This window comes from Cricetulus griseus, chromosome 3 (assembly GCF_003668045.3).
Source record: "Cricetulus griseus strain 17A/GY chromosome 3, alternate assembly CriGri-PICRH-1.0, whole genome shotgun sequence".
Lineage (NCBI taxonomy): Eukaryota > Metazoa > Chordata > Mammalia > Rodentia > Cricetidae > Cricetulus > Cricetulus griseus.
In genome coordinates, this window is record NC_048596.1 from 23,599,117 (window position 1) to 23,656,378 (window position 57,262).

General features: G+C 42.8%; 1 protein-coding gene across 2 annotated transcripts; it reads right to left on the reverse strand.

Moving 5' to 3' along the window:
- Positions 1-2,423: 2,423 nt before the first annotated feature.
- Pde6c (phosphodiesterase 6C) lies at positions 2,424-50,249 on the reverse strand. Of its 2 annotated transcripts, XM_027407437.2 has the most exons (22): positions 49,779-50,249; positions 45,766-45,918; positions 45,577-45,666; positions 44,791-44,931; positions 36,665-36,739; positions 35,530-35,594; positions 35,367-35,433; positions 33,537-33,584; positions 28,420-28,569; positions 27,354-27,497; positions 25,812-25,880; positions 25,021-25,167; positions 24,672-24,779; positions 24,146-24,255; positions 17,249-17,336; positions 12,835-12,935; positions 9,981-10,088; positions 9,830-9,893; positions 6,343-6,417; positions 6,168-6,251; positions 5,493-5,649; positions 2,424-2,485 (listed from the first exon to the last, which is right to left on the reverse strand). In XM_027407437.2, the coding sequence occupies exons 1-22, from the start codon at positions 50,247-50,249 to the stop codon at positions 2,424-2,426; spliced, it is 2,577 nt and encodes an 858-aa protein (XP_027263238.1). The 2 variants fall into 2 exon arrangements, with proteins under 2 accessions (XP_027263238.1, XP_027263240.1); XM_027407439.2 differs by lacking the exon at positions 6,343-6,417.
- Positions 50,250-57,262: the final 7,013 nt, after the last annotated feature.

Consider the following 57,262-nt stretch of genomic DNA (forward strand, 5'->3'; position numbering starts at 1 on the left):
AAAAAGGAATCTTTGATTTATAAGGGAAATTAGTACTGGAATTCCTATAGATGAGCATAATACTTTTATTATAAAATAAAAGTATATTCATGATCCCATGATCATCAGAAAATAGAGTTCTGCGAAATTGAATGGTAACTGGGAAGACTACACATCATTTTACAATAGAACAATATATTTTGGAATGAAAACACAGTTTATGATATTAAGTTCCCAGATGAATTCCGATCATTATATTAAAATGACAGTGATCTCTTGTGTGTGGCTCACCCATTTGGTGAGCCACAAATGGGTGTGTGGCTCACCCATTTCCACGGGTCTGTGGAAAGAAGACACATGCTCTCCCAGTCTAGCCTTTTAGCTGCAGGGGCATCAGCTTCTGACAGACTAACTCTATCACTTAGCAAAGGGCTTTTTAAAAATTGTTTAATTTAAATCAAAAACAATCTTATTTTGCATACCAATCCCAGTTCCCTCTCCCTCCTCTCCTCCCATTCTCCCCATCCACTCCCCAGGAAGGGTGAGACCTTCCATGAGGGATCGTCAAAGTCTGTCACATCTTTTGGGGCAGGACTGAGGCCCTGAGAGGCAGAGAGAGTATCCCTCCATAGGGAATGGGCTCCCAAAGCCCATTCATGCACTAGGGATAAATACTGGTTCCACTGCCAGAGGCCCCATAGACTGCCCAGGCCTCCCAACTGACACCCACCTTCAGGGGGCCTGGTTCCGTCTTATGCTGGTTTCCCAGCTGTCAGTCAGACTGGGGTCCATGAGCTCCCACTTTTGCTCAGGTCATCTGTTTCTGTGGGTTTCCCCAGCATGGTCTTGACCCCTTTGTTCATCATTTCTCCCTCTCTACACCTGGATTCCAGGAGTTCATCTCAGTGCTTAACTGTGAATCTCTGCTTCTGCTTCCATCAGCTACTGGATGAAGGCTCTAGGATGGCATTCAAGGTAGTCATCAATCTCATAGGGGAAGGGCATTTAAGGTAGCCTCTTCACTATTGCTTAGATTCTTAATTGGGGTTATCCTTGTGGATTCCTGGGAATTTCCCTAGTGCCAGATTTCTCTTTAAACCTATAATGGCGGGGGCTGGAGAGATGGCTCAGAGGTTAAGAACACTGACTGCTCTTCCAGAGGTCCTGAGTTCAATTCCCAGCAACCACATGGTGGCTCACAACCATCCGTTATGAGATCTGGTGCCCTCTTCTGGTGTGCAGATATACATGGAAGCAGAATGTTGTATACATAATAAATAAATAAAATCTTTAAAAACAAAACAAAATACCTATAATGGCTCCCTCTTTCAAGGTATCTCTTTCCTTGCTCTCCTTCTCTTGTTCTTCCCCCAACTCCAACCTTCCTGATCTCTCATGTTCTCCTCCCTGCTCCTCTTCTCCCCTCCTCTGTCTCTTACCTGCCTCTCCCCTCCCCCATGCTCCCAATTTACTCAGGAGATCTTGTCCCTTTCCCCTTCTTGGGGGGAATGCACATCCATGTATGTCTCTCTTAGGGTCTCCTTGTTTCCTTGCTTCTCTGGGGTTGTGGATTGTAGGCTGGTAATCCTTTGCTCTACATCTAATATCCACTTATGAGTGAGTACATACCATGGTTGTCTGTCTGGGTTTCCTCACTCAGGATGGTTTCTTCTAGTTCCATCCATTTGCCTGCGAGTTTCAAGATGTCATTGTTTTTTTTACCACTGGGTAGTACTCCATTATATAAATGTAACTCATTTTCTTTATCCATTCTTCAGTTGAGGGGCTAATACTAATCAAACTGGCTACAGCTCTGCAGGGCTCCCACTATCTGGCACAGTGGCAGACAAAGGGAGTCAAGTTTGAAGGAGTCTTTGCAAAGTCTGAGGTGATGTTTGACATCGACCGTGCAGCTGCTTTGGCTCATTGCATAGTAAGCAAGCTATTTCATACTTGAGCTCAGGCTGAAGATGGCGCAGGAGTTCCTACCACTTGCTGTTCTCCCAGAGGACCCCTCTTGGGAGCCCAGAACCCCCATGTCAGGTGACTCCCAAATGTCTATAACTCAAGTTTGTGGGCACATGCAGCGCTCTTCTGGCCTTCACCAGCAGAGGCACACACGTCACATAGACTCACACAGACACATACAAATAAATGAATCTTAACATAGCTTGTGACTCATTTCAAGATAGCAATTTTTAATTTAAAACAAACTGGCAGAAAATTCATTGGTTTTCATCCTATTTTGTTCTTTGAACTTTATTTAGCTCACGGGGTTTCTAGGTCATCAGTAGATATTCTGTGGATAGTCACATGGCAGTGTCTCTGGAGATCTTTCTGTTCTGTTACTCCAGGGCTACTGAACAGAATTCAGTAAGGTTCTTTTGAATGTTTTTTTCTTGGAAACTAACATGACGCTTGAAATATAGACCAGTTGGATTGTATTACAACATTAAGCACGTTTTAGACTTTTTGTAATCGGTGCCACCTCCTAAATCTGTGGCAGCTAGTGAAAGACCAGAAAAAACATTATTAGGAGTCAATGTGATATGATGCTTTCATTCTAACAGTCTCATGGTATCTGTGCCAGATCTATATTTAATAATATTAGCTTATAACAACTCCAAGGGTGTAACTGTTTAAAACCACTTTTTAGTCACAATTCAAGGAGCTAGAGAGAAGGCTCAGCAGTTCAGAGCACTTGTTGCTACTACAAAGGACCCAGATTTGATTCTTAGCACCCACATCATAGCTCACAACCACTTGTAATTCCCATTCCAAGGGATCTGAACCCTCTTCTGATCTCTGTATTCATCGGGCATACACATGGTGCACACATACATGCAGGCAAAATACTCATATACATAAATTGGGCAAGATTGGGCAAGATTGAGAAATAAAATTCAAGAACCAGGTGTGGTGACACATGCCTTTTTAATCCCAGCACTTAGGAGGCAGAGGCAGGTGGATCTCAGTGAGTTTGAGGCCATTGTGAATTCTAGGACAGTTAAGGTTACATGGTAAGACTTTGTCTCAAAACCAAAAACAAAAAATCAAAAAGTATAGAGACAGCCAGGTGTGGTGGTACACACCTGTAATCCCAGCACTGGGAAGGCAGAGACAGGTCTTTGTGAGTTTCAGACAGCCTAGACTACATAGTGAGACTCTCAAAAAGCAAAATTAAATGAAACTTGATAAGCAGACACCCAGTTACCATGTCAGTGTTTCAGTGAAATTAAACAAGCTAGAATCTGAGCCAGAGGCACAAAACCTGAAGCCCAGAAGCACAATGGCCTTAATTTTCAAAGAACTCTCAAGTAATAGACAGAAATTAAAAATAAATGTATGGAAATAATGTATAGAAAATCTGTGTCTACTCTGGGAGGAATTAGGGGAGGGAGTTGGTGTCAAAACAATCCAAATACATTGTGCACATATGTGAAATTATCAAAGAATTGATTTAAAAATGTTGTATTAAAGAATGAAGGCTAAATAAATACAGGAGCCACTTGGAAAAGGTGGCAGTATCTTTATCTTCAAGTTTCTTAGTCCTAAGGAATTTCTCCTCATGGACTCACATTCTAACAGAAGAGACAAAGTAACTTTAGAAGTTTAACAAATTAGTCAAAATCTCCTGTCTTCCTAAAGAGCAGGGCAGACTTCCCTGTACTAACCCCTGCTGACTGTGTAATGCAGCCCGCTGCAGGCTGTACACTGTTGGGCTACCAGCTCCATCTGGTACCTGTGTAATGTAGCTAGCTGCAGGCTGTACACTGTTGGTCAGCCGTCTACACTGCCAGCTCCATCTGGTACCTGGTAAGTGGCTTTCAATCCCCTCTACTACACATGGATGTGTTTTTGAATGATTCTGCTACCCCAAGCTTATTCCCACTTCAGCAGTCATTTTATATATACTATTTTTTCTTCTCTACTCACCTCCTTTGTTTGAGTGGGCGCTCATTGTCTTGGGGACCTCAGCACAGGGAAGCCTTCCTGTGCTCTCGGAATACACCCCAGGCTTTCTCCAAGGCTCACTGTCACATTATGCATTGGTTGCTAATGCCCAGTTCTCCCTTTAGAGGCAAGAGCTTGGAGATAAGGTCCCTGTCTTTACCCAAGACCTATCTAAGACAGCTTTGTGAGAACACACACCCCTTAAATATTTTAATAGTGGGTATGAAGGCATCAGAAACTCCCGCTGTTGAGGGACATCTATAACTTTGGTAAGGCAAATATTCCCACTCTCAATGAGCTGATTAAAATCTGACCAAATGGTGCAGCTGTGTCAAAGCATCTTCTCACAGGGCCGTCCACCCAGAGATGGCTTCTCTGCCAATAGGAACGGCTTACAAAACTGTTAGAGTGCTAACCTTTGGAGATGGACATTAACATATCAGCCTGAGGAACTATCTCAGTAGGAAAAGGGTTTGCCAGCTCAGGCACAAGGACCCGGATTTGATTCCTAGTAACCATGTGAAGAAGCTGGTCGTGGTGGTACACATTTGTCATCCCAGTACTGGGGAGGTAGAAACAGATGGATACACAGGTCTTGTCCAGCCAGCCAGCTTGGCTAAATAGGTGAGCCCCAGGCCAGTGACAAAACCTGCCACTGTGACACAACAAGGTGCACAGCCCCTCAGGCCCCCACACCAACACACACACACACACACACACACACACACACACACACACTCACACACACACACACTCACACTCACACTCACACAGACACTCACTCATGAACATGCATGGACATCCCACCACCACCAACTCAACATTCTGCTTTCTGCAATGGTGGGAAATGCTCTACCATTGAGCTCCAGCCCAGCCCAGCTTTCCGCTATCAATATGGACATTCAATTGAAGAACTAATAATTCATTGTAACCCTTTAACACGATTTCTGAAAGCAATGATGAACCCGGCAAGTGACTGTGGCAGTAGGAATTTTGAGCGAGAGAGAATAGCACCATGTGAAGATATCTGGAGGGCAAGCAAAGATTTGAAGTCTCCTTCAAGCCACCTCCTGTGGTTGGCCAACTTTAACTGTACCTGTAGGACTTGCTTAAAGTGGAGATAAATCTGTAAAACCTCTTATATAATATAGAGAGTTTGAGCAAGTTGCCCAGAGTTTCACAGCTAATGCAGGGTGTCATTTTCACTGTGTTCTCATCTATTCCTGACCCCTGACCCATATTTTATAGAGATGCCCTAGAGCTACCTTCTAGAGGGTGCTAATGCCCAACTGTAGCTTCTGAAGTACCTGGACCAGCCTGGGCCTGTCAACTCCTCCTGGAATTGTGCATAAGATCTTGTCTGGGGGCAGAACAACCCTGAAAACTACAAACATCTTACACTTGCCTGCCTGCATCAGCAGAGCACTTTTCCTGTTAGCACTTCCATTCTGTACCCCCACTTCTGGCTACTGCACACACACACACACACACACACACACACACACACACACACACACACACACACACACACACACACACGAACTTGGATTCCAACTAACCTTTTCCATCCACAGCTCCTTCTTCCTGCTTTCTCCCCTCCTCTTGGGTCACCCTCACCTTCGCCTCATACTCATCAGCTAGTGATTTCCATTGCACTCTGTTATTCTGAAGGCCGTTCAGCATGGGGGTGATTTCTCTGTGAAACCGTGAGAACTCCTGCAGAGGATTCGAGGTGGGGAAACTAGTTAAGCAGACAGTTGATTTTCAATAGAGTTCATCTGTAGAAGAGAAGCTGTGAGGTGGCTGGGGTTTGGAGCTGCGGGGATGAGCCTAGGTGCTTCCCTAGCTTGGGAAAGGCAGGTGCTCTTTGCTGCCTGTCAAGTAGGTGTGTGCGTGGTTCAGATTTGAGTTCTTGCACATTTTATTCCGCTCTGAATGAATCAAAGTCAATGCTCAAAATACTATGGAGGAAATGACCTAGTGGTTTTCTTTGTTGGTAACTTTTTTTTTTTTTACTTTAGTTAGCTTTTTTGTTTTTTAGGCAAGGTTTTGCTGTATAGCCCAGGCTGGCCTAAAACTTAACCAAGTAGTCCAAGGTGACTTTGAACTCTTGATCCCCCTGCCTCCTGACTGCTGAGATTACAGGTGTGCACCACCACACTTGGCTCATGCTTTGAAAGAAAAATTCTCATTTAAATGATTATACTGTTCACTCAAATAATTTGTTTACATACCTTATATACAAAAGTACAAACAAAATCAATAAATCCCACTTGAAGTTTGGGGAGCTCGTCTTTTTTGTTTCTGTCCATCATAGGCTAGAAAGAGAAGTAAATCCTTATAAGATGTTTTCCTGAGATTCAGGGTTGTTTTTGAAATAAGTGACTCGGATTTTTACAGGGTCTTTACAATTGGTTGCTGCTGCAGCACTGTTCTTTCCAAATCACCTTGTTCCCAAAATTCATTTGCAACGAGAAGTGCCACCTGCAAAAGACAGAGGCATGGTTTGTAATACCCACTGTCAGCAGAGAGCTTCTGTCATGTCAGCATGAGTGACATCTAAGGGCGGGATTTTCCAGTCAATGCTTGAGGTGTCATCAAGTCGGCAGCTCTGAAGCTGTAAAAAAGATGCCACTTACAGGTTATACTGAAATGGGGAAGGGTTTTCTTCCTGTTTGAGGGTTCTGGACTAACTCTGAGTATGTCTTCTATTTGTATTGCTATCACTTGTCAGTTAAGGGGTGATGGGAGGATGTTGAATTTCTCAAACCAAGATGCCTGGAGCCCTCACTTTTTCCAGTCCTCTTATTAGCTGTGGTCTTCTAGCATAGGGTTGCATAGGATACACACACACACACACACACCAAAGAGAGAGAGAGAGAGAGAGAGAGAGAGAGAGAGAGAGAGAGAGAGAGAGAGAGAGAGAGAGATACACATGTATCCTGACAGCATGTGAGGATAATCAAGTGTTAATTCATGTAATAAAAATGAATACACCTTGATGGACAGACATTTGTTAACTGAAATTAACTTCCACCTGACATTGGTGGAAGCCAGAATTGCCATGAAGAAAGTGATGGGACCTCGTCTTTCAGATGCTCAGAGTATAGTAAGAACAGTTTGCCCTCGGTGTGGTACCTTCTACAACACTAATAGGCTTACTGCTATGCATGAAGGAGGGAGAAGGAAAAGAGGCACATGAGGCCAGAGGGAGGCGGCATTTCTGTTGTACCACTGAGAGTGAGCAGTAGATATTTAGATAAAAAGGAGGGAGAGACTCTAAGAGAAAAATGCATGGACCCCAGCGAATGGGAAGGGACACGATCTCCTGAGCTAATTGGGAGCATGATGGTAGGGGACAGGGAGCTACCAGAATGAGAGGAGGAGAAGATGAGGGGAGAGGAGGAAATGGAGGACCAGAAATGTTGAGTTGGGGGAAGAATAGAGGAGAGAAGAATGAGAGATACCATATCAGAGGGAGCCATTATAGGTCCGAGGAGAGATCTGGCACTAGGGAGATTTCCAGAGACCTACAAGGATGACACAAACTGGCAATCTAGGCAATGATGGAGAGGATAACCTAAATGCCCTTCCCCTATAATGAGACTGATGACTACTTTTTATGCCATCCTAGAGCCCTCATCCAGTGGCTGATGGAAGCAGAGGCAAACACCCACAGATAAACACTGAACTGAACTCTGGAACCTAGTTGCAGAGAGGGAGGAATGAAGATCAAAGGGGTCGGGACTAGGCTGGTGAAACCCACAGAATCAGCTGGCCTGAACAAGGGGGGGGAGCACATGGACCCCAGACTGCTGCCTGGGAGGCCAGCACAGGACGGAATCAGACCCCAGAACACGGATGTCAATGAGGAGGCCTCGGCATTCTATGGGGCCCCTGGTAGTGGATCAGTATTTTTCCCTGGTGTAAGAAGGGACTTTGAGAGCCCATCCCACGTGAAGGGATGCACTCTCAGCCTGGACACATGGGGGAGGGCCTAGGCCCAGCCCAGGATGATGTGGTGGACTTTGGGGAGCCCCGTCGAGGTCCCTACCCTGCCTGGGGAGCAGAGGGGGGATGGGGTGGGATTGGGGAGGGGAGGGAGAAGGGATTGACATGTGAAGCAAGCTTGTTCCTAATTTGAACTAATAAAAAAAATTAAAAGAGACTGCCTGAATCTTATCCCAGAGCTTGTAGTGTGTGGTGACAGCTTGGGGTGATGGGTAATGGCCCCAGGAGGGTGAGGGAGGGACAGGCAATGACAGGCACGTGCACTCTGTCGGGGAGGATGAACTTAGGTCTCCAGGCCAAAGCTCCCTGTATCACATGGTTGTTTCTGTACAAGTTTTCTGAAAAGAAAGTAGACTTGTTTTTTGTTTTTCGTTTTAGGACAGTGTCTTGTTATGCTATCCAGGGTCGCCTTGAACTGACAGTCATTCTGTCTTAGTGTCTCAGGTGCTGGCATTACAGGTGTGCATCATCACACCCAGTTTTTTAAAAAAAAAATGTACTTCTTAAAAACAAATAAGTGAGCTTAGCTCACACAGCAAGTTCCAGGTTCAGTAAAGAGACCTTACCTCAAAAAGTAAGGTGGAGAGCATTTGAGAAAGACATCCCAGCTTTGGCCTCTGGCTTCCACTCCTGCTCTTCCAGAGGAGCCGAGATCTGTTCCCATCACCCACATCAGCTCCGGACTTCATCTAACCCTAGCTCTAGAAGATCCTATGATGTCTTCTCCTGTAGCACCACATGTACAAACTCTCTGCCTCTCCCTCCCTGCCCTCTCCCCTCCCTCCCCTCTTCTCCCTCCATCACACACACACACACACACACACACAATTTAAATGTTATTCAAAAATATATGAAGATAACTTTCTTGAGGCCTTTATTTATGAAGGCTCCTGTGTCATGTATGTAAAGCTTAGTTTCTCTTTGCAGGCCATCTTTTACCTAACTACTTTTACTTTTACTGCAGCCACAAACCAAGGATGGCTGGGAAAAAGCGTATTTGCCCTCCCCCACAATGGGTTCCAAATGACTTTTTCTTTCTAGATATAATAATCAGGATGGGTTGTTGAACCAAAGTAATTCTGGCTCTTCTGCTGACGGTTTCACCTAGGTGTCATTGAAAAAAAACAAAAACAAAAACAAGGCAGCTTCTTCCAACTAATTAATGAGAAAATAAATAGCTAAGCCCTCACCCCAAAGTAGGTAAAGAACAGGCCTGACTGTGGATGCTCAGTCAGAACCTTCCAGAAGAGCCCAGGGAGCAATGCTAGCCAAGTAGAGTGAACAATACCTTCCACCAGGGCCTGTTCTGACTTACCTGCCTACTGAAGAGCTCACATTTGATAGGCCTTATTATGCAGCCCAGGTTGTCATTGAACCCTGTATCCTCCTACCTAAAAATTTTATAGCTTGTCCAATAATAAGGAATTCTGGCCCCCACTTTCACCCCCCTCCATTTTCTTTCCAAAGCCTTCTGTGTTTCCCTTGTTCTGAGACATATTCCAATGACCCACTGACCTGCTGCTGTTTGTAAAGACTAGAATAGGACTCTGAGTTTGCCAAAGAATACTCTGTGGTCCTTCATGGGATTTAGGCAAGACCTGATATGTGTGGTAAGGAAAGAAATGCCTCAGGACTTGCCTGACTCTGCACTTCCCAGGCCTTGATGATGGCAGACAGGTGTGTGACAAGTCACAGATGTGTGATGGGTCACAGGTGTGTGACAGGACAGGAAATGCTGCTGGACTTGCTTGACTGCACCTCCCAAGGCTTAATGGTAGCAGAGCAGATCACAGGTGTGTGTCAGGTCATAGGTGTGGGATGGTGGGCCACAGATATGTTACAAGTCACAGGTGTGTGACAGGATAGGAAATGCTGTGGGACTTGCCTGACTCTGCACCTCCCAGGGCTTAGTGATAGCAGACAGGTCACAGGCAGTCATCATCATGGCCCTTGTGAAGAGAACAAAAACTATTAAACTAGAACAAATACAAAACCTGCTGTTTCGCTAACAAGAAATTAATATTCTCACTGCTCACATAATGACCTCCTTTTTGGTTGGGTCGGTGGTTACATATTTGATGGCTTCTTCTTCACTTTGCATTTGTTCACAGGCATCAACGATCTTTTGAAACATGGTTCTCTTCCTGGAAAAGATACAGCTGTGCATCAATTTTTCCACAGAAAATGATCCTAAGTTCGTGCTTTTCAGATTCTATGTTCCCACTCTGACTTGGGCTGTCTGCCTAGCAGGGGCCAAAAGCCAGGGTTGAGAGTAGGCAGTTCTGACTATCTCTGGCATAGAGAGGTCCGGAGGCAGAAAAAATACAAACCACAGAGTGGTGAGAACCCATGAAAGTCTGAATTCAGTAAAACCAAAAGTTCAAATAAGAAAAAAGCAAACCAGAGATACAAAGGCCAGGAGTTGTACCATCCTAACACACACTCCCAACAAAAACACAGAAGGAAGCCAAATACATGGATGACTGATCTCACTGGCAACTGGGAAACACAGACCTAAACAGTGGACATCTTCTCATACTCAATAGGTTAGAAAACTAAAATCCAATGTGTCCAGATCAAGAGTACTTTCAGGGGCTGGAGAGATGGCTCAGTGGTTAAGAGCACCGACTGCCCTTCCAGAGGTCCTGAGTTCAATTCCCAGCAACCACATGGTGGCTCACAACCATCCATTATAAGATTTGGTGCCCTCTTCTGGTGTGCAGATGTACATGGAAGCAGAATGTTGTATACATAATAAAGAAATAAAATCTTAAAAAAAAAAAAGAGTACTTTCAGATATGGGATCAGAGGGCCCCCGGCATGCTGCTGGTAGGATGTCAACAGTGGAGCTCAACGCTGCAAAGTGGTGAATACAAAACACAAGTGCACCTCACCACACTCCCACCTCTACATATAGAAACTTGATTAGATGCACAACGATCTGCAATGTAGCATTTTGGGCAATAATGGAGATGACAATCAATTTATTTGTATGGAGGAGTGTAGAGGAAATACTGTCTATCCAACAGTTAAACACCGTGTAATTGAAGCAAGTGAATTGGCTTTCTGTGTATTACCAAGGTTAAGTCTTTCCTTTCTTTCTTTCTTTCTTTCTTTCGTTTTTTCTTTCTTTCTACCTACCTACCTATCCATCTATCTAACCATCACATCTATCTATCTATCTATCTATCTATATCTATCATATATCTATTTCTGTATGTGTGCTTGTTTGTGTGTGAGGGGTGAGTAGGGAAGACGGGATAGGTGCACATCTATGTGTAAAAGCCAGAGTTGGACATCAGGTGTCTTTCCTTGATGGGTCCTTTCCAGCTGTCCTCACTAACATTCTCTCCTTATACTGGGGATACCATTGCTTCCTGTCACTCTTGGCTTTTTATCTAGGTGTTGAGGAATCCAAACTCTGATCTTCATACTTATATGGCATTTGCTTTACCTACTGAGCCCTCTGGCCTTCCCTTTAATCCTTTTTAATTGCATGATTGTTTGGTTTCCTTGGGGTCTTGCCTTGAATCTGATATGCTAGTGAATGCCTTATAATCCACTTGTAGTGCTTCAACATGAATATTTTTAATCAATCTAGAAGTGTCATGTCACCAAAGGCAGTGTGGGAAAAGCAAGTTGCAGAAATATATTTGCAGACAGTATGGTGTTATATATGGAAAAAAAATCTAGACACACTCACCAGTGCCACATCGTAACATGAGTGTAAAGGATGGAGCATATCAGTATCAGATGGCTTTCTTTGGAAGGCAAAGAGGACTTTGGGATGAAATAGGGATGGAGAGCCCCAACTATATCACTGCTTTTCTTTCTGTCCTTAAAAACTGAGCCAGGTGGTGGTACACACCTTTAATCCCAGCACTTGGGAGGCAGAGGCTGGTGGATCTCTGAGTTTGAGGCTAGCCTGGTCTACAGGTGAGTTCCAGGATATCCAGGGCTACTCAGAGAAACCTTGCCTCAAGGAAAACCAAAGACTCCTGGATTCTGAAATATATGACATGATGGGTCACCACTGGTGGGTTGTGAGGCCTGGGTGTCTGGGTACCATTACGTTGTCCTAAGCATTTGTCGTTATAGCTGAACTGTTTAATAGTTAGATTTTTAAGGAAGATTAACAAGGCAAAATTTGGCAGTGCCAAATTCACCAAATACTTGGATACTATAAATAGCCTAATTCTTTCTAGTCAGTGTTCACCATGAAACTTATATTTCACTTAGAATGTGCAGATGTTTGGCATATCTGGTCTCCTTGTCCCTCTGCTGTGTAAAAACTCAAGTTTTGTGAGTTTAGTTTGTGTGTTAGAATCATCAAGATTGTTCAATCCAAAACTCTCACAGGATCAAATTTCTGAGCCTGAAATTAACACATACCAGATTCTGGGCAAGCATTCTAGCATTGAACAAATCCAGTTAAATACTAGATTCTGGACCATGGTGAATTACTGGGACTAACAGCCATGGTGTGCAGTTTTGTGACATTATTCTGTATCCTTCCGTTTGAGCTGCAGATCACAGGGCAGGCTTGTGCTTTCAAAGTAAATCTCCAAAACAGAGTAAGTTCACTGTCAGACAACTGTTCTGAGGATAACTGCCATTCCAAAAAGAAAACAGATTTGTGAGCCTGATTTTAAAAATGTATGCATATGTGTGGATGCCTACAGAGGCCAGATGGAACATCACGTCCCTGAAACCAGAGTTAGAGCCCATTGTGAGACACCCAGTGTGGGTCCTAAGAATCCAACTCCAGTCCTCTGCAAGAATATCAAATGCTCACAGGTCATCTCTCCAGCCACATGAACAAGCCTTTAACTTCAGTGCAGTTCATGGAAGGCAGAACCATGCTGGACCCAGGAGCATCCTGATACTTACTTGAAATACAAAGCCAGGTCAGTGGCTATTATTGCAACTTCAAACAAATGGATCACTGTTTCAAACTGCCGCTTGCTTAAATTCTGGAAGATGTTTAAACTCTGTAAGATGAACAATTCACAATAAAATACAATCAGAAATTGACCTTTGGTTCAACAAACAAAACAAAACAAAACAAACGACACTTAGTGACTTGATATAGCCTGTCTTTCAAAAATCTGTGATGTCTTTTTTAAATTATTTATTTTTATTTAATTGCATTGGTGTTTTGCCTGTGTGGATGTCTGTGTGAGGGTGTCAGATGTCCTGATCCTGGAGTTACAGACAGTTGTGAGCTGCCATGTGGGTGCTGGGAATTGAACCCAGGTCCTCTGGAAGAGAAGCCAGTGCTCATAACCACTGAGCTATCTCCCTAGATTCTGATGTCTATTTTTTAATCTCAGGGTTTAAGTACATATCTCTACTCTACTTTGAGTAGGTCATTTAAACTCTAAAAATAGGCTCAGCTACTCTATGTCTACATTTTAGAATAAATAATTTGTTCTCTTTCAGTACCATGTGAAAATATAACAATAGAATAAAAACTTGTATTAGTTGAGGCACTGTAAAAAAAAAAAAAGGATTTCTGGGATGTACAATGGTTAGCCATGTGTCACTGTTGGCCAGCTAATTCTAGAGTAACAACAAAACCACTGTGTTTCAGAAACTTCCGTCTACACTGATATTCGCATATATAGGAAAAAAACAAACAATGACCCTCTCTGAGTTATCCTTAAAATACTTTCTTGCAATATTTCACAAAGAATTAGTAGAGCTCTTTTTCAGAGTTTCTCATTAATAATCTCTTCATATATGAATCATTTTCATTTCTTCATTTTCTAGATTACCAGACTATAAAACTTGGAGTGGTTATTAAAAGTGGTGGTATTCTGGGTGGACCACTTTAGTCATGCAGGACAGAGGACAGATGTACAATGGTATTGCCAATGAAGGGGGTAGTGACAATATATAGGACAATTCCACTGGAGAGAAAGGCAATATAATCTGTAGGCCAGTGTGGAGACCTACATATAATGCAGAAAGAAATATTGAGTATTTCATACCTTACCAGCTTCTAACTGCTTCATGAATGCCTCTATGACAAACCATAAAGCAGAGAGGTTAAGTAACTTGCTTTGGGTTACACACCTAGAGCAGGGCAGGGTAGCCTGTCCACACGGTGGGTGCTCTCAGTTTTTGCCCCATGCTGCCTTTCAGCAAGAAGCCTGGGGCCAGGTCTCAACTTTACATGATAGCTTCATAAGCTAGACACAGCCCTAACATCTGCCTTTGTTTTCTCAACTGGGATAAACTTGTCCTTCCAACTGCCTAACACATAGTCTGTGCTCAATAAAAACCCATGCAAGGTCAGCTCCAGTGAAGAAAACATGGGGAATCAGTCAGAGATTAAAACTGCTACAAGTTAACTCACTGTGGTATCTCTATTATGATAAGATTATGTATTATGCAGAGTTTTGAGAACAGCTCCTGGTTAAAATAAAATTAAACAAAATCTTCAACATCAAACCAAATCTGGCTATCAGTCATTCCAGAAGACTTGTGAGTTTTTGTCCAAGAACTCAAGTTCTAGACATGACAAGTTTTCACGGAGGCCATCTTTTTACATCATCTGGACCAAAAACTGGCATTTCTCAAGGCATACGTAGCTAGTAGACAGGAATCTATCATTTGCTTTGTTAAAATGTTGATTTCATTGTCACAACTATAGTCAGTATTTTTAGATGAGCAGAATCAAGCAATGGCCAGCAAACTCCCGCATTACAGGGACAGAACTGTCTGGATTAAAATCATATTCCTATTTGGGACTGTTCACAATGACTCCACTAGGCATCTCAGTCCAGATCCAATGTGGGTTTCCTCTGTGTGATCTCATGTAGCCCAGGCTATGTAGCCAAGAATAAGCTTGGATTCCTTATCCTTCTGCCTTCCCCTTCTAAGTGCTGGGGTTACAGGCATTCCACCACACCACTGCCACCAGGCTACATCAGCAAAGTTCATCCAGTCTTAATAGAATGCCCATTTCTGGGTTGTAGAATTTGAATGCCATCATTTCCATTTATATTCTTCCTCTACATTTCACCTATTACTTGAATTTTTATAGTGGAGCTAGGTGGGGTTTTTTATTACTAAGCTAGTAATTCTTAAAATATACAAGCATGTAGCATTTCATCTCCTTATCTCTGCACATTATTCTGAAAACATTATAGAAAGGAAGGTATGCCAAAACAAGCCAGGAAGCCCAGTTTTAGGCACACCAGTGCCTAATTGCTTAGCTGGTGTGTGTTTGTGTGCTGGTGTGTGTTTGTGTGTGCTATTCACTCAGGTCACAAGCTGATTTCTGTCTGGTTGGAATACAGGCAGTCCTATGTATCAAACTCCATGTAAGAGAAGTGCATTTCGGTTCAATGTATTACAATATGAAAAACAAATGTCTGAGTGATGCCCACAAGAGCCAAGATTGCTGAACAAATTCCAAGGATTTCTCCTGTTAATGTATGAAAACTTTTAGTGGACTTATTTTCTTTACATAATAATAAAAAGGCTACACTGTTTTCCTAAAATATAAAAGGCATATATCGTGAGCTAAAGTGTCAATTTTTTGTGGTCAATTTGACTGCTCATAAATACGCTGTGTGATTGTGTTGTCTAGCAACCATATTGACAGAGCTTTACACATCTGCAATTAGAGATTGAATAGCATTGTAGACAGGTCCTTGAAAAGACAGTATACAATACTGAGAGGCAATATTCCTTTTTAGAAAGAAGAATAATCGTTTGCATTGCCATCAAAGCCAGGCTTTGTACTTTGTGTCTCTGATGCTGTTAAACAACTTAGTCAAAAGAGGAAGTGGCTTGTTTTAGCTTGCAGAACACAGCCCATCATTGGGGGAAGCCACGGCAGGAACCTGAGGCATGAGCCTGAGGAAGGCTCCAACGGAGGAACACTCCTTACCGGCTTGTTCCACAGGTTCACACTCAGCAAAAGTCTTGAACAACCCAGGACCACTTGGCACTGCCCACAGTGGGCTGGACTCTCCTACATCAATTAACAATTAGGAAAATGCTTGATAAATGGGCCCACAGGCTAAACTGAGGGAGGGGATTCCTCCGCTGAGCCTCTTTCTCCCCAGCTCTTCCCAGCTCTCCCCAGTGGACAATTAAGAATAGCCATCACACTAGGTTAGACTGCAAAACAAAGACCATAAAAAACACAGAAAAGTTTACCTCTATTATAAACGGTCAAAACCCAGAAGGGGAAACATGTAAGTTACTAGGTGCCTTCTACATTAGGAGGTGGCAAACTCAGCTGAAGTTCTGTGAAGCACAGTGGAACTGACAGATCAGAGCTGACTTCGCCTCACTGTGGTGTGAAGAGGGATGCCCAGAAAATACTTCAGGAATACTGCCCAGCAAAGACCGTCCCACAGCAAAACAAAGGCTCCCAACAAGCTAGGCATTGACAGGAGATTCCCATCTCCCTGAAGCCCTTCCATCTACCCACTCTTTCCTTTCCTTGTTGTAAACCAGGAATCACCCATGCCCTGAATTGTGTTCCGTCTCCAACTGGAAGCGGTGTGTCTATTCCCTTCCTCAGCCTTTAATCCTCATGCGATGCTAAGTAGTCTCTCTGTGTAAAACACCACTTCCTTCATGCTAAAAACAAGTCCTTTGAGTTCTTCCACGCGCCCAGAAACCCCTGGAATAAAGTTAATAGAGAGAAGCAGCATCACTTCTCCCCGTGGAAGGGGAGTGCTACAGCCAATCGTGTGGGTTCGGGGGGCTGGATGCCACTTCCTGCCTAAGCCATCATGACCCTTCTTTTTCTCCCACGAATGGAGCTTGACACGGGGCCTCTCTTGAGGAAGCTGTTTTATTTTATCTCATATCTTGATCGAACCTACATTACCAAAACTTGACTTTCTCCAAAGTCCACACCACACTCTGCAGGGTGTGCCCATGAGCAGGAAGAGCAGTGGCTGCCTAGCTGTAACTCCCCCTTGTCATTTATATAGCATGACCAGGAAGAGCAGTGGCTGCCTAGCTGTTACTCCCCCTTGTCATTTATATAGATGCTTCAATGTGCACAGAGCCCTTTTGCATTCTTCACCAATGGGCCCAGAGTTTCTGTGACTTTTGTCCCTCTTTTCTTCTTGATCTTAACTACTTAAAGCTTGGTATTTCAAAACCTAGATGCAGTGTAGCAACTTCTGTCTCTGCACTGAGGCAGGGACATGTAAACCATACTTGGATAAGGGGACACATCGCCAGTGTACTGAAGACCCCCCCTCCCCCAGCACTTGGGGTAGTCTTAGTTCCAGAACCTGTAAGCTTCTCTAGAGACAAACTCTCATACCTCATCCTGCAAGAGAGTCTTGCTATATTCCAGGTGATGTCGCTCTAAAATGGAAGTCCCATGAAGCTTTGCAAGTGGAGATGCTGACCTAGGAAGAAAAGGATACAGCATAGCTTTATCAGCTTAGAGATTACACAGAAGAAATCCATCCAATACAGCATCTTCACTCTTCTAAAGTGAAGTTCATGTCTTGTCTCCTTCCCTACTCAATGTCTATGAAATGGTCAAATACAAAATGTTGGGAAAGATTATTTTTAATTTAGAAGGTAAGAAAGTGTTACCTGTGAGGCATGGTGATGCATATCTTTAATCCTAGCACTTGGGAAGCAGGCAGATGGCTCTCTGTGAGTTCAAGGACAACTTGGTCTACTCTACATAAGGAATTTCAAGACAGTCAGAGCTACATAGTGAGACACTGTCTCCAAAAAGTAAAAAATAAGCGGGGGGAGAGGGGGCAGGGCCTCCAATATCTAAGTGGTTGAATTATTTGAATTATTTAAACTATTAAGTCTTATCTCTAAATATAAAATCTTAGGGTCCCTGGACTGTGATACTCCTATGACTTATGTAACATCCAGCAACTGTGGAAGTTCATGAACTGTCTGCATAGACTTCCATTAATAGTTTCCAAGCTGGGCCTGGGGGTCACAAACCTATTGAGGTAGGAGGATTACAAGATTGAGACCAGCCTGGGCTACATAGCAAGACCCTGTCTCAAAAACCATGAACTTAATTAATTAGTTAATTAATAATTCTAGGAAACAAATACAAGTTAGCATAAAGTGACATTTTTTTCCTCCCCATGACAATGCCATAAGTTCAAAAGTAAGATTCCCCATTTGTTAAGAACTAAAGGACAGCTCTCTTCAAGTGAGTACTCTACTTCTTTTTTTTTTTAAGAAGTTATTTATTTATTATGTATACAAAATTTTGCTTCCATGTATATCTACACACCAGAAGAGGGCACCAGATCTCATAACAGATGGTTGTGAGCCACCATGTGGTTGCTGGGAATTGAACTCAGGACCTCTGGAAGAGCAGTCAGTGCTCTTAACCTCTGAGCCATCTCTCCAGCCCCAGTACTCTACTTCTTGATACTATTTTTCTTCAATGCCTTCTGTGCCAGGAGGGGACGACACAGTGAACATAAAAAGGTAAAAAGAAGCCGAACCAGGGTGGTGCATGCCTTTAACCCCAACGCCCTGGAGGCAGAAGTAGGTGAATCTCTGTGAGTTCAAAACTAGCCTGATCTACAACAGCCAAGGTTGTTACACAGAGAAACCTTGTTTCAAACAAACAAACAAGCAAACAAACAAACAAACAAACAAACAAAAGCAAAAGAAAGAAAACGTGACAAGAGATTGAAACTAAAATTCTGCTATTACTATTCCATGGAAATAGTAATAAATCTTTTAAAGGATGATATGGCAGCTCTAGAGAATTTTCATTTCGCAAACAGAGAACAGAACTTTGTGGGGAGAGAGGCATTGCCAAGTCACCAGCAGGGCCAGTAACCCATATGATAATTGATCATTTAAAACAAATACTTCAGCATCTATACAATGTCAGCACTGGAGTTTTGTTTTTTGTTTTTTTTTTTTTAAGTTCAGTTTCAATTAGAAGAGAGTGAAATGTTTAATTCTTTTAGGACATTGCAGAAAACTCAGCACTAAATGGGATCCATATTCCATATGACCTCCTCCCAGGGCTCCAGGAATCACTACACAAAAGGGAACAAATGTCTAAAAGGGGACAGAAAGAGTCTGAGAACCAGAGGTACTGGATGACCCCAAGGAAATAATGTCTTCTAGACACAGCAGGGCAGCAGCTCCGATGAACTCGCACAGTGGTGGTGACATCATACACAAAACCTGTACAAGCCCAAGCCAGACCAAATCCCAGCATAGAGTAGGAGCTGAACACAAATCCCCACTCCTGGCCATAGAGCTATTGGCAGTTATTAGCGGCTGGGGGAAAGGAAGGGCCAGTTTTCTCTAAGTGTGAAGCCCCTGCAACATAGATCTGGCTCTAGTAGAAGACCACACATTGAAGAATATTTGGATGGCACAAGCTGGTTTTGGTGATAATAAGACACAAAGTTGGGTGGACGGGGAGAAGAAAAGGGTGGGTCTGGGAAGAGTCAGAACAAGCGGAGTAAATACGATTAACACTTGTACAAAAACTCAGAGAATTAACGAAAATTATTAAAAATTTAAATTGGTCAAATTTGTTATTGGGAAGCTAAATATCTACTCATTCTTGAAGTAACACGTGACACATGACTGTTACTGAGTTGGTGAATGCTCCACTACACAGAGAAATTAGCGAACAAGAGACAGCAGCATGCCCTTCTACACCAAAGGAGTTTAAGATTTCAGATAATGGGACACATTCATACCATGAGCCTCCTTACACCAATATCCCTAGGACACAGGGCACCTAGAAAGAACTGCCAAAAATACTTATGATGTATTTAATGATAAGGAAGCATTGAATATATCCAGATGGAAAGGGATGCTAGAGAATAACTTGCCTAGACTCTTCAAAAACAGTATCCTGAGACACAACGAGATGAAGAAACTACCTTAAATTAAAGGAGGATAAAGATAATCAACAATGATAAGCAACAAATAATCTTTGATCATATCTCGAATCAGTTTGGGGTGCTGTGAAGGACAGTATTGAGATAACTAGAAAAGTTATTACTTTTAATTTAATTAACTAATAATTAGTTTGCACTGAATAATTGCACAGCTGTAAAATTCCCTTGGGGTGGGAGTGGGGCCTGTGCCGTTTCTCTCTGCATACATTTCCTCTTATGCCTGGGGAGCACATGCTGAAATACTTAGGAACAAAATGCCTGCGTGATTACAAATGACTCACAAATACTTCGGTAACAAAAAAGAAGTAGAAAATGGTGTGATTTGTGCATGAGGGAATGGGGAGATTGGTTCTGTAATTGCTCAAACAGATGGTCTATAAATAATCACTGAGAGCATCAGAGATTTGGGATGAGAAAACGATGCCAAGGCAGTGTGAGACGCCCTTCTGTGGAAACCCAGTGACAGAGAGGAGGTGATTTCAGCCAGTCACTTGGGACAGCACCTCCCTCATAGAATCTTCCATGGATGCTGGGATATGGATTGTGTTCACCCAGCTTTCACGAATATAGCTGGAGGAGTACCCAGGAGTGTGGCTTCATTGACTGTCTCACAATGGATTTCCTGAAGCTTCTTTCCAGTCACGTGCCTGGAGCCCTGCCCTTGGCTCTGTTCTGAAGCGTGTTACTGACACTCAAATGAACATCAGTGGAAACATGACTACCTGATTTCCATATGACAAAAACCTGGGAGAAAAAAAGCTTAAACCATGGTCTGACAAAGTGTGACTTAAATGGATATTTATTTATTTATTTATTTATTTATTTATTTATTTATTTCCTTTATTCTTCTCTCATACATTACATCCTGGTCTCTACTTCCCCTCCCTCCACCCCTCCCGTTTCCCTCCCCCACCTTCCCTCCTCCCCTGATCAATTCCTCCTCTGTTTCTCACACCAAAAAAGAGCAGGCCTCCCAGGGATATCTACCTGCATGGTCCAACAAGGTATAGTAAGACTGGGCACAGACCCTCATCACAGCTGGATACAGCAACCCAGTAGGATCAAAGGGGTCCCAAGTGCAGCAAGAGAGTCAGAGATAACCCCCCCCCTCTCTCTCTCTCTCTCTCACACACACACACACACACACACACACACACACACACACACACACACACACACGCAAGCGCTTCCATTGTTGGGAGTCCCACGAGAACACCAAACTACAATTAAGAGCAGGTTAAGGAATTAAGGGCTGGTAAGATGGTTCAGTGGTTAAAGGTACTTGCCAATAAGCCTGAGTTTGATACCCAAAGGATCCACAGGACACACAGAGAGAACTGGCTCCTTCTGATCTCCAAATGTATGTGGTGGTACTCAAGCACACACAGACACACACACAGACACACACACACACACACACACACACACACACACACACACACAAATCAATAAATGTAATTTTAACATTTTTTAGGGAGATGAAATTTCCGTAGGATTGAATATAGAGTACTTCAAGGCCTGTCTGGATTACCATGTCAAATTTGGGAATCCACACTTTTGAAATAACAGAAATACTGGAGTGAGTGCAGAGGCTCACGATAAACTATGTGGTGGGAACTACTGTTTAAAGAGTAGTTTAAGCTGGGCAGGGTGGTACATGCCTACAATCCCAGCATGCAGGAAGCTGAGGCAGGAGGGTCATGAGTTTGAGTCAGCTTACACTGTGTAGCGAGATCCTGTTCCTCCAAGGCAAATGCCTCAAAGTTTTCAAAACCTTAGTGTGTTCAGCCTGGAAAGGAAATATTTTGGTAAGAAAGATGTTATAATTCTTTTTAATACATGAAGGAGGGACAATGGGTGAGAAACCATGCTTATTCCTGCAGATCCAGAAGCCCAAACTAGGAGAAATACAAATTATATAGAGAGACCAATTTCGGTTCAATATCAAAGCGAGCAGACCATTGTTAGGATCATACCAGAATGGAGGGAGTCTCTGCCCTGTGAGCAGATGGGTCCTCCGTATGGAAAATAATCAAGGGCAGACTACAAAATACAAGAAGATGCATAGGGGAAATTGAAGGGAAGTCTATAATTCTTAATGTTTTTCTGCTAGCTGCTACATTTGTGCAAGAAGACAGAAATATCAGAGAACTAAAGGTAAGAGAGCAAAGGGGATGAGAGGGGAAAGAAATCTGCAGACATACACAGGATGAAACAACTGAGTGGCTGGGAAAACAAAGCGGGCAAAGAGTACACAGGAACTCGGAATAGTCAAAATGGGGAAACCGGAGCTTTCAGGTGTTGTCAGAGGGCATAGTCTGAGTCTGAGAGATAAGGGATTAGACATCCTGGAGGCAGGTGACCAGACCAAAGGTGCAGGGTCAAGCCAGGAGTCCCCTGTGTCCTGACAGCTTCTGGTCACTCGGCAGGTGGTCTTCCTGCTACAATCAAGAGTGCAAAGAATGATTCTGTCTTAGTCAACCTTTCCAGTGACTGCATTTGCCAATGGAGCAGTATCTCTGAGGAATCCTGAGCAATTCTTCCAATGCACAGTGCAGTAGGAGTCATGAAGGGGCTCACTGTGGACTCTTTTTTTCTTTTCTTTTTTTTTGGGGGGGGGGAAGTTTGGCACCATTTGATTCCAGGAACTTAGTAGAGCTGCCAGAGGGCTTAACCCATGCTGAGGATGAAGATGGGTTTGACCCCAGTCTGATGGCAAGAAACTCTTTTGTCAGCACACATTCCTCCTGCCCAGTTTGCAGAAGAGAAATCACTGGAAAACACCAACAGAAAAAGGAAACCAGGCCGTGGTGAGGCCCAGCCTGTGGCTCTATCCATCCTGAAAACCCACAGGCAAGAAGGTGCCTTATCTAGCTCTGCTGCTTACTGAAACCTAAGACAAGTCTGGCTTCATCCTTCTGAGTCTGTTTACTCATCCAGGAGAGAGGGGGAAATGTGAGGCAGTGGGAGATGAAACAAGGCAAGGCCTACTGTGTGCTCAGATCAGCCTCCAGCACACAGGAGATGTTTAACACACCGGGCATGGCGGCACACAGCTGCAATCCCAAGTGAGGTGGGAAGATGGTAAGGTTAAGGTTAGCCTTATATAGCTACACTACCTTAGAAAAGAAAGAAATGAAGAACTAAAGAAAGAAAATTAAGTGAAAAGAGATGCCCAATAAGTCTTAGTTTCTTTGGAGTAGAATGAGAGGACTCAACTCCCCCTTCCCCCCGCCCCAGGACCCTTGCCTTAGTGAGGACGCAATGGGCAGCCTGGGCTGGACCCTCAGGCGTGGTGATGTCCTGGGAATGAGCTTCAGTGGAGATGCTCCTCTCAAGATAGAGGCTGATAGCACAGTTGTTCAGAGTGTGAAGAGACTGCTCGGCATGCGCTTTTCACTCACAAGTGCCTTTATCTGAAGTCCGCCCCCTCGCCCCCCGCCACGCACACACACAGGTTTCATAGCAGTAATCTCACTTGCCTCCCACAGCAGCCTTTGACAGGTCAATGTCATACCCATTTTCCAGTTAAGAAACCGAGTCTCAGAATAAGTGAGTTGCCTAAGGTTTTATCCACCAGGAAGTAGTTGGAGCCCACAAGCCCACACACCAAAGTCTATCATCCGTGGAACACTTCAGGACCTCGGGAGGATGCTTGGTCACGAGTTAGATGTGTGGCTGAGGATTTTATATGCATAATTCCATCTAATCTTTGCAGCTGTGCATCATTATTATAATTCCTATAGTCCAGATGAAGAGATCGAGGCTTAGGAAGTGAAGGACTTACAAATCTAAATCTGTCTGGCACGCCTGCACCTGCATCATTACTTCCTTTCTCCAGCCAACAGAGGGAGATGGCATGAAGTTATGCTAGAAGAGCGGCCGAGAGGGGCGTGGTGGAACCAAAGGACCAGGGAGTGAAGAATCGCAAGCCCCCCAAAGACACATGTGTTAGCCTGAGCAGGAGCTTGACCCCTGGGTATATACTAGTGTAAGCCTAAGATTAATACACTCGGATATCTGAATCCAATACTCTGACTAAAGTTACTCGAACAAAGCTGAGGGAACCTCAGAGGTGGCAGCAGAAAGGATGAGGCCTAAAGCACTATGGGAGAACAGCAGATGCTGTCATGAGGTTATATAGCTCGAGAGGGACAGAATAGTCCTGAAACCATGAAGAGGCAGAGGGCGTGACTGGGCTGTGGCTCGTGGACGACAGGGGAGGTCTTTCTTCTCTCCCCAGGCCTCTCTGTCACCCCTCAGCACGTGTCAGCACAGTGCATGCACTCACTTACTTCATTTGGTACAAATTATTGGTGCCTCTGTGGTCGATATCATGGCAGAAGGCAGCAGCGAGCATGGCAAACGCTTCAAGGTCTGTATAGTACTTCTTTAGTCCCCCAGTCTAGAAAGATGTATGAGTACATATTGATAGAGGTCAGCACATCTCACACCCAGCACAGCCCAGTCTGACTGCAAGGGAGGCGGGGCTGGGGTGTCACCATGTTGCCACCACCAAAGACTAGTTTTGTATTTAGTGAGTCTTGCGTCATCCCAGGCAGTTTCAAAACCTAGGACGTATCTGGATTTTCCTTGAAAATGGCAAGCACATGCATTTCTGGTTGATAATCTAGCCACTTGCCCAGGGAGACCCATATCTCTGGTAGCGGCTGAAGAAGGGTGAGAGGCTGTGGGATCCCTGTCCATGAATGGTCAATGGTAGACCTGACACGACAGGCCATTCTCATTCCTTGTCATTTCTCAAGTGGGAACTAGTCAGAGTTGCAAATCCTTTCAGAGGCTTCCAGCATCGGTACCTACCAACAACAGGGTGAACATGGTCTGCCCCACATTGAATCCGTGCCGCCAGTTGTGGTAGGTGACAGGGCGGTACCCTTTCCGCACTGTGTACATCCACCTCGTAAGAACCTGTTACCCAAAGGCAACAACACTGTTCAGACTTTAGAACAGACTTCTAAAGGGTAGGAGGCTGGGGGGCATGCTTATCTAAAAAGCTGTGTTGGTCCTGTTGACAGAGTTTAAGCCGATGTATTCTCAAAGTTAATGATAATTTGAAATCCTAACTTGGGCTAATCTTTGGAACCGCAGAAAACACCAGTGAAGCACAGCAACAGAATCAAACCGCTTTTCAAGCAAAATGCTATCTGACCTCAACAGGTACTTTGAATTTCTCCACTGCATTTATCTCAAAAAACAGCCGCAGCCCGCATTTAACCAACTCGTGCTCTGTAACGGGGAAGTCGCTGAAACAGAACTCATACAGGTCTGTGGTTCTTGGGTCCGGCAAGTCCTCCTTCTGTTGAGAGGACAGATGGGTTCAGATTATGTTCAGCAGATGGCCCTATATGCCACACACCCAATATCGATGGTAAAGGGTTAATAGGAAGGGCTTCGGAGATGGCTGAGCAGCTCACGGTATATACCACCAGGCCTCATGACCTGAGTCCAGTCCCCAGAACCCACATGGTAAGAAGAGAACTGACTCCAGGAGTTAGTCTTTGGCCTCCACAGGTGCAATGTGGCACATGATCCAACCCCCACACCATACAACTAATTTATCAACTAATTAAAAACAGATACACTGAGAAAAAGTCCCTGAACCACACAGCCAAGTCTGCCTCTTGGTGCTTTCTCTTCGACAGTGTCGTGTCTCCCCGCCCTCCCTCCCTCCTGAAGCTACTAAGATAAACCTAGCCTTGGTCTTCCTAGACCCTGCGGCACCTCTTGAAGTCATCTAGTTTAGCTACGATTGTAAATGATCTTTGTGGGCTGATCTATATTGGACAATGATGGAGAAAATCGGGAAACCAAAAGATCAACCTTTAGAAGAAATCTTTCTTCCCAGTTTTGAAAAATGTGGAGGAAGAAGAAACTCCACATTTACTTGAAAAATGAGAATGTGTACTAAAAGAATGTGGGGATCAGAAGGAAGACACTTACCAGTAGGGCCAGTAGCTGTCTCTCTTCGCACTCTTCAATTACATCTACACATAACTTCTCTTTAAATTTCTAAAACGGAAAAGCAATAGAAGTGTGGGATTTCTACAAAGATTTCCATCTGCAGCCGGGCGTTGGAGGCAGAGGCAGAGGCAGAGGCAGAGGCAGAGGCAGAGGCAGATAGATCTCTGTGAGTTTCAAGACCAGCCTGGTCTACAAGAGCTAGTTCCAGGACAGCCTCCAAAGCCACAGAGAAACCCTGTCTCGAAAAACAAAACAAAACAAAACAAAAATCCAGTTTCAAAGATTTCCGACTGATCCCTCCACTATTAAAACCAGCTAAGATACAGTTAAAATCGGCTACACATCTGTTACACAGAAAGACATTCTGTATGGGAAGAGCCTTGCAGCAAGCGATTAGGAAGAACTAGACCAAAGAAATAACCTAATATGATTGAGTTCTCTCCCTTTCCAAAATGTAGCAGCGGCCATCTTAAAAGCATCATGGGCAGGCAAGAAAGGAAAGAAGGAAACAGAGTGGCTTGCATCTCCTGTTTTTCAAACAGCAGTTGTGCATGATTCATGACTATGTTCTCATCTTTATCATCTCAATACTTTAGTCAGATATCTTTTAACTCTTAATTGCTTCAGCAAAACAAAACCAATACCTCATACCACACTACACCTATATACACACTCAAAAAAAAAAAAAATCTAGGAAAAAGCAAAGAATAAAAATGATTATGTGGTCAGGCAGTAGTGGCACACACCTTTAATCCCAGCACTCAGGAGGCAGAGGCAGGTGGATCTCTGTAAGTTCGAGGCCAGCCTGGTCTACAGAGTGAATTCTAGGACAGCGGAAGCTACACAGAGAAACCCTATCTCAAAACAAACAAACACAAGTGATTATGTGATGTGGTTCCCCTTACTTTTGTAGTAATTGCAATATTGTCAGCAAAAACCCACTGGCTCCCTCAACAGAAGATAGTGGACTTGGTCTTGTGATTTGGTTTAGTCAGTGAGGCTTTTAGAGACTGCCATGTGAGCAAAGACTTTAAGTCACCAGGTTGCTGTTGGCCCACAAAAGTTGAGAGGTTGTGGAACAAACTAGACTCACAGCTTGGTCGCCGAGGTCAGTCAGAGTCCACAGCTATGTAAATAAAACATAGCTGCTTATTGCTGTAGGTGACTGAGGCAATACAACGGTTGTTACACAGCACTGAAGGACAATGGATGACTGATACATTGCTCTTCTTCAAAATATCATCTTCCTCACTAGTATACTTGAGTCTCGATGCCACTGCTTCTGCTCCTACACCCCCCAGGAGCTGTTTGTCACACAGTGCTATTGGGACACTGCAGTCTGGATTTCTAGGAAGGCTAGCTCACTGGCTGAGCAGCTCCTCCCTGAACCTCACTGTGTCTCCTGTCTTTATCCCAGAACTAAGCCTCTTCTCGTTGGTCTGACTTCCCAGTCACGAGGTGATTTCCAGAAGCTGAGGTTAAATGCCACCCACTGTCCACTGGACTGGACTCCCCACTCACCAAAATTGAGCCGATTTCATCAGGGGTGGCTTTTGTGCGGCTCATAATCATTTCCTGAGCAAGGTCCCTTCTGCTTTCCAGTCTGTTCACTCTCTCATAGGTGTCAGTGTTTAAAAGAGACCATCCAAGGAACTGGGTTAAAGTCTGAAGTGTAGGAAACAGTGAGTTAGATCCTCTAAAGTTAAAGAAAAGTGTCGTGGCACACAACAAGTGCACACTTTCCCGGAGTGATCTCCCTTCCACCACAACCAACCCAGTTCTTTTTTTAAAATTTACTTTTATTATTTTAACCATTGTTGGAGGATTTTATGTGTGCCCATATGTATTTTGGTCAAATCCACCTTTTTTCTCTTCTTTCCAATTTGCCTAGTGTACCACCACCACTTCTGCCTCTCAACTTCAGGTGCTCTGTGTTTAACCCAGTGGATCCGCTGAGCGCTGCCGGTATGTGCGTGGGTGTGGGAACATCTACTGGAGCATGGGTAGCATCTCAGGGTCTCTCTCTGGAAGAAAACTGTCTCTTCTCCTGAAGCCACCAATTTACAATTGCTCCTCAGCTATGGGGTGGTACTTCATGAGCCCTCCCTGACCCATGCTGACAATCCAGCTCTTTGTAGCAGCATAAGGAAAAAAAAATCTGAATTTATTGCCCAAACAGTAAGACTGACGAAGCTGTGCTTTCCAAAGTGCCATGCTTCCAGAATATTCTACTGCAGGCAAGGAATTACAAACAGAAAAAAAGAAAAAAAAAAAAACAGGACCTAAAAATCAGACAGGAATTTGAGGCCAAAGTGGGAGAGATTATAAAAGAAGAAGGGTGTGGGATAAAAGTATTTTTGTTGTTTTTATAGGTTTGGAAAGAATCTGGGTGAAATCAAAACTTTGTACTTGAACATAAAAGGTTTCAGTGTATAGAAATCCAAAAACGACACAACAGCATCTTGATTACAGCTGCAAGGCGCAGGTCTTAGTGTTCTTTGGAATGTCATTTGGACCAAGGAGTCCAAATGCAGCTGCCATCATTCCACGATGTTCAGATACATCTGTTGCTCTTCCCTACACTTACCTCGGTGATGTGCTCGTCATATTCGTCAAAGGGCTTCCCATCCTTCCTGTTATAAAATGTAGCCACTCCCACAATGTCTTCTTTCTTGTTAACGATAGGAAGGGACAAGACGTTTTTAATGACCCAGCCAGTTTCATCTACCGGTCCTTTCTATAAACAATAAGGGAACTTAAATTACTTTGATATTTTCACTTTTTAATTTTGAAACAACTATAGATTTACAAGATGTTTCAAAAGAAACGTACAGAGAAATCCATGAACTCTTCATTCAGTTCCCACCAAGGGAAACATCTCCTGTAACTGCAGTGCAAAACCAAAACCCAGGAAACAGACAATATAAAACCCACAGACCTTACTGGGGTCTCATTAGATTTATATGTGTCTTTGTTCTTGTGTGTTTGTTTAATCTCTTATGAAAAATTTCAACTGCTGTTAGAATCAATTGAAATATCCCATCACTACAATATACCCTTCCTACTATACCTACAACCACCACTCAGATTATTTTAAAGTAAATCCTGGGGTGAGTACATGGTTAGGATAAATATTCTAGGCCGTCCATTCAAATGTTCCAGAGCTAGGGCAACTGTGTTCTGACACTATAACTTTCCCCTTTGCTCCCCACTCCTAGGGATGGAAAGGGCTTCTTATCCAAATGTCATCTCTCTGCTTTCTTTGCTCTGTCTCCATCTTGCAACATTTGTGTAGTTAATTTCATATGTTAGGGTCTCTCCGTTGAAGTACTTAGTGCAATTTCTATCTAATCCATCAAGATAGTCTTTAAGTTTATGGTATGTTGTGATTACTAAAAAGTGTGACACCCTATGACAGCCAAGACCCAAACCAGTTGCTAGATTACAAGCAGTCAACCACAGGTCCTCCTATGTCAAGATGCTCCCATGCTCACTGGAGGGATCCAGACAAATAGCTTCAGAAGTGTTTTTCAAAATGTGACCCAAGGACCACAGTGTTGTGGGATATTACTTTTAACTAGGCAAAGATTTGTTACATTTGTTTATGCTTTGGAACGTTACTTGAACGTGTAAAGGTGTGTTACTTTTGTTTATGCTGCATTTATTTAATCATGTAAAGATGTATTGCATTTGTTTCACTTTGCCTGCCTAAGAGACCTGATTGGTCTAATAAAGAACTGAATGTCCAATAGCTAGGCAGAGAAAGGATAGGCGGGACTGGCAGGGAGAGAGAACATATAGGAGAAGAAATCTAGTCTTGAGAGGAGAATGAGAAGAAAGAGGGAGGAACACCAGGGACAAGAAGCCAGGCAGAAGCCAGACAGCCAGACATAGAGACAGCAGGAAAGTAAGATACATAGAACGAAAGAAGGTAAAAAAGCCCTGAGGCAAAATGTAGATGAAGAGAAACAGATTAAAATAAGGCTAAGCATTCATAACTAATATTAAGTCTCTGTGTCATGATTTGGGAGCTGGCTGGTGGCCCAAAAGAAAAAGCCTGGTACACCAGCAGCAATAGATTCTTAAAAAATTTTTTTTGTTTTTACATATACTTAAAATTTTTAGTTACATGTTGTTTCAAAGAAAATGCCCCCAAAGGGAGTGGCACTATTAGGAGGTGTGGCTTGTTGGAGTGGGTGTGGTTCTGTTGGAGGAAGTGTGTCACTGTGGAGGTTGGCTTTGAGGTCTTATATATGCTCAAGATACTGCCCAGTGTCTCAGACCACTTCCTGTTACCTGGGAAAGATGTAGAACCCTCAGTTCCTTCTCTCCAGCTCAAAGTCTACTGGCATGCTACCATATCTCACCATGATGATAATGGACTAAACCTCTGAAAATGTAAGCCACCCCAGTAAATGTTTTCATTTATAAGAGTTGCCATGGTCATGGTGTCTTTTCACAGAAATAATAGCCCTAACAGAGACACGTGTATATATGTGGGGTGGTGAGCAGGTGAGTGGACGTGTGTGTGTGTCTGTGCATGGGTTTGTGCATATACATATAACCTATTTATTGTTTATCGCCAGTCATTGTCCTTGAAGTGAAAAGCAGAGTGTGTGGGCCTTAAAGGTCAAAGCTTTAGAAACAAGGATGCAGTTTATACAGTGTTCCCAAGGTTCCTCCTAGGAAACTACCTAGGAGCCACATCCCTGTCCTTCAGGTATAATCTTAAACCTTACAAAATATGCTTTACTGGCTGCTTCTGGATGCTTTAGTAAATGTCTATTTACTACTTGTTCATCTTCATTTGTTTTACTGTTAATTAGAGATTTTGAATGCAAAGTGATAGAAGAAATCTAAAATTTAGGACAAAAACTTTAACTAGACAGTTCTATGTCCTCCTTCACCACTGCCTCAAATCCACCCCAGAGTTGAAGGTCTCTTTAAAGGAAGGCTTCCTTAGTATAATTCCAGGAACACTGGCTGGTAAGCAGAACAAAGACGCCCTGGCCAAAGATGCCTAGGCCTAATCCAGGACCTGTGAATGTGACCTTACAGATGAAATTAGAGTTATCAGTCAGTTAACTGAGACATAGAAATTACCCTGGATTTTACAGGAGGACAAATATAATAACCAAGAGCATTAAAAGCAGTGAAGTCAAAATCAGGGAAGGAACATCCCTCAGAGAAAGGTCTGGTGGTCCAGCTGCTGACGTGGAAGACAGAAAAGGCCATGGACCCATGGAATTCCAGCAGCCCATAGGACCCAAGGGTCTGGGAAAGTCAGGACACAGGCTCTTCCTAGCATCTTCCCAGAGGAACACCATCCTCTGACGTTGTGAGTTTAGTACAGCATGAAACATTTTATAGTCTAGCTTTCAGAAAAACAGGTTAATACTTAGCATGTTGTTTCCAGGTATTAGGGGTGCTTTGATGTTTGTTGTTTGTTGTTGTTACAATGCTATAGGAAACATATACATTGATCTCCAGGGACCACAGTTTGAGAATCATTACCTCTGTTGGTTTGTTCCCCAAACAGCTCATTTTCAATGTTTGGTTTTCGTGTCCCACATTTTTTGGTTACAATAGAGAATAATGAGAATCAGGATAAGGCATGAGAAGTAGAGTAAGAATGGGGAAGCAGATTGTGGAAGGAAGCTGATGCTCTGGGGACACCAGATGCCCCATCACGTATCTGCTCTGGGGACTGGCACACAGGGCCTGCTTGGGAGGGGACGTGGGGAAAGAGCTGGAAATGGTAGTTAGATAGACCGTGTCCTCCCCCGGCTATGGAGAAAAGGAAGGACCCGAAGATGAGTAAAATCACCTCAGCACAACTCTGGAAGAATACAGAGGGCTGCTGGGTTTTCCTAGGTCAATATTGCCCAGCAGAGACTTTAGGTTGCCTCCTGGAATGAGCCTGCCTTACTCAGTCACTGTCTGGGAGGCAGGGCTTGGAACAAACATGAGTGCAGAGTCCAGCAGTCCTGAACCATTGGGGTTCTGATGGGCACATTTAGTGTGCTGGTTTCTGGGAGACACAGGAGACTGGAGACTTGTTCCATTACAGGGACTCCTGAAGCCACAAGGCCACCCCCATCCTCTTCATAGTGTGGCTCCAGGGCCCCTCACACCTCAGTGGGCACCTGCTAATGCTGGATGAACTCCATCCGCATTAATTCCACAGCAGCTACTCCAAGTTCAGAGACTTGAAAATTCACTGTTCACCTTTCTTACAGGGGCAGTCTATCCTGACACACAATTGCTGCAGATTTAGAGGCCAGGGCTGGGCACAACACAATCACAAGCAGGCTCTAGTTACAGGAAGGGAGGGACAAAAAGCAAGAGGACCATATGGTGTTTGAGGGTTTCCACATCAGTAAACAAAGGGATGGGCAGGGAGAGCTAGGGGAAACCTCCATTTAACCAAACAGCTGTGTACAGGTTTTCCCAAGACAGGGCTTAGTTTGCAGCTGTGGCAGGATCACCTAAGGAAGATAGTAGCTCTTCCATTCAGGCATCAAAGGGATTCCATGTGTCTGCACAGCACAGAGAAGACAAACATTAACAGTGCTCCCTGGAGAGGACAGTCTCTACTCCTGACTCAGATCAGGGCTTTAATGTTTAGGAAATGCAGAACACGGAGTGCCAGCATGCATAGAAGATGGGTTGCAGCAATCTGGTACAGCAATTTCATCTAGTTCTACAAAGGGACCAGGAAGGTCAAGCAGAGGTGATGAGTAGGTCCTTTTGGAGAATTAGATAAAGCTAGAAAGAAGATGAACTCCAAAATCCTATCACTGCTATCATCTCCTTTCTGCTGCTGCAATAGAATATTACAGGCTGGGGAATTTATAAAGAAAAAAGTGAATTTGTTTCTCACAGTTTGAGAGACTGAGAGGTCTAAGAGCACAGTTCCATAACCTCAGAGGGGCTGCTCACTACATGATAACAGGGCAGAGAACATCACAGGACAAGAGTGCCTGAAAATGCCAGCTTACGTCTCCCTTCCTTTTCTTGGGAAGCTAGTGATACCTTGTACCTTCTGGCTTCACCCTCATCTATCCAAATTACCTCTAAATGCACCCAAGAAATAGTATGTATATGAATTGGGGGATTAAACCTTCAACACATAGACTCTAAGACTCTAACCACAGCTGTGACAGTGGGCAGAAGTGGGTTAGCCCAGACAGAAAATACAGAGGAACTGGTTGGGGGGCTTTTCTGTGGTAAGTGGAGGAAGATTCTCTCAGAAGTAGGTTTCTGAATGGTGGTTAAGAGAGGGTAAAATCTAGGGTCCTTAAGAATTTTTGTTTTCTTATTTAGATCATAGTTACAGTACACTGTAGAAAGGCCCCACAGGGTTGAGTGTGAGCCAATGTCTCCAGCCAACCGTTCATGCACACAGAGCTATGGAGGAGCCCTTTCACACATCAAGCTGTTGCTGTCCCTAGAGAACCAAGAATGGAAGGGAATGGGAGTGTGTCAGCATGCACTCGTGTGCGCGCACACACACACACACACACACCTCCCTTCTTCTCTGCTTCATGATGGTCATTGACCCAGCTGGAGTTTTGCAACTTGGGCCCCATGTGTGCCTACTGACTATACCTGAGGCCAGAGTAAAGCAGACTCTATGGATAAAGAGGAGAGCGAGCACCCACCTTGCCTCCAGGGATGAGGCAGAGTCATGGCCGCCCTTACCTGAAATGTGAAATACTCATCTGCTGGGGCATTCAGCATGTTGCAGATCTGTGAAGCAAGAGACAGAGTCCTTCTGAAGCATGGTGAAGATCATGATGCTGGGGCCACATTAGCCCACCTTGGGGAAGGGGAAGGAGTGTGTGTGGAGTGAGAGTTTCCCACTCGACACTTGGCAGCTTGGTAAACACATTAACACACACTCCCTAGGTTAGACCACATCTAGTTAGCCTAGGTTAAGCTCGCTGAAGTCACTCCTCTTCTGCTACCTCACTGACTGACATTTAGTGCCATCTTTTCTCCTCTCTACTTTCCCGCCTTCATTGCTGCCCTTTGACTTGCAAACAACTCCTCAGCCCAAGCAAAGGAGAAAGGTGAACAGAAAGACCATCCTGCTGAGGCAGGTGTTAGTGGGCGCTGGGCTTGCTTTCTATTCTTTCATAAAGTAAGGTGGCTGAGGGGTAAGAGGAAAAGGCCAGGCAGTGTTTTAGTCACTCCAAAGTAAGAATTCCCTGTGAGACAGTGCTCTGGAAGACAGAATTCAGAGACTGCTGCTCATATCCATGTTGAGTTGCTCTGAATCATCTGTACCTGGGTCTTATGCACAAACAGGTCTTAACACAATATTTAACACCAAGTTCAACAGATGGCATGCTAAGCCTGAATGGCAATGGTTGAGCAGTCCTTCCCTTTTAAAGATGAGGACATTGAAGTCCAAAGGAGTCTAGTGCTCTGTTCAAATTCGCTGAATGAAACTCGAATTGTTATCTCCAAAGAGGGCTGGTGGGATGGGTTCTCCTGGCTAGGGTTTAGGGAGAACCCTGGGGTTGTATAAGTTGCCCATTCACCTGGTGTAAACACTTCTACCATGGAGGGTTCAGGCTACCAACATTTACCTGCTCACAAAATTCCTGAAAAAAAAAAAAAAAAAAAAAAAAAAAAAAAAAACCTAACAATTTTAGGTGAGATCTGAAGGATTATCTCTCACCCATCACTCAAAGCTCTGTGAGCCATGGAAACTGCTTCTGATGAGTGCTTTCTAAGAGTGGATGGGACATATCTACTCTTTTTACAGTAGCCTTACTAAGAAAATGTGGAAATCTTCCAAAGCTTTTGTTTATTTTTTGGTGCATATTTTCTTTGGGTTTTTTGTTTGTTTGTTTACTTGTTTCTTTGTGTGAATCTGGATTTCCCTATGCATCTCTGCAGTGGGTGGGATTAGCAATGCTTTATAGTCAGCCTCCTCACTGCTGGGGTCACAGGCATGTACTCCCCACACATGCTCTGTCTTGCTGTTTCTATGGGTATTGGTAATTAAGAACTTGAGGACTCTTCGGTGCCATTGTTAATTTCATGATCTAATTTGAATGTTTGGCATTTCATGGACCACGGACCTCAAGAGTGTGGCTTAAAGATGCAAACCCACCGGTTCTTTTCTTCTAACCTTTCTGTCATGGCCATGTTTTTCAGCCTTTGCTGTAAGGCTTTGGAGAAAATGTTCATAGTCAGTAAGACCACAGAGCACTTGAGATGGGCTTGACCTATCTCAAGTCACAGCCCCTGTCTTTGAATACCCTGCTTTAAATGGATGTCTGAAAATTGTGCTCATGAGAAATGGATGAATCTTTCTTAAGTTAACTAAACATTTTCATATGATTTCAATGCCCTGATTAACTTACATCATCTTTTCCGCTATGCCTTCCCTTTCTCCTGCGCTAAAGAAAGTAATCTAACCCTTATCTCATGTGTTCTTGGTTCAACTTATATTTACTTTGTAACAAATAAGAGTTTTACACACTGTTATTTAGCATTTTAGTTTGTCTAATGACTTACAAATCCATTTTCAGCAACATATGTTGGCAATCCACTGAGGAGTGTCCAGTGGTCTGCAGGCGGTGACCTTGGAGAAGATTAGAAAAGTCATTGGCATACACAGAAATGATCAGGTACAAAACCCCAGGGGCAAGTCCCATGGTTGCTTTAGGGAAACACTCACGGAATCACGTTGATCTCTTCTTTTCCATGTAAAATGTAATCGATGATTTTATAAAAGATGATTTCCTAGGAGGGAAGGAGATTGTGGGCACAGTATTACTTCCCAAAGAAAACAATCGTCACTGGAGAATGTGTGCTTTGAAATTCTTATAAATAGCACCTAGTTTCCTAGCCACCGTTTTCTGTATAATGTAACTTACTAAACAAGGTATATGTTAGTGACAGGCTTATAATCAAACAAGAGACGGTATTGACTGTACACAAACAATAAGAGTGGGCCTAATGTCATTTTAAAAAGCTGAATTTACCCAAATAGCTTTTGGGGGAATCTGATAACCAAACCACCAGCAACTCTGTCTTTACTTTTAACAGATTGCTTCTTGTTGTCCAGCCGCAGCTGACATTAACAACTTCAATAGGGAAAAAAAATCAAATCCTTGATAAACTGCAAGCAGACATTGACTGTGCAACGAATACACAGCTCTTCTTTCTCTCACGGTTTATCTCAGAAGCCACCTCCACAGTGGAGGGCAGTGCTGGAAGGGACTGGGGCAGATGAAGAATCTGGGGCCCAACAAGCCCGTCAACTTCTGTTTCCCATGGGCTGAGAATACGGTGGTGGAGTAGCAAATACACTCCCTGCCTCCATGATGCTTGTAATTGAGTGTGGCTGTAAACCTAACCCAACCCCCAGGGGGTCCCCATCCTGCACAGGTGAAAAAGGGCCCAAGCATTTCTTAAAACATTGTGCTGCCAGGTGGAGGTGGCACAGGCCTTTAATCCCAGCACTCAGGAGGCAGAGGCAGGCGGATCTCTGTGAGTTCGAGACCAGCCTGGTCTACAGAGTGAGTGCCAGGACAGGCTCCAAAGCCACAGAGAAACCCGGTCTCAAAAAACAAAACAAGCAACAACATTGTGCCAGTGGCTCTGATGCCTCCCTGATGAAGAGAACTGCAGACCCACCCACCAAGTTTGGGGTTTGTGGTAAAGGAAAGCAAGAGTTTAATGAGATGTTAAGGTCCACCCTGCTGTGTGGGACAGAGCTTGGCAGAGTCCCAGTGAAATTTCTTTCCTCCGTGCACTTCAATTTCTTGGCACTGTACCCAGACATCACTAAAGAAGATGTTCAAATTTACCCTGCCATCTGGAGTCTTTGGTCCTTTATAAGGTTCAACTTCTCCAAGCTTGATTGGCCACTCATCATAAAATTCCTGGAGGCAATTATATTTAAATATTATTAAACAAACTGTCCCAACATTCACCATACCTGATCTAAAATATATGCACTCACATATTTTATGTTAATTTGCATAGTTCTGGAATTTTAGACTTGAAAAAAAACCTATAATTCTCAGCAATATTGCTTATGAACCTGTGACTATGTAAAGTTGCTTAGCTTTTATTCGTCTGTAAAATGGGGATAGCACAACTTCAGCTTGCTGTGAAGATTAAATGAACAATATATGCCAAACACTTGCTTATAGTTCAAAGAATTCCATGTATAGCATCTGTTTTGTAGACAACCAAATTAAGGCCAGGTAGGTTAAGAAATTTAGTTAAGGTCACTCAGAGCAGTCAGCAGTGTCAATTGCCTTAACTAACACCCATTCTCCCCCATTTTGCTAGTTGAACCCCATTTCATTTGGATATCAGGTAATAATTTGTTTAGGAAGAAAAGGTCCTATCCAGCCCATAAGAGGTCTACACGAAGCACCCAGATTAATTTCAGGTATGTGGCTTGGTTTAGACCAGTGAATGGGTCGGGGGGAGTCTGCTAAAGGGCTACCAGATAAAGGTGTTTCTCAGATGAAAAGTGATATTTCCCTTGTAGCCAGAAGCATCCTAAGCAATATCTTCAGTCCCACGGCTGCTGTTAGAACCCTGCTCTTCTGCTGCCTGGTCCTATGTTGCCCGCTTAGAACACTGACTTTGAAAAACAATTGCCAATCACATGAATAGTAAGAAATAGAAATGATACCGAGTCAGTTATATTGAAATCCCAAACTTCCAAGAGAATCAAAGATGAGAGTGGGTGTCACACTGTGAACAATTTGTTTGTTTCTTTCTACTTTAGGATAATTTTTTCAGATACAAAATGTCGAACAGGTACTAACATTTATTTTGCACCTACAGTGTACTCAATGCCTTATAGCTCTCTGATTTCCAAAGCTAAAAAAAGAGAAGTCCCCACTTTGCTGATGAGAAAGTCAAGAACCAGGGCAATGGAAAACCTTGCTGGAATGAAGGACAGAGAGCTGGCAGCACCTGACTTCAAGCCCTGCGTTAGAGCTGTAGCAACCCCAAGGCCTGCATTAGAGCCTTAGCAACCCCAAGCCCTGCATTAGAGCTGTAGCAACCCCAAGCCCTACTTTAAAGCCGTAGCAACCCCAAGCCCTGCATTAGAGCTGTAGCAACCCCAAGCCCTGCATTAGAGCTGTAGCAACCCCAAGCCCTGCGTTAGAGCTGTAGCAACTCAAGCCCTGCGTTAGAGCTGTAGCAACCTCAAACCCTGCATTAGAGTTTTTGCGACACAGGCAGTGTGGTATCAGCAAAGGAGAGAGAAATCAGTGAGTGGAAGACAGGGGAAAAGCAGGCCCACACAAATGTAGCCAAGATCTTTGGCAGAAAAGCAAAAAATATTGAGATAAGCTAGTCTATTCAACAAATTGTATTGGAACAATGACATCCAGGAACAAAAGAAATCTTGTTTCTTTAATTAAAAAAAATCTCTGAATGACTTATAGTTCTATTAACTATAAACAAAACTATAAGAATTCTGGAAGTTGATATGGGAGAAAAATCTAGATGAGCCTGAGTTTGGAGAGACTTTTTAGACACAGAACCAGGGCACAATATATAAAGAAAAAAACTATTGGACAGTATTAATTTAAAACATCTGCTATAGAAATGTTCTTCACAAAAATGTGAAAAGACTGGGGAAAATATTTGTAATACAGGACTAGTATCCAGAATATTCTCTAATTTATTCAGGCTGGTCTTAAGTTCAAGTTATTCCCCTGCCTCCAGAGTGCTGGGATTGTAAATACACACAATCACTTCTGATTGCAAAGATCTTTTGAAATCATCAGGAAGCAGAGAAGTCAACTTAAAAATGGGCAAGATGAGAAATACCATGGAAAGTAAGCACATGAAAATTGTTCAAACTTATGTGGCTGGGGACTGCAAATTCAAACGAAGATGCACCACCACGTGTCTTGAAGTGGATGAAACCCAAATACAGAGACCACTAACTCTTGGGAGGGACGTAGATATGCAAAAGGATGGTCACTTGGGAAGATAGAGTGACAGTGCTTTACAAAGATAAACAGTCTTCCCGGATTATCAAACAACTGGACTTTCTGCCATTTACTCAAGTGAGTTGAAAATATGTGTACACAAAAACCCATACATGATGCCTACAGCAGCTTTATTCATGATTGCCCCAAATTAGAAGCAATGATAATGTCCTTCACTATGTGAGAAACAGGCTGCCTTAGGATGCACTACTATTCACTAACAAAAATATATGAGCTCTAGCAAGGATGTGGAATTGACCTAAATGTCTAGCATCAAATTAATGGATAAAGAAAATGTAGAGCATATACTCAATGATATACTATCCAGCTAGAAAAGAAAAGAAAGAAAACATGTGTCATCGTGACAGTGGTAGTAAACCTGGAGAGCTATGCTGAGAGAAATGGGCTAGGCACTGAAAGACAAACGTACGGTTCAATGTACACGTGGAATCTGAAAAAGTCAAACACAGAAGCAGAGGGTAGAATGTAGTTACCAGAAGCTTGGGAGTAGGCCATTGTCAGGACAGGAAGGAGCTGTACAAATACCACAGTGTTCCAGCCAGGCAGTAAGTTTGCAGGATTTATTACAGAAAAACACAACCAAAGTGAATAGGTACTATATATTTGAAAGCTGATAAAAGACTAGATTTAAATGGTATCGCCACTATGTAAAGTGGTCAACATGTCAACTACTTTCCTGTAACCATCTCATAATGTATACATATATGAAAATATCACACTGTACCCCATAAATATGTGCAACTGTCACTTAAGATATAAAAATTTTAAATGAGTTATCAGAAAGTTAGGCATGGTAGTGCATGCCTGTAATTCTAGAACTCAGAAGGCTAAGACAGGAGCATTGTCTTGAATTTGAGGCTACCCTGGAGCTAAATATAGTGACTACTAGGTGATTTGGGGCTACATATTGAGACTCTGTCTCAAGAAGATAACAAAGGCACATTAGAGAAGGAGCATAAGAGAGACAAATGAGAGCCAGCCTCAGACCATCAGCCTTTGTAGCCTATGTCTCCACCCAGCTTTCTCTCCCCCTCTTCTCTCCCACCTGTGTTTAGTACCCAAGGTCATCTTAGCAGGCCGTCGCAACTCTGTTCCTGCCCTACATTGCTTGCTTTCCTTCTCATTTTAGATTTGCCTCTTCTTTTTCTTTTACTCTTTTCTCTTCCCAAAGAACATGATCTGCCTGTCTTGCAGGGTCCCTGTGCCCCAGCCTTCTGAGACAAGACTATTCTACATTGTCCTATAGCATGTCTTTATTCCTCTTGAGTCTACATCTCACCTAATTTACCTCATTGCCCTGACTTTTTTGCCCTCTTCCACTTTTTTCTGTCTCCCCAATGTTACGTGTCTTACTGTGATTTCTTCTTATTCTCCCTGACACTGCTGGAACCCATGATATCTAGTCTAGTAATGCTAGACTAGTAATTGATAACATCTAGTCTAGTAATTGATAATATCTAGTCTAGTAATTGATAACATAGTGTTATCAATCCCCCTTTATTTCCTAAAATGATTAGTACTTAAGGGTGATCGTGACACAATCAACTATTATTCTATTTACCTAGTGCATCTACCTACCTCTGGATATCCATTGTTGTTACAGGGTAGGGCTGGGAATAGAGTCTGGTTCCCTGGTGTTTTACAAAGAAGAATGACGCCTCAACTTCCTATGACCTAGCCTCTTCTGGATATTGCTAACACTCCCAACTGGAGGGGGGGAAAGGTGACCTAAATTTAAAATATTTTAAAAAAATACAATCAACAGTCTAACTCCTGATATACAAATCTCAATACAAAACACATGAAAACTCAAGACAACAAATCTAACAAATGTCACAGTAAATGCTCCCAATGACAGTGATTTAGAAGAAATTCTAGACAAAGAGTTTCCAAAGGAGTAAGGATAAATATGTTCAAAGAGATGAAAGAAGACAAAGGTAGATGCCTGAGTAAATTTCATGAGAACATAGAAGCAGTTGGATGAAATAAGGAAGTCAATGTAAGATATGAAAATGAAGTGTGATAAAGAGACAAACACACTGAAGAAAAACCAAGCTGAAATGATGCTGGAAACGAAAGTTTCACTAAGACAAATAAAATGTTCAAAGAACAACCTCACTAATAGAATGGTTCACAGGAAGGGGGAACATCAGGACTTGAAGACAAGATATAGGAATTGGTACATTTAGTTGAAAACAACAATAAATATACATAAAATACAAAGAGCATATGCAAGAATTTTGGGACACCGTGAAAAGATCAAATCTATTAATTATTGTCATAGAAGGAGAATAGCACCATGCAAATGGCATAGAAAATGTTTTCAATGCAATCAGAAGAAAATTGCCTGAACCTAGAGAAAGAGAAGCCCACCTAAGTAGAAGAGGCATATAAAAATCCAAATAGGCAAGACCATGAAAAACAACACACACACAAAAACTCCCTACATCACATCACAGTTAAAACACTGACTATATAGCACAAGGAACATTGCAGAAAGACAGAAAAATGTCACATACAAAAGCAGGTTCACAAGAATAACAGCTGACCCCTCAAAAGAAACTTCCAAAGACAGAAGGGCAGGGAAAAGTGTATTTCAAATTCTGAAAAACAACAGCTGCCAACCCAGCTTCCATACCCTGCAAAATTATCTATTATAACCAATGTAGAAATAAAAGCATTAATGATAGAAGCAGGCTAAAGGAGTTTGTGATTGCTAAGCCAGCTCTGCAGAGGATATTAGGCAGAATTTTTCAGACTTGGAAAATAGGGGAAAAAAATAAAGGGGATATAACTGTGGTTAAGCAAATGAGGATTAGCAAGACACCAGATGCTACATAATCAACAAAATGACAAGAATTATTACACACCTTTAAATAATAACTCTTCAACGTCTTAGTTCCCAAATCAGAAGAGACAGACTAGCACATTAAGAGAAAAAAAAGCAGAATCCATTTTGTTTCTGCCTCCAAGAAACACACTTTACCTTCAAAAACAGATTCTGTGTTATGGCAAAGGGATGGAAAAGGGTATTCCAAGCAAAAAGAACCAGGGAATGGGAGTCGGTATCTTGGCATTTGACAATATATAGTTCAAACCAATTTAATTCGGAAGAGATGTGTCATTTCTGTAAAGTAATTACATAAGAAATAAGAAAAGGTTACTCCCTTTAGATCATAGAATTTGCAAATCAAGTTTTCTCTTCAAAACATTTGCAGTTCTAAATGTATATACAACAAACATAGGTGCACACAATTTCATAACACACTATGTAAAGTCACAGATTAACCTTAACACAGCAATAGTATTTCAATATCCTACTCACATAAACAAGTCATCCTGACAAGAAATATGGAGATCAGGAAGTTATGTGATATCCTATATAAAATGGACTTAATAGATGTCTCCAGAACATTCTATCTGAACACTACAGAATCCACGTTCTTCTCAGCAGCCCATGGAACTTTCTCTAAAATAAGATCACACATTAGGGCACAATGTAAGTGGATTGCTTTTCTGTTGTTGTGTAAAATAGCATGACCAAAAGCTTCTGATGGAAGAAAAAAGCTTTATTTTAGCTCATAGTTTCAGAGGGATGGAGTCCATGATGACAGGAAAGGCATGGCTTGGTGGCAGGAGCAGGAAGCTGAGGGATCATATTACCACTCACACATGGGGGTAAAAAGAGAGAACAGGAAGTGGACAATCCTATAAACTTCAAAGCCTCCTGCTTTCGCCACCAGTGGTGGGCTTCCTCCAGTGAGGCTCCACTTCCTAAAGGTTCCATAACCTCCAGAAACAGCACTACCAACTGGAGAACAAGTGTTAACACATATGAACCCATGAAAGACGTTGTTCATTCAAACTGCCACAATACTTATCAACAAATATATGAAATTTGAAATAGCCTCTTGTATTATTACTGACAATATTGAATAATGCTAGAAATCAACAGTAAAAGAATGCCTAGAAAACACACAAATTTAGGGAGATTACAACTGAATGATGACTTGTCACTAAAGAAGGAAATTAGAAAATTGCTAGAATCGAAAGAAAATGAAGATATACCCAAACCAGTGGGACACAATGGAAGTAGTTCTAAAAGGGAATCACAGCTGCAAGCGCCTACATTAAAAACAAAACAAAACAAAACAGAGATTTCTCAAACAAACAACTTAACAGTGCACCTTAGGACCTTGAAAAAACAAGAACAAGTCAAACCCAAAAGCAGTACACAAAAAGAAAATTTATGGAAGAAATTAATGAAAGAAAAATTTGAAAAACAAATAATCAATGAAACAAACAGTTGGAACAGTTGGGTCTTTCAAAAGATAAACAGGAGTAACAAACTATTAGCCAAACTAATAGGGTCTCTCTCTCTCTCTCTCTCTCTCTCTCTCTCTCTCTCTCTCTCTCTCTGTGTGTGTGTGTGTGTGTGTGTGTGTGAGAGAGAGAGAGAGAGAGAGAGAGAGAGTGAGAGAGAGAGAGAGAATGCCCATGTTAATAAAACTGGAGAAGAAACAGGGATATTACAATAGCTACCATGCAAATGAAAAAAAAAAACTACTAAGAACATTTATATTCCACAAAATGGGGGGTGCCTAAAGAAATGAGTGAGTTAGATGAGTATGGCCTGCCTATCAAAGTTAAACCAAAAGAGATTAGTAATTTAAACAGATGTGTAGCAAACAACAAGATTCAAGCAGTAATAAAAAAATGTCTCCAAACTAAAAAAAAAAAAAAAAAAAAAAAAGTGCAGAACCAAGTGGATTTACTACAGAACTCTAGCAGACTTCTGCAAAGAGCTAACACCAATCCTTTCAAATTATTCCACAAAACAAAGAAGGGAGAAATGCTTCTAAACTTATTTTGCAAAACCAATATTATCATGTTACCCTAGTATCCAAATAACACACACATACATATACTCATTACAGGTCAGTTTCCCTGATAAACATAGATACAAAAATTCCAAATGAAATATTTGCAAACTGAACTCAAGAACACATCCAAAAGATTATTCATCATGATCAAGTTGGCTTGAAGTGCAGACAGTTCAATACATGTAAATCAATGGATGTAATTCATCATATACATGAACTCAAGTACAGAAATCACATGGTTATTTAATAGAAGCAGAAAAAAATTGACAAAATGTAACATCCTTTCTAATAAAAGCCCTGAAGAAACTAGGAATGAAAGGAACATATCTCAACATAATAAAGAACGTGTAGGATAAACTACAGCCAACATTGTGTTAAATGGGAAAAATCTAGAAACATTTCTACTAAGACCAAGAAAAAGACAAGAATGTCCACTTTTCCCACTCCTATTCAATACAATGCTTGAAGTCTTAGCTAAGACAATAAAACAAGGGAATGAAAGAAAAGGAACACAAACAGGAAAGGAAGAAGTCAACGTACCCATATTTGAAGATGACATGATCCTATACATGAAAGACCCCAATGACTCCACCCGAAAAACCTTTAGAGCAGACGGACACATTCCTCTAAGTGGGAGGCTAGTGGCCTTCCTATACATAAATGGTTCTTAAAGCTGAGCTACTCTGTATACAACACAGGAATGTAACATTTTAACAATAGGAAATCTAATGGTGGGAGATGATACTGGGATTCTGTACTTCATGCTCCATTGATTATAAGCATAAAGCTAGCCTAAACTTAAAGGCTAATAATTAATCAAAACAAGAGACTTGCTGGTGATCGATACAGGTATGGGATAGATCGGCCAAATCTTAAGCCTGTGTCACTTTGCTCCTTGTTGCTCACATTAGCCTCTGCCCCGAGTCTTTGAACACTCGATCTTGCTATCAGTCATGACTGGTTATTTACATGCATATCTATTTGCCAATGGACCATGTTTCATTTTGGTATGCACTCATTTTGGTGACCTGAGAGGAGACGAGACATATGGAACATGAAAACCTTCTCCTTGGTCATGTCCAGAAGACCAATGGAATAGCGCTCGCAGTTCAGGTATGTTCTGATGGTGTACAGTGCTTTATGAAACTGCCGCTCAACATCGGTGAGCTCTTCAAACACTTTATTGGCTGACCACATAAGGATCTGAAAGTGAGCATTAAAAAAAAAAGAACAAAATGAGAGTGGGGAGGGAAAGGGAGAGAGACAGATGCAGAGAGAATATTAGTTCAAAAAAACCATGAAGTGTATCAAAAGATGAACACATCTCACAAGAAACTGCAGCTCTATTTTAAACCTCCAACAAGTACCATGGGTTCTCTACGTGGGGTGATATATAACCATGGGTCATAAATCCATGACCTTTTCCAAGCCATGGGTTTATGAAAGGAGAGGACACATGATCAGTCTAGCATAAAGAACAAATGCTCTCAATCTTTACAAAGGGTTCAGTATCAGTGGGCTGCCAATGGACCTCAATGGGTAGGAAGTCACATGGCTCCTCCATGCATCCTTAGCTAGTCAGAATTAGCCTAACCTGGAAAGCTGGAATAGGGAGGGACCTTAGACACATTCATCCCAAGGCCGGCTCCTGTATTATATGGATGAGGGACCTGAGGGTCCTAGCTGCAGATATTCCTCTTTACTCCTCTATCTTCTGGAAACAATAAACCACCAATGAACGACTCTTTTCTTACAATGACCCTGGAACTAAGAGCTTTAAGCAAGAACTTATGACAATTTAAAGTCATCCCAACCATAAGAGATGGGTAATGAAATCACCACCATTACCTGGCTTCTCCGGGACTCCACACTGTACAGGTAGCCAGTGTGCTGCAGCCTTAGGGCAACAGCAACAAAGCTGAGATACTTGGAAAAGACCTACAGGCCACAGAGAGGAACAGGTTACGGTTGAGGTCCCTTCTTATGGTGCTACAAGTCACTTCCTGTGTGTGTGGTGGGGCACTGTGTTAGCATTACCTCCTCGTCCTGTTTGGAAAACTCAGGAGCATTGATTTTGTTCACCGCCATGACCACAGCAAGGACCTCCTTTCCCATCACAATCGGGACTGCCAGCAGGTTCTTGGTGACATATCCAGTTTGCTTGTCCATGAAGTCAGAAAAATGGCTGTTCTGGGGGAAAAAAATGTCCACGAGCTTGCCAAAATAGGACAGAATCATAGAGTGGTAACTCTAAGACACTTTCTAATTAAAATCCTACCAACAGATGGCAGGGGCTCCAGTTCAGTGGTTCTGCCCCCAACCCCTACCCCATGTCTTTCTATGACCAGCGTGCGATGAAACTGTCCATGTTGGAATGCGCATTTCCCACCCAAGAAGCAGCTTATCTGGAGCAGGCACAGGTTGGGCCGGGAGGAAAGAGGTGGTATCACAACCTGGTAGAAAGTGAGTTAGGTGTTAAGAAGATGAAAAGTGGGCCACAGGGTTACAGGACTGTGTGCAGGGAGGGGAAGCACACTGGACACCGGGGACAGCAGTCTTTAACGGCAAATGCAATAGAAAAAGATCAGTCATCTCTCAAGACCACTGTTTCTCAACCTGTGGGTTGCAACCCCCTTGACAAACCTCTCTCTCCAAAAATATTTACATTACAATGCAGAACAATAGCAAAATTACAGTTATGAAGTAGCGACAAAAATGATTTTATGGCTGGGGATCACCACAACTGGAACTAATAAAGGTTTGCAACATTAGGAAGATTGAGAACCACTGCTTAAGAGCCCCTCCCACTTGAGGAATTTAGTCGTGACTGCTTGGTAACCTCCTTCCAGATCTTTCTCTGTGATTTGACAAAGATGTCTCTATTTTCTATTTATTTGTCTAATTTTATGTGATACTTTTATCACTTAATCTCATCTTAGGGACTTCCCTCCAGAGGGAGGACTGTGGCTGTGGACTCCCCTCTTAGATTTCTAAATGACACTCCATGTAACTGTCCCCTATTGAGCAGTCTGTTCATAGTTTCCCACAAGAACAGCACTGCACCAAGTACTGGGATTGCAGGCATGTGCCATGGTGTCTGGTACATTAAATTCCTGCCCCCTCTGATTGTCCGATGAGATCACTTTGCCGCTGTCAGTACTTACCAGTTCTCCAAAGGTTTTCCTGAGCTAAGGTCTTTTCTTTCATACTCTTTTATTTCTTTTGAGAAAAGAGAAAGAAACACATCTTCTTGGATATGAACTCCTACAGCAGCTTTAGGAGGTCATGCTGATGCATGGCAAGAATTGACCACTGAGTTTGGGGGGTAAGTGCTCCAAGTCATGGGCTTGAGAAATAGGTTGGGGAGGTCCTTATTATATGCTCTGCATTTCCAGAGAACATTCACTCTGGAGGGATGAGTCTCATTGGCCCAAGTATAGATTGCTGTCCACAAACTGACCTCAGGGCCCCATTGCTGAAGACAACACCTGCACAACTCATTGAACATGGAGATGTCGAGCTGGTGCCTACACAGAGCCTTCACCCCTGTATTCTAGTGCCTTTGCCACAGGAAGGCATTCTACATGCTACCAAAGGAGAAATATAAACACCAACCTAGGATTTTGTTTTGTTTTATGACAGTGGTATTTGATTGTACCTTAGGTCCCTGGGCTATGTAGTCAAAGGTAGTAGTTAACTGAGCAACTGCCACAAGCCATTCATTTTATTTAGTTGTCCCCATTCTCAGGGGGTGGAAACTCAGTCCATTACAGTGACTAGACCTCAGACATGGTTCTGTACCCAGGCCTATCAGAGCACTGCCATGGCTTCCCTGTCACCACCTTCATGGTTGCCATGGTCAGCATCCTTGTCTAGGTTACACACCCACCTATGCCCACACTGCTACACAGACGAGAGATATGTGTGGCGGGTGATGTGTTGATAAAGGAAGGCCATGGGGACCTCAGTGACTGCTCCAGACCTCATGTGCTGCCTTTAGACTACAGATTCTTACTGCAGAGACAGAAACATCAGTCATGGGCCATGCCATCTGTAAAGGATCAAAAATCAAATAAGGCTCAGAAGTGAAAATTCTTCATTAATTGGCAAATTCCATGGAAAGGTAAATAGTGAGTCCAGTTTCACTTAAAACTTCATCTCCAACCTTTCTTTGCTGCAGATTTTCCTGCAGTGGTCAAAGCATGGTGAAGCTGCAGAGAGGAGGTAGGGCACTAGCCAGAGTCACGAGGCCTTGTTTCTGTCCCAGTTCTTCTCATTCACTGACATCTGCCATGGACTCTGAGGCACACACTGTTTTGTGACCTCAAACTTCCCATCTGACATAGAAGAGGATTGGGCTGAAGATTCACCAAGCCTTTCCTTCTCAGATATCTCACATTTGAAGAAGTTCTTTGCCATCCTGCAGCTGCTCACCCAACAGGCCTGTGGTTTTCTGTACTGGCTGTGTATTGGTACAACCTGGGGAGCCTATGTCCCAAACTAAGAGTATGCTATGGTTGGTCTGTTGGAGTCGCAAGCATTGGCATTATTAATTTGATTTAATGTATAGCTGGAGTTGAAAAGCACCTCTCTAATGGAGGAAGTGCTTCTAACCTACAGACGTAAGAGAACAAAGAGGCCTCAGACTCCCACTGAGCTCAGCATGTCTGGCATCAACACTTGTGCCTCTTCGTGAGATTGTGAACATCAGGAATGCTAAGGGAAACAGGGAGGCTTTCCCCCTAAGCCCACCATCCTTATAGCAAAGCTCCAAGGACAAGCCAAGCCAGAGGGGCATCACCTTTGAAGCAATTCTTGCTGTTATCTCCTCCCTATCAAAAATCGTTTTACCCAGTTCTCCTTAGAAAAAAAAAAGTCTCAGGAAAAAAACACTGTGCACATCAGATTGTGAAGTTTGATGTCTTTGTAATTTGGGGCATGTGAAAAAGCACGCTGTCTTCAGAAAACTTCAGGCATCAGCCTGTTAGCTGGGGTCAAAAGACGCTGTCTTAAGAGCACGCATCAACCCTTGTACCTGAGGAGTGTCCTGCTGTTGTTTGCACATTGGTGCTAATATTTGACACACTGATCCTCCCTGTCTGTGCAAACCTCCTGTAATCAGCTTCGGGAGGCATTTGGAGATTATCTCCGACCTCTCCGCTGCCCTTAGTCACGAGCCAGTTGATGGACCCTGAACAGAAGGCACTGCAGGGGCTGCCCTTTGACTCATCTCCTCTCCATCAGAACAGGGGTGTCCCCTTCTGTTAATAGCAAATCACAGTAATGGGACATGGGTGTAAGAAAACACTGCCAGCAGAAACTGCAGGGTGGTTCTCTCGGTGCTTGCCAGTGAGGGATTATGGGTGATTAACATTTTATAATGCTTTTCTAAAACGACCATGTGTGCCAGTGGTCAGATGGAAGAGTTGATTTTCTGCTTCCATGAGGAGCATAGCAATGCCTTGTATTAATTAGCACAGTGTTGTCTTGGTCTTTGGCAGGGTGCAAATGCCTCCTTATACAATTGGAATTTGTGACAACGGGAATTTGTGATTGATCGTCCCAGCTGTGGGGAGGCCAATTGCACGGGATCACTTAGATCCACATCTGTGGTGATTCAAGTCAAATACTTGAACCTTTGAAAAGTAGAAAGGCTTTCTTTTTTGCACAGTGACCTATGGATGGAAGAATCTGCCTATGAGCCAGTTCATCCCAGAGAAACCTCCAAAGGTTGTGACCAAGAGGCATGGGAAATGTTCCCAGTGCTAGCGTTCAGTGTGCCAGCTAATCTCTTAGTGGACTTGGCAGAATGGTAGTGGCCAAAGCAATGGAGGAGGTGAGGGAAAGATGAGGAACACACTAGGCCTAGCCAGGAGCACCTGCCTTAAAAACAACAACAATAAAAACACTTCGAGACACACTTACGCTACAGAGTTGTATTCACCACACCTCTGAAATTCCAGCTTCACTGGGCATCTTGCATTTTGTTAACTGTAGCCTGGCTAGGTCTGTGACCAGACCTTTGCCCGACTACAGGAAGGGCCACCTACCTTTTTCACATCTGAGACATTAACCGCTGTCTTCACGTGAGCCACCCAGCCCACTATCCCAATGTCCAATGGCAACACGACTTCTCTGTCAGGGGCCACAAGGTTGTCCTCAAACTTAGAAGTTGGGGTGATGTCCAGCAGCCTGGAGGCCACTTCGGGTATGCCATTTCTTGCTCGGCATATGAACATGCTGCAGCAGTCAGCCTGGAGAAGCTGAGCCAGCCTCTGCAGGGCCCTGTGAGTCACCTGCTCGGCGCTGCCTGCTTCATCCTGCATACATTGCAGTAGCTCCAGGCGCAGGGCTGCCTCCTCCACCTGCATCATCTCAGGGAGAGTCATGCTGGCCTGCACCCCTGGGTGGCTGTTTTTGAACAGCAGGCCCACCCGAAGCTTCTTGTCAAAGTACTCCTGGGCAAACTGAGGATTCTCTTGCAGGTATCTCTCGACAGCATCTTGACTGATCTCAGTCATGGTGTGACTTGTGTTGCTGCTGCTGTCCAGAGAAGAGGGCTCCTCAGAGTGACGCCTGGGCTAGTATGACAAGGAGGAAATACGTCCTGGCCGAAGCCATCAAAGGAGCTCCAGGTGGTGCCTCACTAAGCCCCCCCAAAGGCTGCTTAGTGGTTCTTTCAAACAGCCTGGGACGTGACACAAGACCTTGGCTTATGGAAGTGGTGGATTAGAGAGTCCTTTAAGTCACAAAATCCCTCAGCATTATTAGCGCCAAAGTCCTCAGAGAATCTTTGAAGAGCCAGGCAGGAGTCAAGTGGCAAGATCTGTTCCTGAAGAATAACTCAGCTGCTGTTGTCCACAACCAAGACTACTCATCGACATCTCCCTTGGTGACCTTACAGACAGCATAGGCAGGCCCTTTTAGTTAGTTGTTCTGGTGTGATAGCTATCAGGCTGGTTTATATACAGACCTCAGATGTGCTTGGGGCTTTGGGTTTTGCATATGGAGCAGCTTTAACCACTTCAGTGAGCACAGGTAGGGGAGACAGAAGGGTTTAGCATCCAAGTAGCACAAAAATGAGTATTAACTCTTCCCTCTTCTCAAATGCCCTTTGTTTCTCCCCCTCCGCCCCCCCCCCCCGCCCCGCCGCGTTGTTTTGTCTGCTCTTATTGTGGAATACTAGTTTAACTAAGCAAGAACGTGTTACATTGGTTTATGCTGTGGAATATTCCTTTAACTATGTGAAACGTTTGTTTCTGTTGCCTTTTGTTAAGATGTAAAGATGTGCTGCGTTTGTTTAATTATGTAAAGATACATTGCATTCATTTCACCTTGCCTGTCTAAGGAACCTGATTGGTCTAATAAAGAGCTGAGTGGCCACTAGCTAGGCAGAAGAGGGATGGGCTGGGCTGGCGGGCAGAGAGAATAAATGAGAGAACAGAGGAAAAGACAGAAGGGAGGCATCTATCAGCCAGACTTGGAGATGGCAGGAAAGTAAGATACACAGAAAGAAAGGGTGGTAAAAAAAAAAAAAAAAAAAAGCCCTGAGTAAATGAAGAGCAACAGGTTACGTTATAAGAGCAAGAAATAAGCCTAAGCTAAGGTTGAGCATTCATAACTAATAAGAGAATAAGAGGTCTCTACGTCATGATTTGGGAGCTGGTTGATGGACCAAAAAGAAAAAATAAAAAGAAAGCCTGTTACACCCTTTCCTTTAAAGTTTCCCTACTCAATGGCCCTCACGTTAGAAAGTTTGATCTTGGAATCACTTAAAAGGAACAAAACTGGGCCTTATCACTAAGAGAGTTAAACATAGTTTTAAAAAAAATATGCACACAGTCCAAGTGCAGGGGAACCACAGATTACATGGCTACAGAGGGAACCATGCCATCCCTAACTGGCTTTTCTGCCTCTAAGCATATTAGTTTGCTTAATATAACAAATAAGCGTATTTGTTTTCAGTGGCAGTAGCTTGGGATCATGCATTTTCCTCTCTGAGGCAGTTTGTTAAATCTACAGGACACAAGCTGTCATCTGTTGCTAGGAACCTTGACATGTCAGGGACTGCTAGTGAGCAGAGCACACATAGCACGACTAAGTTTTGTTTAAGGTTTGTTTTATTAAGCTTTAGTGCCTATTGCGCACATTCCCTCAAGCAAACTATCACACACCTCCTAAATCAAACTCAACATTTTCCAATCCAGTCGGCTGATTCCAAGTCTTGATGAATCTTTTACCTGTTTCAATGAAGCTTCAAACATCACAAGATAAAAGTTGAAATGAAACAATCCTGGTCTACAGAGTGAGTTCCAGGACAGCCAAGGTTACACAGAGAAACCCTATCTTATAAAACCAAACAAATGAAAAAGTAGAAGTGAAAAATAATAAATTATTAGTATTTCTCCCTTAGATTGGCTTCTGAAGGTATAATATTTATGTCTGTAAATGTAAAGTTCTACCTCAATAGAATGATAGTAATCTTAGTTACAAAAGGGAGAGGCTGAAGCTGCAGGATCCAGGTCATAAACTGAAACTCTTAGTTCTAACATGGTTTTCCCAGGGGAACAGAACTCACACTGCCATTGATAAGTTATGGTGGTGATTCACATGTTACCCCAAAGGACCTCATAAGGTGCCCACATTGTCTTGTTGCTGCTATGTGACACTCAAGTCTCCTCCCAGGGGGGCTTTTGCCAAGTGACTGTTTCCTTCATCCTTAAAGGATGGCACTAGGTCCCAGTAGGGATATGAAAAACCCAAAACAAGCAACAACAGATTGGATCAGTAATAAGTTTCCTCTAAATAGAAATGGTAACCGACAAAACAAGTAGAGATGAGTCTAGGAATGTTGCCTGAGCCCTAATTACAGGACTTCAGAGGCTATACTGAGGGCTTGGGAGGTTTTGAGACAGGGTAGGACTCCGTGAGGACTCTTCTTTACAGTTTAGCCTGGTAGCAAGGTTGTGCTGGACTTCCAGAGTAAGTTCGGAAGAGTCCCTCCCTGTGGCTTCGGGGAGATGGAGCAACTATTGAGAGCACTTTGCTTACTGCCCTTGCAGAGAGTCAGAGTTCAGATCCCTTTCAAGCATGGGAGGGTGGAAGGGGAGAGAGGAGGAGGGAAAGGGAATGAGAAAAATCTATAGCTCAATAAATAAGGAGTCACAACAAAAAGAAATTCTCAAACAATACAAAAGAAATGTTTCCCTGAATAACATTCATTCTTATGGCAAAGTCATGTAAAATCACATTTTTCTAACTTCTCAAATTTCAAAATAGAATAAAAGTTAAATTTATACAGAAAATAAAATAAATTTTAAAAAGAGTTCCCTTTCTTTCAGTTCTATTAGACAGTTTGAGAAGTATTCGTTCTTCTTAAAGTTTGGTAAAATTCTACTCCTGCCAAATTGGTTTCCTTCCAAGAATGCAAGGATGGTTCACCACAGATAAATCAATACAAGTGACATTGGGGCTGGAGAGATGGCTCAGCAGTTAAGAGTGTTTACTGCTCTATCAGAGGACCCAGTTCAGAAAATGACATTTTTCAACTGAGTGGTGGTGCACACCTTTAATCCCAGCACTCAAGAGGCAGAAGGAGGCAGATCTCTGTGAGTTCAAGGCCAGCCTGGTCTACAAAGTGAGTTCCAGGACAGCCAGACCTGTTACATAAAGAAACTCTGTCTTGAAAAGAAAAATGAGATGGAATCAGTTGCATGTTCATCAACAAATGAGGAAATATATGTAATTTGCATACAATATATAGTTATGAATTATATGTATTGTAACTTATATATAGTGGAGTATTATTAAGCCAGAAATGAAATTCTATCATTTGTAAGAAAATGGATAAAACTGGAGTCCAGTGTGTTAAACAAAATAAGCCAGATGCAGAAGGACAAGTATCACGTGTTTTCTCTCATATGCAGAAACAAAGTCCAATGGCCTAACACCACAAGAGTGCTTATCAGGGACTAGGAAGGGGGTTGGAGATGGGGGGGCGGGGGAGAAGGGGGGAAAGTGTAGAAGACTGGATAGGCATAACCAATGTTGCTATATGAATATATAGAAATACCACAAAGGATCCCATTGATTTGGCACAGTTAACATATTCAACATATAATAAAAATGTGATCTTGTAGCACTGAGCAAGATAAATTGGAAAAAGGAAATACTTGGCATCAGTATATGGATTATGATGTATAATGTATTTGGGTCATCATCAAACATGGTTCTTATATGGTTAAAAAAAAAAAACATTCTTTTTAATCTTTGATTATACTTTCCTGATGGGTATTAAGACTATGTAGGTGACAAAAATTATCCCTTTCTTTATTGTCAGCTGAGGGTCTGGTCCTCAAGGATCATGTGAGCTTGGGAGGAACCCCAGCTCTTTTAATTAATCTCTGTGTGTATGTGTCTCTCTCTCCTCCCTATCTCCCTCCCTCTCTCTCTCCCTCCCTCTCTCCTCCCTATCTCTCTTCCCCTACCCCCCTCTCCCTCTACTCCCCCCCACCACCACCAATTTTGTCACCTGTTGGGGAGGAGTCAGGCTCTTGCTGACTGTAGTACTTCCTTTGGAAGCACAGGGGGCATTTCCTTCTGTGTTGACTCTCTTCTTGGTAGGCTGTACACTGCTTAGGTCCGGCCTCTGGCTCTGATCTCCACCAGACAGGTAACTTGATGCAGATGGCCCATAGTCTCCTAGGACCTAGTTGACCTTGGAAGGCAAAGACCAAAATATTTACCTTTTAGTCTCTATAACCAGACTGGTATTGACCTCCAAGCATGGTTATTGAACACCCAGAAAGTCAGTTGTACCAGTCTGCTGCTTTTCACTTTTTTTTTTCCATTTAAAAAATATTTCTTGTAAGCCAGACAGTAGTGGCACTACAAGAAAACAAGCAAAATTGATTTTATTCAATGTGTACCAACATTTTGCCTGCATATATCTCACACGCATAGTTGGGGTCCCTGCGGAGGGATCCCCTGGAACTAGAGTTATGGATAATTGTGAGATGTCGTGTGGATTCTGGGAATCAAACCCGAGTTCTCTGCAAGAACAAAAAATGTTCTATTTCACTGAGCCACACACTTTTAACTTGTGTATCATTTAGATAAAGCTTAGGTAAAAACTAAATACTTTACACCGAAATTTCATTGATTTCAGCGAAGGAAGGTAAGTCAGTATCTGTTATGTGCAAATGATGTGTGTCTCATAGAAGTAAGGGGATAGCCATTATCAGCCTTGAAGTGAGGGATGGCAGAAATGAATATTACGTGAATTATATGCAAACTCAAAACACAATACTACTAAAAAAAGAACTAGAAAAAATGTTGGCAAATGATGCATTTATGTCTGACATTTTACCTGTAAAATATTGAAATAATACAAGAGGTACAAAGAAAAATAAATCTTAAGTGTCTCAAATTGTATCATATCAGGGTAACCACTGTGAATACTTTCCTTTCAGGTACATATATTTGCATGGTGGAAGAGTTATTTGTGAAGTCCAAAGCATCAGTTGACCTTAATTCACATATTTGTAATCATGAAGAAACAGAAGACAGAATGCCAAAATAAACTGTTTTTCTTTGCTGGGATCTAAAAATCAAGGTTTGAGAGAAGAGGGAGCACGGGAGAGGAGGACGGGGGAAGGGAAGAGAGGAGGGAGAGGATAGGATTGATTGATCGACTAGATTCTAAACACCTAGCATATAAATGAGTACATAACTGTTGAGAGAAGACACATTGAAACCCACACACACACAAAAACACACACACAGAATGTGCTCCAGGAGAACTGCTGAAAGGACTAGAGGGATTCCAGAACTTTTCTTTCAGAAATACTCATCCAGAGGCAATGGGCTCAGCCAGAAGCATAGGGTCACTCAAGTTATGCAACAGGCAGACTTCTACTCTGGAGTACGAAGAGGGAGAGGTAGGTGCCCTGAAGTCCTTTCCTGGGTGCGGAGATGTGGACCACACACATGACAAAACACATGGTTCCACCACACCTTCCTGAGGTCATCATATTTGAGCTTTTTAAGATCGCTGTTAGACTTTATCTGTGAGTTCAAGCAACAGTGAACCAAAAATATTCAAGGTAAAAGACACAGAAAGATCCAAACACAGAAACAGAATGAATTTGCTGCAAAACGAGCACTCTGCTGGGCCCCTAGGGAAATGTGATGTGTGTTGCACAGCCTACTGTGGTCTCCCACAATTCCACAGACCCGAGCCACTCTCCAGTGTCTGTGTGTTGGAGTACTGGACACCTTTGGCTGTTTTATGAGCTGTGCGGTTAGGCTCTAATGTCCATATCTCTACTGACTTGTCATTATTCTCTAAACAACACAGCCAACAACTTTTTGCATGAGCAATATGCCACACATGCCTATACTGAACACATAGAGGTTTGTTTTCTTGTCATTCCTTAAGTAATACAGTACAATAGTTATTTACATAACATTTACATTTTATTAACGTTATAATTCAGAGAAGCCTGAGATTTACACAAGGCTTTTTGTAGATTATATTCAAAAGCATCTTTTTATACAAAGGATTTGGACATTCTTGGATTTGAGGAGCCCATGGGTACTGAAATCAAGCCCCTGTTGATACTGAGAGGCAAGTACATACTTCTTTTGGTGAAACTGGTCCAGTCATACTTCCCAGTTAGCCTGCAGGCCAGAAAGTCTTCCCAGGTTGTGGAGTCCTACAGAGTTAAAACACAGTCTCTGGTGCCACAGAGGCCGAAGGGAATACAATGGATGCAAGAGTTGGGGGACAGGGGCATAAGGCAGAGAACCAGGTAAGTGGATGTCTAAAAGGTCACGGGAAGTTGGAGGATGTCTTTGCCAGATGATCCGATGTGGCTAAGGAGCTTGTTGAAGGAAACATCAATTTAGTTCTTTATTAGTGTGTCTCCTCTCCTTTCCCCACCCCTTTTATTGCAGGTCTAGCTATGGTGAAAATGGTTGCCTTCTCTCTGATGATCAGACTTAGAGCCATAGTCACACACACACACACACACACACACACACACACACACACACACACACACACCACTAAATCTCATTTGGTCAAAATCTTCTTTTGAACCACTTTGATGGAGTGCTAGCTCCAAATGCTGAGGTAAATGTAGTAAATTTTGTCGTTCAATAGGCAAACAATTTGTGATAGGCAAACAATCAGCCAATTGACAGTCTTTTGACTACAGACCACTAAGGTTACAGGCTTTTTTTCCTCACGTTTGTCTACTCCCGAGCCAGTTTTCCCCACTGTTTTGGAAATAAGTAAAAGCCCAATATGGCTTAGAAATAAAGATGTATGGTAAACAGTCGGTAGTTATGTTTTTCAGTGTGGTTTCAGAGAAGTGTGGCAACACAAGTGGACCATCAACCACTGGGCCACCAGCGCTGCAGAAATATTTCCTGTCCTGACCAGGTGGAGTTTCTAGAAAATATTTAACAGGGAGCGTTTTAGTTCTCCTGAAGATGATGAAACTAAAGAACAAATATTGACGCAAACAGT

What these genes read in the sequence shown, in the direction of transcription:
- Pde6c (XM_027407437.2), bottom strand. Translation starts at nt 50,249, where the DNA reads ATGACTGAGATCAGTCAAGATGCTGTCGAGAGATACCTGCAAGAGAAT. An exon ending in ATGACGAGCACATCACCGAG is followed by an intron (nt 27,498 to 28,419) that starts GTAAGTGTAGGG and finishes CCTACACTTCAG; the next exon opens with ACTTTAACCCAGTTCCTTGG. An exon ending in TTTGTACTTTTGTATATAAG is followed by an intron (nt 5,650 to 6,167) that starts GTATGTAAACAA and finishes AATCCTCTGCAG; the next exon opens with GAGTTCTCACGGTTTCACAG.